Source organism: Nannobrachium achirus, assembly GCF_963921795.1.
Source record: "Nannobrachium achirus genome assembly, chromosome: 15".
In the NCBI taxonomy this organism is placed as follows: Eukaryota; Metazoa; Chordata; class Actinopteri; order Myctophiformes; family Myctophidae; genus Nannobrachium; species Nannobrachium achirus.
In genome coordinates, this window is record NC_137822.1 from 4,669,667 (window position 1) to 4,729,208 (window position 59,542).

At 44.2% G+C, this 59,542-nt stretch overlaps 3 protein-coding genes across 4 annotated transcripts; 2 read left to right on the forward strand and 1 right to left on the reverse strand.

Annotated features, from left to right (window-relative positions):
- Positions 1-6,532: 6,532 nt before the first annotated feature.
- On the forward strand, positions 6,533-14,595 carry isoc1 (isochorismatase domain containing 1). Of its 2 annotated transcripts, XR_013962750.1 has the most exons (6): positions 6,533-6,815; positions 9,992-10,111; positions 10,654-10,857; positions 11,515-11,631; positions 12,186-13,682; positions 14,185-14,595. XR_013962750.1 is itself a non-coding variant. In XM_080742685.1 (5 exons), the coding sequence occupies exons 1-5, from the start codon at positions 6,534-6,536 to the stop codon at positions 12,330-12,332; spliced, it is 870 nt and encodes a 289-aa protein (XP_080598811.1). In that variant the 5' UTR covers position 6,533; the 3' UTR covers positions 12,333-14,595. The 2 variants fall into 2 exon arrangements, 1 of the variants encoding a protein (XP_080598811.1); XM_080742685.1 differs by having other exon boundaries at positions 12,186-14,595.
- On the reverse strand, positions 8,844-9,458 carry LOC308299047 (coenzyme Q-binding protein COQ10 homolog B, mitochondrial-like; the record flags this gene model as incomplete). Its single annotated transcript, XM_080742773.1, has 1 exon — positions 8,844-9,458. One exon carries the CDS (start codon positions 9,456-9,458, stop codon positions 8,844-8,846), a length of 615 nt encoding a protein of 204 aa, XP_080598899.1.
- Positions 14,596-22,581: 7,986 nt separating the features above from the next.
- Positions 22,582-28,080, forward strand: minar2 (membrane integral NOTCH2 associated receptor 2; the record flags this gene model as incomplete). Its single annotated transcript, XM_080742774.1, has 3 exons — positions 22,582-22,728; positions 27,036-27,278; positions 27,883-28,080. The coding sequence occupies 3 exons, from the start codon at positions 22,582-22,584 to the stop codon at positions 28,078-28,080; spliced, it is 588 nt and encodes a 195-aa protein (XP_080598900.1).
- Between the last annotated feature and the right edge of the window lie 31,462 nt (positions 28,081-59,542).

A 59,542-nucleotide genomic window follows, 5' to 3' on the forward strand; every position in this document is an offset into this window, starting at 1 on the left:
GTTATGTCAGGTGTGTTCATATGGTAATGGTGATGCGATTTCAGATCAATTGCTCCAGGCACTGAGGAGAAACGCGGTTTCAGACAGACAGACACTCACTCAGACATCTCCAAAATTATAGTATAGATTGTTGTCAATAAAATCAATAGTGATTGACCAATTATTTGGGGGCCCACTTGTAATACCATCACGGCCTGCCAGTGGGCCCGGCCCCGGGACCACAGGTTGGGATCGGGAATCGCTGATGGAAATGGTGCATTCATACAGTATGTCCAATTTCTGCAAAGCATTCTTTACATTCTCACACTGACAGCCGAGGAAAACCATGCAAGAAGGGCGTCAAACCTGCATGCTCGCCGGGAACGATTAGGGGTTCGGTGTCTTGCTCAAGGACACTTCGACCGGGCGGGGACCTTCCGGTTCCACGACAGCCGCTCCACCTCCTGAGCCACCTGCCGGCCTTTGCATGGAAGTGGGGGGGAACGCCATGTACTCCACTCAGCAGCCATCCGGTCCGGGTTTTAGTCCAGATCTCATTAGTGTCTTCAGCAGTGGCTCTTTGTGACATTGAGGATTAGCGCTCAGCGGTGCATTACCTAGCCTAGCACTGGCTAGTACCCCATCCCCCACCACACACACACACGCACGCACACACACACACACACACACACACACACACACACACACACACACACACTCACGCTCACCACTACACTACACACACACACACACACACACACACACACACACACACACACACACACACACACTATCAATGTTCTTTTTTAAGTATAAAGTTGTCAAATATGTCAAGTAATTGTCTCCACCAGCCGAAGGCTGAGGGAGAGTATGTTTTCCCCTCCGTCCATCCGTCCGTGCGTGCGTCCGTGCGTGCGTCCGTGCGTGCGTCCGTGCGTGCGTCCGTCCGTGCGTCCTCGCAGTTTGTGAGCAGCTAATCTCCGGCGCCGTTGGCCCGGTCGCTGCCAAAATTAGCACACACACTCCCTGGATGCCAATTCAGAACCTCTGCCCCACATTTTTCAAATCAGCCTCATGGTGGCGCTATAACAGGCCGATTTGTGTGGCCTGGTTGTTACCAGCTAATCTCTGGCGCCGTTGGCCCGATCGCTGCCAAACTGAGCACACACACTCCCTGGATGCCAAATCAGAACCTCTGCCCCACATTTTTCAAATCAGCCTCATGGTGGCGCTATAACAGGCCGATTTGTGTGGCCTGGTGGAGACCTGTGCTCGGAAGAGCACTGCTTCTAGTTTCTTTGTGTATTTACCTTAAGTGTCATATCTACCATGTGCAACTTCAAAGCCTAAAAGCCAAACGGAAATGTAATTGTCAACGAGAAAAACACAATTAAATCGTTAATCGCAATTATTTGAGAGAAAATTAATCGTCATCTAAAATGTCATAATCATGACAGCCCTACCGGGCGGTCCCTCAGGTCCAGCGATGCCGGCCTCCTCGAGGTCCCCAAACCTGGGGCGTTACAGGGCCTTCTGTGTGGCCCCCTCCCTCCCTTCAAAATCACCCTGAAAACCCACCTGATCACGACTGCCTTTCCCCACTTGACTTGGTTTCAACTCTTGTTTTTAGTGTTTTATTGCTGCCTAATATCATCTCTTATCGTATACTTCCCTTTCTTTGCTTTCTTTTTTTCTCCCCTAATAAAGTTGTAGTTAGTGTGGTTGCTGTCCATTTTCATTTCACCTGGAGTAACCCTTTTTTCTGTAAACCCAAATGACCATTGAGTTCAATGGACTTTTTCTGTCCCTTTTTCGGATTGGACGATATCATATCACTTGACATTGCAATAGTTGTTACTTAGCCGCTCGCCCCCTCCCGGGGTCCACCCTATGTTCCCCAGGTTCTATGTTCCCCAGGTTCTATGTTCCCCACTTACCCCCCAAAAAGGTTCTACCGTATGTTCCCCAGGTTCTATGTTCCCCACCCACCCTCCCCACAAAAAGGTTCTATATTCCCCTCTCAACCAAAAACAGGATCTACTGTATGTTCCCCACAAAAAAATGTATGTTCCCCACTCAAATGCAGGAAATGGTGGGACATCTTGCCCAGGTGCCCAGATTTCTCCACCCCTAAGTGCCCACTCGTCTATGTGCCCACTCGTCCAAATGCCCACATGTCCCTATTGCCCAGATGTCCAGGTGCCCACTCGTGCAGATGCCCAGACATAACAAAAGTATGGTGTCCAGATCATAGGCGACTCTAGCCTCTTCCAGCAAGGGGTGCACGACCTCTATTACCTCATGCACGCGCGCACAGCGCGCGTGTACGACGCGCGCGCGCGAAAAAAATTGCGGATATTAGCGGTTTTGTAATGTTGTTTTAGCGGATTTCTGCAGTTAATTTTGTACCCAAATGTAAAAATAAGTTACTTGCGGTTATCGGCTTCAAGTTAAAATCGGTTCGGTTCTACACGGCGGCAGAACCATTTTGGGCTTAATATAATAGGGTTTATAAAAGCATGATCTGACTGTCTTAGTCTTACCTTGGGCTGGTCAGGAGGAAATGGTTCAGTCACGCACAGTGAGACAAGAGTCCTGGCTGATAGAGCCTGAGGTCTGTGTTTTGTAGAGGAAAGTCAGGTACAAAATGATCCTCTCCATGTGATGTTTCAGGGCAAGCAGCTATATTATAATATCTACCGGTAGTCACGTCCATAGTAGTGAAGAGCTCGAACTCCATGCTTTATCTTTAACAGATGTTGTTTTCAATTTCAATACTGGCGCGTGGATATGACATCACATCAGGAGGGGAGGGGGGGGCTGCCTGGAGCTGCCAGCCTCTATCACTACCACTAGGGGGTGTTGTTGTATTCGGTCTGAGTGGATGTAAAGTTACATTACAAAAAAAAAAAAAAATCAAAATGGCCGCCTGGCGGCCAGGGGTTGCACGTGCACCCTAGGACACCCCTTAAAATCGCCTATGGTCCAGATGTCCCTAGTGCCCCCTGTCCCACTAGTATTCGTAATCTCTCCCCATTATTGGGTGTTTTGAGTTGTTATTAATAATTATAAAGGAATGTTTTCTGCATTTTTGGATAAGTGGGGAACATAGAACCTATTGTAAGTTGAACGGGGAACATAGAACCTTTTTTATGGGGGTAAGTGGGGAACATAGAACCTGGGGAACATAGGACCTTTTTTGGATAAGCGGGGAACATAGAACCTTTGGGTACTCCAGGTATTATTATTATTATTATTATTATTATTATTACCATTATATTATATCATAATATTATCTAGCCTAGCACCAACTAGTACCCCATCCCCCACCACACATACACCACTAGACCCATGCAGCCAACATCTCTACTGTACGCTGTACAGTCCGGGAGTGTTTATTTAACTCTGTCAACTCTGTCAAGTTGTATTGTGCACCGCTGAACTTTGTTTTCATAGCCAAGGAGTTCCCAGACCATGGCAGAGAATATGGCCACTGCAAAGGCGGCTGCAAAGCGGCTCCATCAGAACCAGCTTGAAAATGTTTGAAGATGTTATATTTTTACAATAATATAATCCATAAATAGCAGGGCTTGAAGTGGTGTTAATGATCTTATGAAGTGAATTTGAACTGAGATTCCACACATATATTCATCTACTTTCCAGTTGCCCCACCGGTACCCTTTGACACTTGGGAGACCTGTGTCATAGCATATGGATGCAGACAGGACAGGGTGTGACAGGTGGCATTAATAAGGATCAGCCTCAGACTCCATCTTAAGGAGCACATTAGTCATGTTGTGACTTATGGTGTAACTGACATCACTGAGAACTCGTTGTGAGCATGTAGATCGGCTATTTTCACAGTTTCTACCTCTAATATTTGACAATTTGGCCAATGTTTAATTTGTCATTTTAAATGACAAATTAATTAAAAGGTCCTTAAATTGTCACTTTAGAAATGTGTAGATACCCTCTATACACTTAAACTTTATGTTGGTTTGTTTACTGTTGAGTGAGAAAACAATGTTGCACATTAAGCTAATCATCTGGGGTCCCCCCCAAAAAAAGAATAATTTGGGGACCCCCTGGGGGTCCCGACCCACAAGTTGAGAACCACTGGACTAGAGTACCGGTACACTCTAAAAACTGCTGGGTCAAAAACAACTCAACTTGGGTCATTTTTGATCCAACTCACGGGTCAAATAGGGACCAATGCCAGGTTTGGTTATTTTAACTCAAGAAATTTGGTTATGAATATTGACCCATAAATTGGGTCAAATAAATAACCAAATTATTTGTTTAAAATGACCCAAGATTGTAGTCAATATGACCCAAGTTTTGGGGTCTTTAGAATGACAATGTCAATATTATCTGTCATTAACATAACATCAGAAATGTTTCAGGTTTTCTTCTCAGATGATTTGTTCGAAGATTGGTAATATCAACATAAAAGTGCATACAATATATTATGCAACAATGTTGATAATACTATAGTCAGAATAGTTTAGAGAAGATACACAAAAATAATCTCAGAATTACTATGAGTTCTTCTCTTTCAGACAAGCTGTTGGGGAGGGAGCTCAACCCTAAGCTAGCAGCCAAGCACTTACGGTTAGGGTTTAGGCTCAAATATTGACAAATCAAATTCAGACATATGACAGACAGCTTGCCGAGACAGACACATGGATATGACATATTTAGCATTTTTAGCTCCCAACAGCTTAGAAAATGTCTCTGGAAACCTAGAAAAATGCTTTTCCCAGCATGCTTTGCAAACAGGTTTATGGTGCCTGTCCCCTGATTGGCCCAAAGCTAGACAACTGACCCAAGTATAGGGGTTACCACTAACCCCAAAAACGGGTCACCCCCAGATAAATATTACCTAACTCGAACAACCCTGGAATTGGGTCAAAATAATATCCCAATAACTCAAGGAAGGGTTGTGGCTCTGAGAAATGACCCAGAAATGTGACCTAACACAAATGACCCATGATTTGGGTCAAGAAATGACCCATGAGTTTTTAGTGTGTATGTTAATATAATATACAACTTAATTGGGGAGGTTGTATTTGGTGACCCTAGCCTAGTTCCAGACCCTGAATCGCTAACCACACCCCTTTACATTTTTGAATAATGGAGTGAAACAAAATGTCAATTCAGGCTGAGTGTCAGGCTATGGTCACCCTGCTGTTTACATTTAACTTTAACAGCACTTATTTGTGCAAATTGTGCTGGTCTCCCTTTTACAGTATATGGCCAGGCCTACTATACAATAAATATCCTTCTACAAATTCACACAATGAGTGTGAGTGTGAGTGTGAGTGTGAGTGTGAGTGTGTGTGTGTGTGTGTGTGTGTGTGTGTGTGTGTGTGTGTGTGTGTGTGTGTGTGTGTGTGTGTGAATGTGTGAGTGAGTGTGCGTATCTCACATATCCTTCGTGAACCTTGAGAGCCAGGCCAGGCCATGTGTATCACAGAGGACCTGAAGAAGTGTGGTGCCCATCAAGACATTTGGATACTGACAGACATATTGACACACACACATGCATTGTGAGCTTGTAGATCAGCTATTTTCAGTGGGGTCTTGGTGTAGCCTAAAGGGGGAAAAGAGACAAGTACAGAGCCACGAAGGGTAACCGTTTAAGTTAACTCAAGTTGTTAAATGTATGAAAATAATCCAAACAAAATAATAGAAAAACAAGTTTACATTAATTTTCACAAGACTGATAGCGCTGTCAAGTCTATAAAGCTATCTAGGACATCTATGAAAATCTGCAATACAGTTTCAGTAGTAGTATTAGGGGACCCTCCCTGCTTCATTTCTCTCATAGTCCTTGGCCTGAAAACGTTGAAGGTTCCTGGGTTTGCACAGCAACGCTGTTACAGTCCAGCAGATGGCGGCATTGCAAAGTTTAAGGAACATGTTATGGATCTGACGCCTGTATCTATTCTGCATCTAGCATGAGGCAAGACCCAAATCTTTGCTTCTGAGATGGGGGTCCGCAGCCAAATGCTTGTCATTTTGGGGGTCGTTGACATGACAAAGTTTGAGAACCACTGCACCGATTCTACAAATGTCTTAGCTCTTAGAACTAAATACAAATTTCTGAAAAACTGTTGCTATATCAGTGGTTCTCAAACTTTGTCCTGTCAAGGACCCCCAAAATGATGGCCGCGGACCCCCATCTCAAAAATAATTTGTTCCAGGGAGTGCAGGGACCCGTAGAATCAAAGATTTGAGTTAAAAATGTTCACTCTATCACTCTATTCTATTCGTCTGTCATTCAATGTTATATGAGATACTTAAATGGTTTCCTGTGGAAATAAGCTTAGTCTTTTCATGGATCAACTTTTAGTAGACCTTGTACCAGTTAACTGTATGAAACTGTACCTTTTCCTATTCAAACTTCTAATAAAGTCTTCAATCAATCAATCAATCAAACTCTAAATGTGGGTCTGGCCTCATGCTAGATGCAGAATAGATACACGCATGAGCTGATGAAGAGATTCCGGGTTCCCCGTCCTCCTCAGCGTGTGCGTGTGACAACAACAAACATGGCGGACAGTTCCACGGCCGGTGCAGAAGTTCCAGTGTTGCTGTCCTTCTCCGCGTTCTCCCGTCCCTGTTCCCTGCCCAAGGGCAGTGGTCGCGACGTCATCTTGCAGAGGTTCGCGTCCGCGTACGGTCGTGACGTGGACGTGACGTCACGTGCGAAGCAGCACGTCATCCAGGTGTTTTCGGAGGAGTGGGGGCAGTACGTGGACGTGGGGGAGGACTTCACCGTGCCGCACACACCATGCAAGCTGAGACTGGTGCCCTGCTGCAAGCTGGAACAAGTAGGCTACTCACGTCACGTGTCTTTACTTAAAGATGGGGTGCCATAGTTTTGTACTTTTTCTGTTTTGTATGTGTCTGTGAAGGTAACATTACTCTAATAGACCCCCAGGTGTGGTTATAATGTGCACATATGAATTCCTTGTGTATTTTTGGTTACTTCCTGAAAGCTAAAAAAGCCTCTGAGTCAAAAGGCCCAGTTGAAATACACAGATGTAATGATGACATCATAATATCATCCCCTCCCCTTTTACCATTCAACTGCAGCTGTGGTGGGTGTGTCTAACTTCAGCTGGTTCACCACCCACCTAGCCTCGGAAACCCAGACTTCTTTTGGCGATGGGAAGAAAAAGAAGCCTGGGCGATTGCGTTATGATCACTGTTGTAGGAAGTGTAGAATTTCCCTAACCAATCAGGTGCAGAGAACGTCACACCGAATGTGTTGACGTCATGACGCAGCAGCGTTCTCTGCGCTGAGCAGAGGAGCAGAGGGGGGAGGGGGAGGAGAACACATGCTATTGGCCAGAGACTTGCGGTGAGATTCGCCGCGCCCGCCCAGCTGCCTACACAAACAGGTCCGTGTTAGGTTGGAGTGCCACCCACCCACCCTGGCCACAATAGGCGATGTAAATGGCATGAACCTGCACAGACACCGGAAGTGCTGCGGTTAACGGAAGTTACGTCATGCGTTGCAGTCTTCCGGTGAAATTCTCCCGGCGGAAGTAGCACCGTTTCATGCCGTTTCAGCCTATGGTCGTAACCAGGCTTTTCTCTTCGCAGATGAGTAAGCCTGGCTACGCAAGGTTACCACCCACCTGACAACCAGGCTAACTTAATGAACAGGTGGGTGTGGCTACATACAAACACTTTCTGTAGATTATTTTGAAAAACATCGTCCTCCAAGTATACACATAATACCTGATGATTATGTTGTATATGGTGTTAAAAAATCACGGCACCACATCTTTAAGTAAAAGTATCAATACACTACTGCAATGTATAAATACTCTGTAAGCCATTTGTGGAGTTCTGCTATGCAATGGAAGAATCCACCCTCATAGGTAGAATAAAAGTGCGGTGTGTGTGACCGTGCCCTTACTAGACAAGTAAAAATCAAACCTCCGTTCGAAGTGAAGCGGTGAACTTTTATTCTATGTGTTCTAGAGCTATGAAGCGGTATGTGTTCTAGAGCTTCAGAATTCAGAATTCTGAATGAATGAATGATTTTATCTGGAGGGCCGAATTGTCATGTGAAGCTTGACCAAGTATGGTCTCATCTCTCATTGGACATTTTTAATCATCCAATCATCAAACACTACACACATATTCTGGACGTACGGGACAGATAAAACCTGGGCTGAAATGATATGGACGTGGGGGACACACATGGGACACACATTTACGGACAGATAAAACCTGTTCATTCTGGACTGAAATGACCATATATGGACGTGGGGGACACACATGGGACACACAAAGCCACTCCTTGGAAGCCGCTTTCACCGCTTCAAAAAAGTATGGAATTGAAAATGTACCTGTGTAAAAGACAAAGTGCAAAAGTATTGGTATCAGCAGCTTGCAGGTGTTATATATTGATGATGACCATGATAACAATTACTGACATATCTGATCTGCATAATCTGCATAATCACAATCAGAGTGACGTTGCATTGCATCCAGAACGACAAGCACACAGGGACGGTCCTGAAAGTGAGTGACAGATGCGTAACTGGTTATTTTTTAGAATAAAATAAAAGAGTAAAATAAAAAACAGTCGGCAGCACATAAAAATAATTTATCAGCCAGCAGCCGTGTGATCGTGCCCTAAGGCCTGATTTTGGCTGGGGACCCCCTGGAACTCCCTGAAAGTCCTCAGGGGGTCCACCTGGACCAGAAGGATGTGCAGACTGCACCGTCTGGTTAGGGCTGACACCATTATGACATTTTACTTGACAATTAATTGTTGCTTGATTGTCTCGTTTAACAATTCAACTGTTTCGACATGTTCAATTTTATAACGATCTCAATGATTATGCATGGATGCGGGTCGGCGGGCCGTGGAGCTCGCCGGCGCGCCGCTCGAAGGCCGCCACGTTCCGCCGCACCGCCTCGTCGAAGAAGCGCTCATACAGCCTGGGGATCCACGCGCGGAACTCGAAGGAGGTCCGAAAGTCCACGGTGCAGGTGAGCGGACAGCCGGGAAGGCCCGGGCTGAAGCGCCACTCGGTCTCCATGTGCTTGAAGAACTTGCCGTCGTTGCTCGTCGCTGTGACCAGGCCGTTGTGGCCGCTGTGACCAGGTCCAGGCCGGACGCTAACGACCCGAGAGGTGTATCTTTCCACCAGTGGCGGGAAACCCACTTCGAGAAGCGCTGTTTTGGAGAGGCCTTCTCTAAGACTTTTCGTGATGGTTATGGACTCCGTGCACCATGGCACAAAGTGCTTATAGTCGTCGACGTTGTTCACTATCTCGTACATCTGTTCCATGGAGTATCCGAGTATCCTGCGCTCCGAGTACTCTCTCCTTTTGTCGAGGAGGTTCGCGACTGTTCTTCTGCTTTGAGTTGCCGTCGTGGTGTGCCGGCCCTTAAGGCAGAGTGCTCTCACAGCCGTCAGTAACCGCCCGATACCGACTAAGACAGCCATTTTTATATGTCGGTCACGGTTCAGAAGACTGAAATTGAGGTTTCAGATTTAAAACTGCCAGGGGTATCTCTGCCTGAGAGAGTGCCCTATGTCAAGGGCTTCCCGTTCCTTTTAAACCGTTTTTCTTTTCTGTGACGTTTTAGTGATGTTTTACATGTCCATATTTGGGCGCTGTAGTAGTATTCTGAAACATCAATCAATATAATTTTAAATAATTTGTCACTCACACGAAAGGCCTGTTATTTGCTATCATCACTGTCTGCTGTCGGGCAGAAACCTCTTAACCCCATAGTCTAACCAACTCCATAGTCGTAAGTTCGTTAATGAACAGATTGAACACCCTACTTGATCATACTACAGCGTCACTCAAAAGTAACTGATCCGCAAGCTTGAAAAGAGGCACGTTTTAAGCTTGGTTCCAAACCATTGTTTGAGAAATATCGGTTTATGGTCATATATGGTTATATGGTATATAAACTGCTTAGTAAATAGCTTATGCATTTTGATGTGCTTCATGTCTCTTCTACCACCAGATGGTGCCATTGGGTAACTTGTGTCAGAAGACCACTGCCTTCTTCTGCTGTGACTTGCAGGAGAGATTCCGACCTGCCATTAGTTATTTTGAGGACATTGTCACCGTGGGACAGAGACTGGTATGCTTCATTCACCCATCATTTTGGGGGTCCTTGACTTGACAAAGTTTTGAGCACCTGATATAAAAACATCTGTGTTTTCTGAAAACTGATCCGTAGACAGAAACGCCTTCTGATTTAGAAGACATTTGTAGAATCTGCCTCAGGTCTTAGTGGTTTACATAATTATTAGTACGTTAATAATGAACCATAATGCGGAATGTCCCATTTCACACGTTTCCAAAATGAATACAAATCTTACGAAAATAGCGGATCTACAAGCTCACAGTGCATCGCGATGTGGCGCATTATGAGCTTGTAGATCGGCTATTGTCAAATGGACGAAATGTATATAGGGTTGAAAAACTAAAAAGTAACTAGTAACTACATTTTTCACAGAATTGTAGTAGAGTAAAAGTACGATATTTGCCTGAGATGCTGTGGAGTAGAAGTAAAAGTATACCTCAACATTGTACTTAAGTACAGTACTTAAGTAAATGTTCTGAGTTACTTTACACCACGGTAACAAACCCGGTCATCTTAGTTTTTCTTGTTTTGTCCAGCTGCAGGGGGCTGGCATCCTGGACGTCCCAGTCATCGTGTCGGAGCAGTACCCTAAAGGTCTGGGCAGCACCGTGGCGGAGCTGGACGTGAGCAGAGCCAAGCTGGTCTTCCCAAAGACCAGGTTCTCCATGGTGCTCCCGGAGACAGAGGCCGTCCTGGCAGCTCTGCCCGCCGTGCGCTCTGTTGTGCTGTTTGGGATCGAGGTAAGGACCGCGACACAACGCCTCCGGTGGTGTAAAGTAACTGAGTAGTAGGGCATTCATGAATAGTGATTTTTAGTATTCGAATTATTCTACCTCAAAGTATTGGAATAGTCGAATATTCGACAGGACTGGCCAAACTGTCAAATATTAAGTAAGCAAGAGGCAAACATTGTGAAAATAGCCGATCTACGAGCATGTAGATCGGCTATTTTCACAATATTTATCTGCGGAACCGAGTCACATTTAATGTAATACCTACAATTCCAAGTGCTTGTCAGGGTGGGGGACCCCAGTTCAAATATGTTTATTTTTTTTTAGAACCCCTGGTATAGAGCATTAACAAATTCATCCACCAGGGTCATTCTTATGCCTTCCTATCTAGCCACGCTTTATAAACCATGAAGAAATATATTTAAAAAAATTAAAGAGAAAACAATAAAAAAAATTAAATAAGCGAATATTTGACATTGGTGAACAATGTCGATTAGTGACTTTGATATTCGAATATTCGAATATTTGGTGAATGCCCTACTAAGTAGTACATTTTCAAATGAGACGGAACGGATTCCTGGTTCCTCACTGTTGGATCCGGTTCCTCCTGTTCCGCGTCCCGACCCTGCTCATGTGTGTTATTTGATTTCTCTGTCCCTCATCCAGGCTCATGTGTGCATCCAGCAGACAGCTCTGGATCTGATTGGCCGCGGCTACGAGGTCCACGTCGTGGCGGACGCCACGTCTTCACGCAGCATGGTGGACCGGATGTTTGCCTTTCAGGTGCACAGTGAAGCCTGAAATTATGACGATAGTCGACTAACTCTTTTCCACGGACGAAAACGAAATAAAAACTAAGCCATGATGACTAAAACTAAGACTGGATATGTTGACAATTTCATCAACAAATAAAAACTACTAGACTAAAAAATAGCAGATCTACAATCTCATTGTGAGCTTGTAGATCGGCAATTTTTTGTCAAAGACATTTGATAGAGATTGAAAAAAAGACTATCAAGTACGTATGTTATACGTATACTATTTAGTGTATTACAGTACATGTACAGTATGTAGCAACATATTTGTTTTTGTAGGCACATTTTTGAATGATATTGTTTTTCAGAAAACTTAGGTCAGGCCTAAATGGGTTAAGTGGTGCTGGATATGCAGCTCTGCAAATAAAATGTGAATTGATCCCAGTGCATGACGGAGGACGATTTTACAATAAATTTAAATGATTATCGTGAGTGTTTTTTATCACGATAGGCGATTATATTATGGCTTATCCTCCCATCCCTAGTCACCACCGGTATAATATTCTATCTATTATTTTTCAGAGGCTGTCCCGGGCGGGTGCCATCGTCACCACCAGCGAGGCGGTGCTCCTGCAGCTGCTCGGGGACAAGGAGCATCCCAGCTTCAAGGAGGTCCAGAGCCTCATCAGAACCAGCGCTCCCGAGTCTGGCCTCCTCACCAAGCTGTAGAAATGTATATATTACACCGTTTCTCCAGGTCGCCTCCGGGGACCACCTGGGGCCCCAAATGGACCCTTTACGGGTCCGTAACTCTGAGAGTGTACATTGCAAATGGAACCGAATGGACTTGTAAGGGCCCATATGGTTCCATTTGATTGATTCATAGACGGATAGATACGATAGATACCGTAGACAGACACACACATACATACATACATACATACATACATACATACATACAGTACCTACTGTACATACATAGATACCTAGATGGATACCTTTGTTTTCCCACAGGGAAATTCAGTCTTCCAGAGCACAGCAATACAAGGCAAAAAGAAAAACAAGAAGTATCAACAATACAAAGCAACGGTATTCGTGAATAAAAATGTCACACCATATCTTGTCATAAAACAAATAATAATAATAATTAGTGCAATGCCAATCAAAAAGTGTCCATTTGGTCGGTGCAAAAGTGTGAGAAGTGTCTCAGGCTCAGGTCACCCCTGTAAATAACGTTTTCATTTCCCCATAAGATACAGTACAGCCACATTTCCATTATAGGACGGATTGAAAATGACTTTTGAGCTTGGCGTTTAGCCCCTTCATCCCTATTCAAGGGGCACATTCACCAAAAAATAGCAGGTCTGCAAGCGTCACAGCGCGTCACGACGTGTTGTGAGATTGTGGATCTGCTATTTTTGGTGCAGACACTTGGTGTAGTACATGTACCGGTATATAGGCTGAAAAAGAACGCACCAAGTACAGTGCAACTCACTGTTAGTGCCTATTGAGATTGGCAGATTTCACCAAGGTTTTTTCATCTCACTCAAGTCACTTTGTCTGCTGACCTCACTCAGCAACCAAATAAAAAGAAAATAAACAAAGGTAAAAATAAAACAATTCACAGGAGGCAAGCAGTGATCACCCCATGATGTGCACTGCAATGTAGTTTCGAATGCACTACATTACAGGTGCTTTTTTGAGAGTAAAACACGACACGTGTGTCATGTGTGATCTTGCCAGAAAATTTGCCAATCTCAACTAGCACCAACGGTCAGGTCTGTTTTACTAAGTAAGTGGTTAAACTGAATGATATTGATGAATTCCAAATATTATCAAAGTATCCTGAGGCACCCTGTGGGAAACCTTGGTGTAGAAGGTTCCACGTGCGTTTTGCGCTCCCTCTGTCTGGTTGAAGATGGCAGTGGAGACGAGATCCGGGTGTGTGCTGTATGTGAGATGTTACCATTGACTCTTATGCCTCGTTCATACTTCACCGTACGACGGTGTACCGTGTAAGAAATGGCCGATCTAGATCGTCTAATTTTGGTTAAGTGATATTATCTTGTTGAATTAAAGGTGTATTCAGTGATAATGAAAGTGGCCGGGGATCATTTTGTCACAACGTGGAAATGTTTAATTTTTTATAGATTTTCTACACCATTACAATGTTCTCGTTTTGATCATTAGACCCAATCACTGAATATCGGTAGGCCTACGTCTCCAGCTTCAGGATATGTATGATACTGATTTACTACGAGACTGTGGCATTTTATGAGTTCAGTAGTATACAATCTAGGCATTTAGCAGACGTTCTTAATTCAGAGCGACTGTGGTTCTCAAAACTTTTATTTTGACCATCATAACTAAACATCATAACATAACTACGGCCATACTCTACCCTGATTGGTCGAGGATTGGCTGGCCACCTCTGAAAACGGAATCTAGCTATGCTCGCAACACAGGCCATGGTGGAAGTCCTTATATGGTCAGCACACATTCTAGTGAGGAGAATGAATGGAAAATGTACCAATTATATTTTTATTTGAATGAAATACAATCACTGAATATACCTTTAAAGTCCCTTTGTCACTCTAGCTTTTTAGTAGACAGAAAATTCATTTTCAAAACCCCACAGAGAGCATTATTTGTCTTCAGCTTTAATTTTATATCGTTTTTCAGTTCCAATTTTGTCTGCTAGTGTTTTTGTTGTTGTTTTTGTCATTTCCAATTCCACTTGTTTATCCTGTATACTGGAGTTCTCTCTCCTGATTGGATGAGATTGGTATCCCGACCTGAACATGTATTGTCTGTTTAGTGAAGAGCTGGAGAAACGGGGGAGACCCCTGTTACTGAACAATAAATGTAGACAATTATTTGGACAAAGAATGTCACTTTCAGCACCATTGTGAAGTTGTGGAGTTATCTGTTTAATATCTGTTCGTGCAAGCAAGCTTGTCAAACCGAAATGATTGTAAATAAACATAGCAAATTATCACAGGTTATTATTATTTGTTTATTTAAAGGGGTACTGTCACCTAAAGGGGTACTGTCACCTTAATTTAAGAAGTCATCTTAACATATAAATTAATATTTTTATGATGTCATTGTGGGAATGCGCAATTATAAGCCAATCAAATTAATTGACTGTACTTATAGACTACTTACTGTACTGGTCAGCTGTTGTTGGGGGGCGAGGGGCAGATTACACTGTGACATGAGTTTCAGACTATTTCAGACCATTTTCAGATAGACCACGTGACCTACTGTATGTATTGTATGTACTGTATTATATGTATTATAATTTTGGGGCGTCATCGGGCCTTTAAGTGTTTATTTGTTCGAACGTCAGGTCGTGTAGCTACGTAGTCCTCATGAGAGGAGTCCAAATCCTGTCCATCTTCTGGTGTACAGGGCTTCCACGGCCATGAAACGTGTCGCTTTGTGCCGCGTTTAGAAAGATCACACTTAATTTGTTTGTTTGTTTAAAAAATAATAATATAAATTTGTTTACAAAAGATATGTGAAGGAGAAAGCCTAAAAACCCTCCAGGGGTTTGAGAATTCTCAGTGAATATTCATTTTGTACATGTACATTCAAAAGATAAAATGACATCAGAGTATCCTTTACAAATAAAGATGCCTACCTAGTGTGAAGTGAGTGGTGCTATTTATGAGTTAATTTCATTAGCGTCCAACAAAGCTTGGTCAATGTGACCCTGGGCGTACAACAAACTTTGCTGGAGAAATGTCCAGGAGCACCGATCAAAAACAAGTTCAAATATGGAGATAATGTTTCTGCCCGACAGCAATGATATCGGGCAGTTGTTTTTGTCCAACATTAGGTGAAATTTGTAATGTGCTGATGTGAATTCTGTTTCAGATCAAACAAACAGGTGTGAGCTTGTAGATCTTCTGTTCTCTCTAGTTTGGGTCCCGGGCAAAGGTCGAATGTCTATTTTGCGTCACAGGCTAAAAAGTTTGGGAACCACTGCTCTCTCTCTCTCTCTCTCTCTCTCTCTCTCTCTCTCTCTCTCTCTCTCTCTCTCTCTCTCTCTCTCTCAAAGTACAACCTCCACAGAGAGGGTCTGCACATAGTGTCTTTAAAAAGAAAAGAAAAAAGGCTTTCTATAAGGAAGTTAGGGGCATTTGGGTGGAAGTGGAACCCAGTCCATTTTACATAACAAAGAAAGAAAATAAAAGGGAAATACATTTTGAGTTTTTGACCTTCTAATTTGTCTAACAAAATGGCTACCGGAATTTCCAATAAAAATAAAAATATACATACATTTTAAATAAATAAATAAAATGTGAATGCTGCATAAACTGCCTTACAGGCAACACACTAAAAAAAAATCTAAACATATGTGAGCGGTTGTTATGGTAGTGGCAGTTTGAGGAGTTCTGGCGTTGGATCCTTGTTGCTTTCTTTTTGTCCTCTTTGCTTCATAATGTTAAACCAGGGTTCTTTCAACAGACACATTAGAAGTTCTTACCCAGTACACAGGATTGTGGTAACTATAGTATGTTTGTAATATTCCTGACTGGATACAATGCTGTGGTCGAGAGATGAAAATGTGGTCCAACAGTGTGTTCTTTTCAGTGGTTGCACCTGTGATTACCTGTACATATACTGTACTCTGGATTCAAAAACATCAAATATTGGATGTGGTGTGCTGGACAACAGATTTTTGGGTGATGATCCATGATCTCTAAAAACTCTAAGAGGTTTTTCATATTTGAGATGAATAAATCAACATTATAGATCTTTATCTATCCCTTAGCCAATGAGGTTCAGCCAAAGGGTAGATCTTTGTGCACATACTTATTGTTACATGCAAGCCCACACTGTTTTGTTGGAACAGTATTTCTAGTTAAAAAGGAAACATTTTGGCCTTCTAATTTGCATAACAAAATGGCTGATGGAAGTGCCCATTTTGAACTATTTCTTCAATAGCTCTGTAACAAGGCAAGCAAAAATATATATGACAGAGTGTCAGACAATGTGATTACTTACTTCGTTCCTGGTGTAACATAAGGCTGTGACGATCTGCTTCCGTCTGGTCCTGTCCTGTGCAACATGTTGTGCCTCGCCCCATGTAAGGTTTGCCATCTTCAGTTCTGAGGTCACAGTTCTTCACCAGGTTGTTTTTGGCCTCCCTTGTTTCCCCTTTCCAGGTGGGGTCCATCTCTGGGCTGCTGACTAGACAATGTGATTAAGGCATTTTAAATAAGTGGTAAGCCTACTTACTCCTAAATATGCAAATGATTGGCTGCCATTACAGAAAACTATTTGGTACTCAAAGGGGTCCACACACACACAGATATAAAAAGCTAGATGCCTCATCCTCCGCTGCAGTTCATTTGCGCAACTGGTAAAACAGGACTGTGCGTAACTGTGGAAGGCACTCTGCCCCCTGCAGTGGGAAAGATCGCATCTGATTGGTCTACCGAGCATCCCATTCTGTGACGCTCAAGGAAGCGTCCATCAGAATTCCGGAAGCTTGCCAGTCCTCTTTTACCAACGCCCCAGAGCCGGAGGAGGCGTACCTCTATGTCTATGCACATTGCACACACACCCCTTATTTCCTGAGCGGTGAAAACCGCTCCTACATCTGGCTTTGTCTGTTTGTACGTATGTATGTTAGGACCCCTAATGAAATTAACTCATAAAAAGCACTGCTCACTTCACACTGGCTGCACAAAACAGGCAGCTGTCCACAACCTGCATTTCTCAGCCTACAGACATATTTTGGTGTGACCTAATTGGGTTTTTTATTCTCACTCTTTACAGTGAAAAGGTTTTTCTCCTGTGGATACGCTGGTGGCTCTTCAGTTCATCTAACCGACTAAAGGTCTTGTCACACTGTTTACAGGTGAAAGGTTTTTCTCCAGTGTGGATACGCTGGTGAGTCTTCAGGTGACCTAACTGACTGAAATCCTTATCACACACTTTACAGTGAAAAGGTTTTTCTCCAGTGTGGGAACGCAGGTGAATCTTCAGGTCACCTAACTGACTAAAAGTCTTTTCACACTGTTTACAATAGAAAGGTTTTTCTCCAGTGTGGATACGCTGATGGTGACTTTTGAGGGCACCTGACTGACTAAAACTCTTCTCACACTCTTTACAGTGAAAAGGTTTTTCTCCAGTGTGGATAAGCTGGTGACTCTTGAGGCCACCTACCCGACTGAAACTCTTGTCACACTCTTTACAGTGAAAAGGTTTTTCTCCAGTGTGGGTACGCAGGTGATTCTTCAGGTGACCTATGTGACTAAAACTCTTGTCACACTCTTTACAGCGAAATGGTTTTTCTCCTGTGTGGACACGCTGGTGACTCTTGAGGCCACTTAACAGATTGAAACTCTTGCCACACTCTTTACAGTGAAAAGGTGTTTCTCCAGTGTGGGTATGCTGGTGACTCTTCAGGTGACCTAACTGACTAAAACTCTTGTCACACTCTTTACAGTGAAATGTTTTTTCTCCAGTGTGGGTACGCAGGTGTGTCTTCAGGCAGCTTAACTGACTGAAACTCTTTTCACACTGTTTACAGTGAAACGGTTTTTCTCCTGTGTGGACACGCTGGTGGATCTTAAGTTCATCTAACCGACTAAAAGCCTTTTCACACTGTTTACAACAGAAGGGTTTTTCTCCAGTGTGGATTGCCAGGTGTCTCTTCAGTAACCATAACTCACTGAAACTCTTGTCACACTCTGTACATTGAAAAGGTTTTTCCCCAGTGTGGACACGCTGGTGAATCTTCAGGTTACTTAACTGACTGAAACTCTTGTCACACGTTGTACAGTGAAAAGGTTTTTCTCCACTGTGGACACGCTGGTGAATCTTCAGGTAGCTTAACTGACTGAAACTCTTGTCACACTGTTTACAGTAAAAAGGTTTTTCTCCTGTGTGGACACGCTGGTGGATCTTAAGTTCATCTAACCGACTAAAAGCCTTTTCACACTGTTTACAATAGAAAGGTTTTTCTCCAGTGTGGATTGCCAGGTGTCTCTTCAGCAAACATAAATGACTGAAACTTTTGTCACACTCTTTACAGTGGAAAGGTTTTTCTCCAGTGTGGGTACGCTGGTGATTCTTCAGGTGACCTAACTGACTGAAACTCTTGTCACACTCTATACAGTGAAATGGTCTTTCTCCAGTGTGGATACGCTGGTGTGTCTTCAGGCTGCTTAACTGACTGAAGCTCTTGTCACACTGTTTACAGATGTGAGTTTTCTTCCCTGTATAAGTCAGCTGATGTGTCTTCACTTCTCCTGGTTGAGTTAAAGTCTTTGTAAACTTTTGATGACTGTAAGATTTTGGTTCGTCTGTGTCTCCTTGTTCCTGGCTGGTTACAATTCCGGTGATTTGCTGGAAGGATTCTGATGGGATCTGTCCATTTATGGGCATTTGGCAATAGAGGTCATCATGGCTGGAGTGGCGGTTCATCGTCAAATCTGCATCTATACATGGACTGTTATAGGGACAGAGTTTAGGTTCTGTTGCATGGACAATTTATTTATCCTCTTTCGGATCCTCTATGTACTATCTCCAACGACACTAAGTAAGAACTCTTAATTCGCTGTTCTCTGTGGATTGAAGTGGAATTCAAAAATATTTTCAAATCTTATATGCTGTGCAGATCTCTGGTCTGACCTCACTCACAACACAATGACAACACAGATGTGCAGACTGCCGGCCCTCCATATTTGGGCAAGAGTGACGTCATCAATATGACATAACCACCATGATAATTTTTTTGCTATGTGTGTATGAACACGGAACTCCATGTACAGTACGGAGATAACTAACGTCACGGACAGAACGGCCCATACAAGGATACCTATAGGACACACTTGCCCAACCAAAAGTAACCCCAAAAGTTTGCCAGACTACTCCTACAGTTTTGGCAGTACAGACTCGAGTCATATGTTAAATCAGTCGCGGCTTCATCGCAAATCGTGTACTTGCATTTTGCGGGTACGTTGTTGAGATGATTTATTAGTGAATCATTATTCCCCCTTGACTTGAATGGGCAAAAACGGCAACCAGACTTGCACATTTTCCAGAATTACATCTTTGTTGTTTTAATATTCAAAAGAGGTACACCTTAGTTGATTCCAGTCCTACTGTACCTCTCAGAGAGAAGTTTTTCTGTTCATCTAGGGGAATTCTCCCCGCCTGCGGCCACCCTCTAATGTGAGGTTCCATCGTGGCACCTATGCTATGATTCCTTTAGGATTTACATTTTTTTTTGCCGAACATAACATAGCTTTTCACTGTTATGAGGATGATGTGGAAATCTATTTACCACTCAAAGTTAACTCAAATGATCCATTTCAGCCATTTCTTGATCACCTACTCAATTATTAGTGAAGAAAATTGCAGTTCGTGTTTGTTCATGAAAAGTGTTTGGACCCCTTTGAGTATTAAGCTGTTTTCTGTAATGGTGGCCTCCAATTTGCATGTTTAGGAGTAAGCTTACCACTATAGCTGGGGACTACCTGGAACACCTTAACTCTGAGAGTGTACAGGGTTAAGTACAGTAGTTAATCAGACTAATGCAATTGTTATGTAAAAACCCTATTCACATTTTTGTGTGGTGATTTGTTGATAAAACAAGACGAACCTCGGTTCGAAGTGAAGCGGTGGACAGATAGAACCCTTATTCTGAATGTATTTGGAGAGCCGGTATGACAGTTGGTATAATAGGTTTAAAAAATATATAGATACATTAAAATAAGAACTTGTAATTAAACTAGACCAGGTCAACCTGGTTGTGCCAGACCCCCTGTCTGTCATCATCATTTATGACATCATGCCTTTTGTAGGCATGTCATCATCATGTCATCATCATATATACCCTTTATATAGAAAACCCGGACAGACAGACCGACATTTGCTTATGTAGGCCTACCCATTTCATGGGTCTGGCAATAAATACATAAATAAATATAAAGTGTTTAAATAAAAAGATGTTGAATTAAAAATGAAAGGAAAAGGTGTTTAAATTAAAGGATATTGTCTGGAGAGCCGGTTGGTATAATGGGTTTAAAAAAAATACAGTAAAATTGAAAATAAATAAAATTAATATTAATTAAAGTATTTAAAAAAAAATGAGTGTTTAAATGAAAGGATATTTAAATAAAATATCATAATTGTGTCACAACAGTGGTATTGATGTACTACAAGCTATGGTTTGCATCCAGTTGCTGTACTTAATTCAACTGATTTGATTCTTTTCGCAGAAGGTAATTAACGCGAGGCCTGTCTCTCTTCTGTTAAACACTTCATCTTTCCCTGATGAATTCTCAACCCCAGATAGGATGTAACCTTCCTCCAACCACAGGGACATATTTGCTGTTTTTTGGCCCGTTGACGTGGCTGTAGCTGGCTGTAGCTTTGTGGCTTACTACATTTTTTCAATGTAGTAAGCCACTTCTGCTAGGTTTTCAATGTATTTACTCTTGTCTGCTCCTTTTTACCATTCTGTTAGCATCTGTATATTTTTATTATGCCTTTACTTTTGCGGCTATGTACAAGACAGATAAACCCTGGAGGCCAAATTATCATGTGAAGCTTGACCAATCCTCAAGGTATCCATTCATCTGACCGGGAGGAACACCACACACATATTCTAGATGTACAGGACATATAAATCATCATTTTTTATTAAATATTTTAATTAATATTAATTTTATTTATTTTCAATTTCTTATTTTAATGTATTTTTTTTAAACCCATTATACCAACCGGTATAAGGAAAGACCTGTTCATTCTGACCTGGAGTGACCATATATGGACATAAAGTAACATACATTGTGTTTTTGAAGTCATTCTAGACTGAGGTCATATGGTATTTAAATATATATATTCTAGATGTACAGGACATATAAAGCCTATTCATTCTGAACTGAAATGACCATTGGACATGAGACACACATTTTGCTTTTTGAAAAAGCCTATTCATTCTGGACTGATATTTTACACGTACAGGACAGGAAAAACCTGTTCATTCTGGCCTATAGTGACCATATATGGACATAAGGTAACGGACATTGTGTTTTTGAAAAACCCTGTTCATTCTGGACTGAGATCACCATATGGTAATTAAACGGACATTCTGTTTTTGAAAAAGCCTGTTCATTCTGGACTGAAATGACCATATATGGGCGTGATACACACAAAGCCATTCATTGGAACACGTACGGGACAGGAAAAACCTGTTCATTCTGGCCTGGAGTGACCATATATGGACATAAGGTAACGGACATTCTGTTTTTGAAAAACCCTGTTAATTCTGGACTGAGATCACCATATATGGTAATTAAACGGACATTCTGTTTTTGAAAAAGCCTGTTCATTCTGGACTGAAATGACCATATATGGGCGTGATACACACAAAGCCATTCATTGGAAGCGGTTTTCACCGCTTCAAAAAATACTCGCTTCTCGATTATTCGGTTATAAGTTGGTTATTGTTTCTAAATATTGGTTTCGATACACTTTCAGTCAGTTGCCCCAGGCCTAAGTTGAGATCTCTCTTCTCATTGGTCACTACAGCTGCTACTACTAGCTTTCCAACCAGAAGGCATGGGGTTGGGTTTCACAGCACTGTTAAATGACACCTGGTGAAGGTCTGGCATGTCGTGAATAATTCCAGAGCTTAGTACAGACAGAGAGAGAGAGGTTGTAGTGACTGAGGTAACCGCATGAGCAGAGCCACATGCACACAGCCATTCTGGACCCGGTTGGAGTGAGGCAACATTCTGGACACCACTGGTTGGAGTGAGGCGGCATTCCGGACAGTTGGAGTGAGGCAGCATTCCGGACGGTTGGAGTGAGGCGGCCTTCTGGACACCATTGGTTGGAGTGTAGCGGCATTCTGGACACTATTGGAGTGAGGTGACATTACCACTGGAGTGAGGTGACATTACCACTGGAGTGAGGCAGCGTTCTGGACACCATGCTGCACAAGAGGATGGACGTCTCCGCTCTGCCCAACAACAACCACCCACAGAAGTTCCTCCAGCTGGACGTGGGGATGCTGCCCCACACGCACGGCATGTTCCAGGTGCGAGCGGCCATGTCCAGCCACAGGCACTGGCACAACAGGATCTACGAGCAGGTAACTGTGCTACTTACTGTATAGTATGGGAGACTTGCATGTGTGCTGCCCCTGCAGCCTGGAATAACTGGACAGATCTGAAGCTTAAGTAAGCAACTGACCTGTCGTTTATGTTTGTCTGATTTGGTGGTAGACTGCTGGCACCTGCTTCCATAGTATATTTTTTATGTTGTTTGCTTTATTAGGTTCTGTTATATTTTGTCTTATGACTTTTGTTGCTCTTAAATAATTTTCATGTTTCATGTTTTATTTTAGATTTTTTTTTTTTTAAATAAAGAAATCGTCAAAATATGGATACTGGATCACAGATTAAAAAGAGTTGAAAATACAATGTCGTTTAGCATATCAGCCAACTCGTGGACAGAAGCTGTCAATTTTGCAAGTAAAATTAACGTCACATGACAAATAGCAAAAATAGCACAAGTTCACACTGTGTGCTATTGCTCAGGCGGCCGTAGCTGAATGGGTCAGATAAGAATCATAAGATGAGGTCACCGGTTCACCTTCCGGTCAACCCACTCAAGTCCTTGTGTCCCTGAGCAAGACACGTAAGGACAATGCATACTACAAGTTTAATGGCAAAATAAAATCGGTTTGGGAGGAGTCCCTTACCCGATCTTCCCCCAGTCAGTCACTGTGATAATATCACCCACTGCTCCTAATTTTAGGATGGGTTCATGTATTAATAAGACCCGCTGCTGCTAATAGTTAGGGAGCGTTAATGCAGTGGTTTTCAACCCTTTTCATATCAATATCCATTATTTATTCAGCAATTGAGCCACGGACCACTACTTGATGAGACTTAGACCCTCAGACCCAAAACTACTTTGTTATCATCGGATAAGATTTTGTCCACAGTTCCATGCTGTATTGATCTGGTGCCATAGGAGAGATGACAGGCAAACATTGACCAAAATAACACATTTTCTACATCCTCTAATTGTGTAGACGTCTTTTAGTAATTCAGATGTTTAACACTAATTTAGCTTTTGGGAGCGTAAATTTACTATGCATTTTACGCTCTCAAGAGTTAAAGATCTATAAGGGTTCATGTGGTTACCAACTCTCCATCATTTAGCTGGGGACCACCTGGAACCCCCTCAAGGACCACTGGTGGTCCCTGGTTAAGAACCACTGGGTTAATGTATTAATAATACTCACTGCTCCTAGTAATTTTTAACAGTGGTTCTCAACCTGTGGGTCGGGACCCCGAGGGGGGTCCCCAAATTATTTTGAGGGGTCCCCAGATGATTAACTTAATGTGAAACAAACCAGCATAAAGTTTAAGTGTATAGAGGGTATCTGCACATTTCTAAAGTGACAACTTATAGACTTTTTAATACATGTATGACAAATTAAACATTGGCCAACTTGTCAAATATTAGAGGCTGAAATTGTGAAAATAGCAGATCTACATGCTCACAACGCCTCTTAACGCGAGGCGTTGTGAGCATGTAGAGCTGCTATTTTCACAATAAAACCGTGTTGTGCCTCAACTCTTCGTGCTCGTTGGGGTGGGGGGGTGGGGGGTCCCCAGTTAAAGTAGGCCTATGATTATTTTGGGGGTCCCTCCCGGGATGAAAAGGTTGAGAACCACTGGTTTATAACGCCCTCTTTAGATCCCTCATGGGTCCCTCCTGATGTCATCAGCATGATGTCATGAGATCCACAGTCAGGGAAGCCGGGGTGTTACCAGAGCCGTGGTGTATATGTTTTAATCATGTTGAACAGCAGGATGATGAGGATCATACAGTATCCGCTTTCAGCAGCGCTCTCTCATGTGAACGTGCCACCAGCAGCTGGTGCCTGTTTAGGCACTGCAAGTTTTAATTTCAACAATGCAATTCAGTGTCCTTTACATACACCATACATGGGCAACTGGCGGCCCAGGGGCCACATGCGGACCCCGCCTTCACTTATTGCGGCCTGCAGGTTAATATCAGAACACTAGATTTCAGGTGTTACAATTCTAAACATGCAAACATGATCCGCTTTAATTACTTCAGTCTATATTAGCAGCTCAATCAATGACTATAGTTGGCCTACTAGTCTGTTTTATGCCCAAAGTATTTGTATTTAAGTTCATAATGTTAACATAATATAACTTTTGAAAATAAATATTTTCAGGATTCCAATGGGGCTGTTAAGTCTGACATCATTTTGTAGGCAGAGGAGAACTTTTGCCCCCCAAAAAAAGCGAATCTTTTTACTATTTTTACTATTTACTAATTTTTCTTCTCTTTGTTGTTGAAAGGAAAGTGGTAGAATTATACTTTAGTCGTTATTTTTGTCTCGGATCTGTTGAAATAGCGAGGGACAGATATTGACAATAAATCTGCTTGGAGGTCTGACTACAAAATGATGTCACGGCTTAAAAGCCCCATTCAAAAATAGCTAAAAATTAGTCAGGATTCCAATTAAAAAATAGCTAAAAATTATCCAGGATTCCAATTCAAAAATAGCCGATCTACAAGCTCAAAACACGTTGCAGTAGTATATGCATTGTGGCCCTCCGGAGTGAGTGTAAAAATATAGTGGCCCTCTCCATCATCAAAGTTGCCCACCCCCCATTAAAGGTAGGGTAAGTGATGTTTTTGGGTTAAAACAAAAAGTTGGTTGTTAAAAGGTTAAAGAAGCACTATATTCTGATAGTAACCATTGCCATAGAGTGTTCATTTCTATAGTGTTCCAGTTCCAATTTGGTCTGTTTATTTGTGTCATCACCAATTTACCTATTTTTGGAATGTTATTATAGGCGAACATTTTCAAACATTCTCTCTTTTTGCCCCCAAACAAATAGTGAAAATAGTTGATCTATATTCTACAAGCTATTTTAGAAATGGGGCTATAGCAACTTCTTTTTTTTGCCATACCCCATGTCTTTCTGAAATTAGGCCATGATGATAATGTGAATTAACATTTTTACCAGGCTAAGTGGATCTCACCAATCACCATGGACCCATTTCTTTGGTCCAGGATGTAATGAATCCAGGCGTGGATAAGTAGCCAGGTCAAAGGATGCTTGCCATCCATCCAATAGTATTGGATATGTGGTGTCACATTCTGAACCTCCGTCTCCCTCCTCCTACACGGATATTCCAAGCAGTGTGAATTTCTTCGACTAAAGCTATGATGAAAAATGTTTGTCGACTTAATTTTTTCACTGACAAAAACTAAATAAAAATTAAGCTGTGGTGACTAAAACTACGACTAAATATATTGACAATTTCGTCAACAAATAAAAACTACACTAAAATGTCAGAGAGGGACTATAGTGGAGAAGAGATCCAGTAGAACTAAAAGACAAGTTATTTTATGTTTGGTTGCACACTTAAAATAGCAGATCTACAAGCTTAAATAGCAGATCTACTTCGGCTATTTTCAGCATGCAACCAAGTGTAAAATGTGGCATTACGACCCCATCAAGGCCCGCCAAAATACATTTTTGTCGACAAAATCAGCTGTCAAATCAATCAAATCAAATCTACAGTTGTGCATAAGGGCATTCAAAAAACAAAAACATAAAAAGGTTGAAATGTGGAGATACAAGGTTTCTGCCTGCCGATATCTGGTTACTGGTTAAAATGCCCCATTGTTTTTTACAAAAGGTACATAAACATGACCATATCTGCTGTATCCGTCAAAATGACAAAACACATTGTCTCATCTAATTGTTATATCGTCTCTGTCCGGTGGAAACCTCATATGTCAGAAAACAGCAAAAGTAGCAGATCTACAAGCAGATCTCAAGCTCTTGTTTCGAGCCTGTGAACCTGCTACTTTTGATGCTTTTGTGTGAAGCGGTAGTATGATCAAGTAGTGGTTTTCAGCCATGACACTGAAAAATAATGACTGGCAAGTACTTGGAATTGTAGGAGTTGAGGCGTTACATTTAGTTTGACTCGGTTCCCCAGATATACAGTATATATATTTTTTAGGTATTGGGTATTAAAAGTCCTTAAATTCACTTTCTGTCATCTGGGGAACCCCAAAAATCGAATGGGGGAATCCCTTGGGGTTCTGACTCACTGAAGTAGGGAATTGACTAATTGCGCCAGCAGAGCGCGAAAGTTCGTATGTAGGGAGGTGTGTGTAAGCCCGTAGTCAATCAGGGACCAGCATTTCTGGTAACATCATTAACAGCCAATGAGGGACCAGCATTCCTGGTGATGCCACTGAAGGAACACCTCATGGCATGCTCTGCTGGTGCACAAGGTGCAAGTTGGCACCTCGACAGAGAGCAGTTCTAGTTTACCCTAAAAACAACAACACCAAAAGTATTTTTTAATTTTTTTTATTCTCCACAGCGGGACCCCAGTGCGTTGCAGGAGGTCAGGCCCTCTCCTCCGCCAGAGGTGGCTCCTGTGGAGTTTGTGGAGCGCTATCTGGAGCACATCACACCGGTCACCTTCAAGCCCAACATCAAGAGGAACCCTCTGTACACCGACACCAAGATCCCCGAGCCACAACCGGAGAAATGCAAGCCCTCTTGGACCATCCAGGAGTACGACCGACACACCATGCATGGTAACCTGGCGGACTATATGAAGGTCAGTGGTGGGGAAAAAGTACTCATATGTTTTACTTAGGTAAAAGTATCAATAATGCAATATAGAAATATTCTTGTTTACCTAACCCTAAGTCTGGAATAAAACATTTTCTTGTGTAAAAGTATGACAGTGTTGGCATCAAAATGTACTTACCAAAAGTAAAAGTACAAAATGTTTTAATAGCAGATCTGCAAGCTCGTAGAACGTCTATTTTTCAAATAGCCAAGATATAAAATGGGGCTGAAGTTGTTTATGCATATTTTATAATATTATAATTTATATCTGCAAAGTAACGAGTATCTAGAGTAATTGTCAAATATTACGCAAGAAAGTGCGAAAATAGCCGATCTACAAGCTTGTTTGAGCACGTAGTTCACAATGTTTATCTGTGGAACCGAGTCAAATTAAATGCATAATGCCTACAATTCCACATGCTTGTCTGGGTGGGGGGTCCACTAGTGCCCTAGTGGATGCAGCGGTTCCGCTACGCCTGCTGTTTTCAACACACTGGCGGACAGATGACATATACTGCATCTTCTTTTTCTTAACTTTTAAACTTTTTTTCATTCTAAACACCATTTTCTTTTGTTTGTGCTTTTTGCAGGAGGAAGAGAACTCACCAAAGGAACTGGACTTTTGGCTTGAGGAATTATACACGCCTGGGTTCGACTCTCTACTGAGGAAAAAGGAAGCCGAATTCATGAAGGAAAAACTTTGTAAAATCCTGGCCATAGTGTTTCTGGTGGTTTGTGTCATCGTTGTCATAACCGTGTCAGTGGTGATGACAAAGAAAGCTGGATAGTAACTACTCTCCCGTTTTCCACCTGAAGAACTTTGGTTCCAGAACTGGTTCTGTTCTAGATTATTTTAACCAAAGGTGCTTTCATGGAACTGGCTGCGTTTTAAGCAGAACCATTGTCATTGGGGGCAACCTATCAGAATGGTTAGAGAGCCATGCCTAATTGCCTATAGGGAGCTGGAGAACCCGGTTGCCCCAGGTCCAGTGGCATCAGTTCAGCAAAAGCTAGGGTATGGCAAAGAAGGGAGTCCTCATGGATAAGAGGCATTACATGTTGTGTAACACGGTTATATCGTGAAAATAGCAGATCTACATGCTCACAACGCCTCGCAGCACGAGGCGTTGTGAGCATGTAGATCTGCTATTTTCACAATATCTGAAAAAAAAACAAATTTTTGCCATTTTTTGCACAGGTTTCTACGGTTTCTTGGTCTGGATATGGCAGCCTGGAACGGTTGTTCAAGTGCAGCTAAACTTGGCTAGTTAGTAAACGAGCCACAATTAACAATAATGCATTGCACCTGTGCAGCTGAACTGCGGAACCTGGGAATATACCATTTTGTCAAGAAGTGGGAGAAGTGTGGAGAATAGTTAAAGTGACCATTTTTTGTTACATTTTGCATTTGTAGTTATTTTACTGTAATTTAACAACATAATAACTAGAACAACAAAGAGACATTCATGGATTTATATTTAAAAGTAACTTTTATTTTTCCCCCTGGCCCCAGGGTATGGCAGCTGCATACCCCTGCCATACCCAATTGACGCCCCTGCCCAGGTCAGATTACAGGCCTGGCAGCAATGTGTGGAATATGACCGGTCCAAGTGTCCATTTCACAGGGGGGAATTCAACCATCAATGGCAGTTTCCCTTTTCTTTTTTAATAATTGTTTTTTTATTTGCTTACCACTGTTTATATCGCATCTGGATCTTCCAACCTATCGCATAGTCAGGGGTTGACACCAAGGTCTCGGAGGCACTTGCCCGTCGGGCAAGTACAGGTCATGTTCTACTAGCCTCGAACAGTAAATCATCCATTATAAAATTATAGGTAAAATTTGAATTACCGTCCTATTTAACACTTATTTCGTTTTCTGGGGCTGTGCAATAAAAAATGTCATACCTAAATTTGTATCCAAATACCAATCTATGATTGAATATGACTATGGGTCCACACCTATTTTATATTTGTAACTGTAGCAACAGTGAAAACAGCACATTACAGGTAAACAGTGATCTTATTTTACATTCCACAGACCAGAAGACAGAGCTCTCTCGCCACGTTCAGGTGTTTAGACAGATATCTCGTGTTGTGTTTATAAATGGTTACGTCCCCACTGAAACTAGCACTTGCCCGGTTAGGCAACCTGAAAGCAAACTCCACCTGCCTGAAGGTTTTATTTACCTGCCGGCGGCAGGTGGGCAAGCCTTAGTGTCAATGCCTGCATAGTGACATGCCCACTTTTGTTCCCAGATCAGGGCAAGAAAAACTTTTAGGGTTCTGAACCAATTCATTTTCGGTGGAGACACTTTGAACAGTTTCTCAAGATTTTCACAGGGTTCCCATGGTCATGAAATTCCTGGAAATATTTTGAAATTAGAAAAATATTTTTCCAGTACTGGAAAAGTGTTGGAATTTATCAAGGGTCCTGGAAGGTCCTGTTAAAAATATCTATGCAATGTCTTTGGTTATTGATTTTGTTAATACCTCTGACAAATTGGGCCAAATTGTCAAATATATAGAGACAGAAATTGTGAAAATAGCCGATCTACATGCTCACAACGCCTCGCAACCCCAGTTAAAACATGTTTATTTCGGGGGTCACAGCCTGAAAAGGTTGAGAACCACTGGCATACACTACCTGTCTTTGGGCATTGCGCATAGGAGTAAGCGACCTGTTATTGAGCTGAATTATTGTTATATAGTCCTGGAAATTGGTAGCCTGACACTCAGCCTGAATTGACATTTTGTTTCACTCAGCCTGAATTGACATTTCGTTTCACTCCATTATTGGGTGAATCACGAAACAAAAATTTAAAGGGGTGTAGTGATTCAGGGTCTGGAACTAGGCTAGGAAATTCACCCTTTGTCAAGTCCCGCCCGTTGTCCTGCCCCTCTTCACACACATTGGTTGCTGCTGTGTCTTGGTGGTACAAAAGTGCTTTCTCTCCATCCACTACCATTGAAATTCAGTTGCTTCTTATTGTTATTCTGTGAATTCAATTCTCATTTTAAACTTGGTTTCAGTAAAAAGGAGCCTCTCAGGTAGAGTGACTCAGCATGTTTTTAAATGTTTTTATTTTTCCAAAAATGTTGTTTCAGCAACTTCAACATAAAAAAGGCGTAACCAGGGCGGGACAAGGCAGATAGAGCCTGCTGGTTGGTCAGTCAGGGACCAATTCACTCTTTGTCAGCCTTCTACAAAGGGTGAATTGGGTTAAATATTCTGGAAAGGTTTTGGAAATTAACTGGTAAAAATGTGTGGGAACCCTGTTTTCAAGTCGGCCCTGATCCTGAAGGTTGGGAGTCTTTCTATGCAGGAAGACATCTCTCTCACACGAACGCGCGCACACGCACACACACTAGTCAGACCATTTCAGGCAAAAATCGTGCACTTTATGAAAGAAGCATGAGATTTGGCACACAGTTAGAACATGCCATATGGAACATTTATGGCTATAGGGGCATCGCAGATTTGTCTTGGGAAACTTGTAGGAGCCAATCAAAGTTGCTCTCATAGACTTTACTATAGATGCCTTAATGGTCCACGTCACATTGATATAAACCAGTATGCGCACGCCGGTCGGCACCAAATGAACCCCACCGTTCATAGGATGCAATGGATGGCACTCGTGTTTAAAAATGCATTCCATCTTTCAGATGCCGTTTTTCTCCCAGTGTGGAGGAAGAATGCTTAGGATTTTTACTGTAAATTCTCACTCTTGAAATATATAATCCTTAGTTTCTGTTGATTGTGAACAATAATAGCGATTCAAAACAGTTGTCCTTCAAACCCCACCTCTATTCACCGTCATCAGAACAGAGGGAGCGCTCCTCATGATCACCCACCCGATCCACTGGATCAGAGCGAATGTAATCAGAGAGTGGTGTCACCGAGGGGTCCGAAAATGAACTTGTTACGTCACCCATGTTTCAGCCTAAAGTGACAAGCGGGCGATTTAATAACATTGGTTTCAATGCAGCGTCGCGAATATCCGCATTTTTAGGTAAATATACAACATTAGAACGGTTTTAAAGTATTTTACAGTGACAACTAAAGTCTCTGTAATATTTACTTTGTACTATTGCCAAAAAACGATGTAAAATAACATGGTTAATAAAGATTATTAAAGTCGGACTGTTGCCTTGTCACTGGCTAATCAGTGCGTCGTCATAATGTTGTTAACATGCACAATAGCACCTCCAAGTGGCAGGTTACAGTAATGCAATGAAAGGCATGTACTTTGTTATCGTGATACGTCAATATAATTATATCGTTTGCAAATCAGAAAATAAGATATCAGGAAATAACCTGTGATATTTTTTCTTTCATTTGTCTGAATCGATTATTTTTATAAAGGTCTAAGTCGTTAGAAAATAATGTTTGAGCTGCTGCTCTCATTCATTTAGCAGACTTCCGGTTAGATATTTGTCACTATAGAAGCTCCTCCCGAGCCGCCATTGGACTCGCCCCATGAAGTGAACGTAGTTGGCCTAACTCTCCATTCTACGGCTCTGCACTGGATCACCAGAGCGTCTACTGCTCGCCCAGCTGCAGTCCATGAAGCCTAATTATGCTCCGTCCTGCGACGGTGTCGTGCGCAGAGCCGCAGACCTCCAAGCTCAGAAGGGTTGCATTGGTCATAGATATATATAAAGGCTAGATAGCTCACGCCCGCTGTTGGCCAATGGGGACTGACGACGCTACAGGTCGGCCATCTTGGGACAGGACCGATCGCCCAGTTTAACATTCATTTCTATAGTGCATGAACTATTTAAATGACCAGAGCTTGCTCAATTTTCAACCTATTTTGAAACGGATTGGTTTGTTATAAACCTAAGAAACGTAGCTACGTTACTGTATACTTAGAATAATTATAACCATGGATTTCCATATGAAATAACATTAAGTATATAGGTAAAGTAAAGCAATTAGCTATACACACACTGTATTTATATTGTAAATATAACATGTAATAGTTCCATTATTAGTAATATTTATATTATTTAATACATTATGTATTAAATGTATCAATGTATTTATTTAATATAAAAAACTGTCTCATTTGGCTTATATTTATTTCATATAAAATAGTCTCATGTTGCCATTCTGTAAAATATGAGATTAGAGATGGGGCTTCAAGGTTATTTTATTAAGGACATAACAAAACCAAATAAACCTCTTTTTTAACTAAAATAATACATTTTATTTCAGCACTGCAACTGCAAGTCATTTCCCAATCAGTAACATGACCAATCCTCCCCTCCCTCTGAAATCAGACCACTAACAGCTAGACGAGTACATACATAATATATACCAACTATAGTCATAACAGCAATAATCATGATATATAATAATCTTTTTTTTTTTGTGTTAAACCCCATGCTGCACAGGTAGCTTTTGGTGGCCCTTGATATTGAAGTAGGCTACATGCAGTACACCTGTTTGAAGGTTCAATGGACCAATATTGTATTGAACAGCTCAACAATGATCAATGAGATTGGGGGTTAGACTGGAACTGTTGGGGGCTGTTGAGAGGGCGGTGGTGTGGCAGTGTAGAGAGACAGACAGGATTTACCATCATCAAGTATACCTGTAGCATTAACTGAATAGCAAAATCACAGTGGGTTCCTTTTCTCAGATGGCATTCAGTGCACTACTCATGGGCTCATACGTTCTTGCTTGGAGTCAACTTTAAATGTAAAGCCTAAAAAGGAGGTAAACCAGACTCAAATACATTCATTGGGGGAAAAATGACCCATTATTTAACATCTGCATTACTTACAAGAAGACTACACAATTATAGAATGTAGAAGAATGTTTTATTTGATCATTGTTTGCCTGTTATCTCTCCTATGGTACCAGATCAATACAGCATGGAATTGTGGATGAAATGTTTCCATACATATATATATATATATATATATATATATATATACACACACACATATATATATATATATATATATATATATATATATATATATACACAGTATAAACCACTGAGGAACATTGGCTCGAAGCCAAAATTAGGCTTCCGTATGTGCACACAGAGTTTGAGCGAATGGCCTTTAAAAAGGACTGTTTTGGGTAGTCATTTTAGCAATATGGTGCAGCCTCAGCTTAAAAAACAGGGACATAACTAACTTCATCAGTGTATGGTGGTGACTGTCAATGCCTGAGCAAAAACACATCCTCTGAACCTATCCTCCTATCCTATGGGCTGTTTTCATCTGGATTCTGCAGATGCCTGGCGAACGACCCACTCTGCTGCCTTCACCATGCCTTCAGAACAGATGGTATCACCAGACCTCCATTGCTTTTCAGGGTCAGCAGGTGGTAGCTCTTGTCCTTACAGGCAGATTCAGCATCGGTCACAAGGCTGGCCCGGCAGACATCACAGGACAGCTTCTTCAAAGAGCGTCGCACAACAAATCCTGAAATTAGCAGTAGACAGATTATTATAATATTATTAATATTATTATTACCCCAATAAATTTACCCCCATTGATTCCGGAAGGGGACCCAAATGCATTCGTCCCCATCCGGAATCAATGGAGGTAAATTTACTATAATCATTTTTTTGTGAAGAATGTGACAAACACAAAAAGAAATTATTGAACTCAAGTCTCCATGGTGTGAATAATCTATATAAAAAAAGTCGTTTTGGGGGTGAACTACTCCTTTAAGGATTTATGTAGGATGTATGTAGGCCTATGTACACTATGTATGTATGCATGTATGCATTAGCCTATGCAAACTTTGAGAATAAGACAACCACAATAAAAGAGTTAAAAAGTGTGTAAACAGGTGGTAGAAATATTTCTAAAAGCCAGGGTCAACAACACTCTTGCAATGTTATTATCTCACAGCCCTGTTGTTCCTGTGAAGCAGAACTTGTATTGTACATAATGATTATCCTAATTATAATATAATATTGTCATATTTGTGGCAGGTGATCCCACAGGTTCCATTTGGATAGGCCTACTCCTTTCATTGGAGCAGCCATAGGCATTAGGCAGCAAAACAATCAGGCATCTTCACAACAGACTTAAGTTCACATACAGTAGCCTAGGCCTATTTCTGTAAACAAAAAGCCAGCAATTCCCTGTATCAATTATGTATCTAAATGTAAGATATTTTTAACAAACCAAACCGCTTGGAAATCATGTAATTCTGCCTCTCCCACCATTGTAACTTTGCTGTCAACTTTGTAATAAGATATAGGTCTAGCTCACACTCACAGCCTCTTTCTTGTCTCTTAGCCTGCAGCTAAAAAATACAACAATATCCACACAAAGAAATGTAATTTAGACAAAAGATTAGTTGTCATGAAATCGTTATTGGTCTCAGGAAAACCTGATAATATTTGAAAATCTCGATTGTTGTTGTCTTGACGAACTTGTGCAAGCAGCCATGTCACTTAACTATGCTGCATGCTCTCTTTTCGAAATGAAAAGCTTCAATTTCAACATGTCAACCAGCCTGAGCTCATAGCCACGCTAATAATGTTTGTAATAATCCAAACCGTTAGTAAATCGGTCAAGATTTCAGAGAGTAAAGAGTATTTAAGTGTGCAGATCACTCACCTTACAGGCACAATACAACGGCAGGACGCGGGGGATGGTCCTGTCCTAAGATGGCCGCCAGTGAACGACGCCGCCGACTCCGCCTTGCGCCATCTAGCCTTCTTATATATATCTATGGCATTGGTGACGCGATGTGAGTTTGTATATCAGCTACTCTTGACGAGGAACACCGTTGCGCAATGAAGTATATATGTCTCGATAAGGGCGCACCCATGGGAGCACCTCACTAGCACACAAGAGGAGGTTGAATAACCAGTGCTCCCCAAAACAACAGGTTTGGGGATCTGTTGGGAATTGATTACATGATACAGTCAGCTGTGCATTCAGTCTCAATGTTTGTAAACAAATAATTGGCCTATAGAGTAAAATAATACAAAAACTAAATATGCTTTAAGTAGCATGTGAGGGGTCAAACTAGGTGTTTTTCGGGATTCTGAAACCAATGCAAGCATTTGTTCTGCACGAAAAACATTCCTTTCCGAGAAACGGCCACCACAAAACTTTGAAAAGTGATGACTCATCACTAAACCATAGTTTTATGGGGTCCGTTTTTAGCCCAAGGAATGTTTTTCCTGCAAAACAAATGTTTGCATTGAATTCAGAATCCCCCAAAACACCTAGTTTGACCCCTTACATGCTACTTGAAGCATATGTTTTTTTTTGTATTATTTCACTCTATTGTAAAGTCTATGAGAGCCCAACTTTAATTGGCTCCCACAAGTTTCCCAAGACAAATATGCGATGCCCCTATAGCCAAAAATGTTCCATATGGCATGTTCTAACTGTGTGCCAAATTTCATGCTTCTTTCATAAAGTGCACGATTACATCAAAATACTGCCCGAAAGTTAAACGCCTGGACCACACACACACACACACACACACACACACACACACACACACACACACACACACACACACACACACACACACACACACACACACACACACACACACACAGACAGATAGATCAGTGTCATGTTGGTTTCTGCCAGGGTAATAATTACCCCAATGCACACATTTCTCTGTGTGCATAGGGGTGTTGGAAGGTGAGCCCAGGGCCGATTCTAGGGTAGAGCGAACGGTGCGGTCGCTCAGGGCCCCGCACCTGCAAGGGCCCCGCGCTAGGCTTGGTTAATTGATTTAGTTTTGATTTCATATTAAATCTTCACACAAACACCACAATCTGCAGGACGGAGACAGAGCCTGTCAACCGATTGGCTGTGATATCTCCCTGACAACCACCAACAACCAGTGAAACGGCTGACTGTCCCTTCGGGCTATGGGATTTAATACTGTATCTAGTCTTGAGACGCAGACGGGATCCTACAACTTGATTCAGCGTTCCCTTCCCTTCCGTTACAATGAGAGAGTTGAGAGAGAGAGAGCACCAGTAAGACTCCCTAATCAGGAGATAAGCGACCGTTGGTCGCTTATCTCCACAAATATCACAACCTCCACCTCTCACGTCATACGGGTAGCCATAGTTACACCTGGAATGTTGAATCTCCATATATGGAGATAACCTACGCATCACACAAAGTCTGACCTCACCAGCCCATACTTGGGCATGGACGACTTATATCTCCATATACGGAGATGGCCATATATGGAGATACGATGACATCACAGAGTCCACAGCAGATGATGTGGCGTGATGTCATACAATACACAAACAAGCCCTATATAAAGGGGCAATTCTCACCAGGGAAGAGAGCATTGCCTGGAATGTTGAATCTCCATATATGGAGATAACCTACGCATCACACAAAGTCTGACCTCACCAGCCCATACTTGGGCATGGACGACTTATATCTCCATATACGGAGATGGCCATATATGGAGATACGATAAACAAACAAGCCCTATATACTGATGCGATACGATGACATCACAGAGTCCACAGCTGATGATGTGGCGTGATGTCATACAATAAACAAACAAGCCCTATATACTGATGCGGAGATATGAGCAGGGCAAAGGTGTGACGTGTGACGTGTGACCGACCGACCGACCGACCGACGGACGGACGGACGGCCGGTGGAGGTTTTCATAGTAAACTGCTCCCTGACGGTCGCAACCATGGAACTGGACCTGAGGGCTAGGGATAGGGCTAGGGTTAGGGTTAATAACTACTAATACCATGGAACTGGACCTGAGGGCTAGGGATAGGGCTAGGGTTAGGGTTAATAACTACTAATACCATGGAACTGGACCTGAGGGCTAGGGCTAGGGCTAGGGTTAGGGTTAATAACTACTAATACCATGGAACTGGACCTGAGGGCTAGGGCTAGGGCTAGGGTTAGGGTTAATAACTACTAATACCATGGAACTGGACCTGAGGGCTAGGGCTAGGGCTAGGGTTAGGGTTAAAATAACTACTAATACCATGGAACTGGACCTGAGGGCTAGGGCTAGGGCTAGGGTTAGGGTTAATAACTACTAATACCATGGAACTGGACCTGAGGGCTAGGGCTAGGGCTAGGGCTAGGGTTAGGGTTAATAACTACTAATACCATGGAACTGGACCTGAGGGATAGGGCTAGGGCTAGGGTTAGGGTTAATTGATTGATTGATTGAAGGCTTTATTAGAAGTTTGCATAGGAAAATGTACAGATTCATGACGGTACAGTTCACTGGTACAAGGTCTACTAAAAGGAGATCCATGAAAAGACTAAGCTTATTTCAACAGGAAACCATTAAAGTATCTCATATAACATTGAATGACAGACAAATAGAACACAGTACTATGCAGTAGATATGTAAAGAAAAAAGAAAACAGTAGGTCTATACAATCAGTAAGTACAGTATATACAATATATACAAGGAAGGGGCAGGTAACAGTAAGTCTAAACAATCAGTATGTACAGTATATACAAGGAAGGGGCAGGGAGGGTAGGGTTGGGCTAGGTTTTTTACCAGTTGCGAACGGCTGCTGCCTGTAAGTGGTTTTTCAGGGCATTTTTAAAGGATGCTAGTGATCCACACTCCTTTATGGCCTTCGGTAAGGCATTCCACATTTTTGTGGTGTAGCAGAAGAACGAGTTCGACCCTTTCTTTGAGTTGACTCTGGGTTGAACGTGATCTGTGGCACTGCCTCTGGTGTTGTAATTATGGACATCCTTAATAACTACTAATACCATGGAACTGGACCTGAGGGCTAGGGTTAGGGTTAGGGTTAATAACTACTAATACCATGGAACTGGACCTGAGGGCTAGGGCTAGGGCTAGGGTTAGGGTTAATAACTACTAATACCATGGAACTGGACCTGAGGGCTAGGGATAGGGCTAGGGTTAGGGTTAATAACTACTAATACCATGGAACTGGACCTGAGGGCTAGGGCTAGGGCTAGGGTTAGGGTTAATAACTACTAATACCATGGAACTGGACCTGAGGGCTAGGGCTAGGGTTAGGGTTAATAACTACTAATACCATGGAACTGGACCTGAGGGCTAGGGTTAGGGTTAGGGTTAGGGTTAATAACTACTAATACCATGGAACTGGACCTGAGGGCTAGGGCTAGGGCTAGGGTTAGGGTTAATAACTACTAATACCATGGAACTGGACCTGAGGGCTAGGGATAGGGCTAGGGTTAGGGTTAATAACTACTAATACCATGGAACTGGACCTGAGGGCTAGGGATAGGGCTAGGGTTAGGGTTAATAACTACTAATACCATGGAACTGGACCTGAGGGCTAGGGCTAGGGTTAGGGTTAATAACTACTAATACCATGGAACTGGACCTGAGGGCTAGGGTTAGGGTTAGGGTTAGGGTTAGGGTTAATAACTACTAATACCATGGAACTGGACCTGAGGGCTAGGGCTAGGGCTAGGGTTAGGGTTAATAACTACTAATACCATGGAACTGGACCTGAGGGCTAGGGATAGGGCTAGGGTTAGGGTTAATAACTACTAATACCATGGAACTGGACCTGAGGGCTAGGGATAGGGCTAGGGTTAGGGTTAATAACTACTAATACCATGGAACTGGACCTGAGGGCTAGGGATAGGGCTAGGGTTAGGGTTAATAACTACTAATACCATGGAACTGGACCTGAGGGCTAGGGCTAGGGCTAGGGTTAGGGTTAATAACTACTAATACCATGGAACTGGACCTGAGGGCTAGGGCTAGGGCTAGGGTTAGGGTTAATAACTACTAATACCATGGAACTGGACCTGAGGGCTAGGGATAGGGCTAGGGTTAGGGTTAATAACTACTAATACCATGGAACTGGACCTGAGGGATAGGGCTAGGGCTAGGGTTAGGGTTAATAACTACTAATACCATGGAACTGGACCTGAGGGCTAGGGATAGGGCTAGGGTTAGGGTTAATAACTACTAATACCATGGAACTGGACCTGAGGGATAGGGCTAGGGCTAGGGTTAGGGTTAATAACTACTAATACCATGGAACTGGACCTGAGGGCTAGGGATAGGGCTAGGGTTAGGGTTAATAACTACTAATACCATGGAACTGGACCTGAGGGCTAGGGATAGGGCTAGGGTTAGGGTTAATAACTATTAATACCATGGAACTGGACCTGAGGGCTAGGGCTAGGGATAGGGTTAATAACTACTAATACCATGGAACTGGACCTGAGGGCTAGGGCTAGGGCTAGGGCTAGGGTTAGGGTTAATAACTACTAATACCATGGAACTGGACCTGAGGGCTAGGGATAGGGCTAGGGTTAGGGTTAATAACTACTAATACCATGGAACTGGACCTGAGGGCTAGGGCTAGGGCTAGGGTTAGGGTTAATAACTACTAATACCATGGAACTGGACCTGAGGGCTAGGGATAGGGCTAGGGTTAGGGTTAATAACTACTAATACCATGGAACTGGACCTGAGGGCTAGGGCTAGGGCTAGGGTTAGGGTTAATAACTACTAATACCATGGAACTGGACCTGAGGGATAGGGCTAGGGTTAGGGTTAATAACTACTAATACCATGGAACTGGACCTGAGGGCTAGGGATAGGGTTAGGGTTAATAACTACTAATACCATGGAACTGGACCTGAGGGCTAGGGCTAGGGCTAGGGTTAGGGTTAATAACTACTAATACCATGGAACTGGACCTGAGGGCTTGGGCTAGGGCTAGGGTTAGGGTTAATAACTACTAATACCATGGAACTGGACCTGAGGGCTAGGGCTAGGGCTAGGGTTAGGGTTAATAACTACTAATACCATGGAACTGGACCTGAGGGCTAGGGCTAGGGCTAGGGTTAGGGTTAATAACTACTAATACCATGGAACTGGACCTGAGGGCTAGGGCTAGGGCTAGGGTTAGGGTTAATAACTACTAATACCATGGAACTGGACCTGAGGGCTAGGGCTAGGGCTAGGGTTAGGGTTAATAACTACTAATACCATGGAACTGGACCTGAGGGCTAGGGATAGGGCTAGGGTTAGGGTTAATAACTACTAATACCATGGAACTGGACCTGAGGGCTAGGGCTAGGGTTAGGGTTAATAACTACTAATACCATGGAACTGGACCTGAGGGCTAGGGCTAGGGTTAGGGTTAATAACTACTAATACCATGGAACTGGACCTGAGGGCTAGGGCTAGGGCTAGGGTTAGGGTTAATAACTACTAATACCATGGAACTGGACCTGAGGGCTAGGGCTAGGGCTAGGGTTAATAACTACTAATACCATGGAACTGGACCTGAGGGCTAGGGTTAGGGTTAGGGTTAGGGTTAATAACTACTAATACCATGGAACTGGACCTGAGGGCTAGGGCTAGGGCTAGGGTTAGGGTTAGGGTTAATAACTACTAATACCATGGAACTGGACCTGAGGGCTAGGGATAGGGCTAGGGTTAGGGTTAATAACTACTAATACCATGGAACTGGACCTGAGGGCTAGGGCTAGGGCTAGGGTTAGGGTTAATAACTACTAATACCATGGAACTGGACCTGAGGGCTAGGGCTAGGGTTAGGGTTAATAACTACTAATACCATGGAACTGGACCTGAGGGCTAGGGTTAGGGTTAGGGTTAGGGTTAATAACTACTAATACCATGGAACTGGACCTGAGGGCTAGGGCTAGGGCTAGGGTTAGGGTTAATAACTACTAATACCATGGAACTGGACCTGAGGGCTAGGGATAGGGCTAGGGTTAGGGTTAATAACTACTAATACCATGGAACTGGACCTGAGGGCTAGGGATAGGGCTAGGGTTAGGGTTAATAACTACTAATACCATGGAACTGGACCTGAGGGCTAGGGCTAGGGTTAGGGTTAATAACTACTAATACCATGGAACTGGACCTGAGGGCTAGGGATAGGGCTAGGGTTAGGGTTAATAACTACTAATACCATGGAACTGGACCTGAGGGCTAGGGATAGGGCTAGGGTTAGGGTTAATAACTACTAATACCATGGAACTGGACCTGAGGGATAGGGATAGGGCTAGGGTTAGGGTTAATAACTACTAATACCATGGAACTGGACCTGAGGGCTAGGGCTAGGGCTAGGGTTAGGGTTAATAACTACTAATACCATGGAACTGGACCTGAGGGATAGGGCTAGGGTTAGGGTTAATAACTACTAATACCATGGAACTGGACCTGAGGGCTAGGGATAGGGTTAGGGTTAATAACTACTAATACCATGGAACTGGACCTGAGGGCTAGGGCTAGGGCTAGGGTTAGGGTTAATAACTACTAATACCATGGAACTGGACCTGAGGGCTTGGGCTAGGGCTAGGGTTAGGGTTAATAACTACTAATACCATGGAACTGGACCTGAGGGCTAGGGCTAGGGCTAGGGTTAGGGTTAATAACTACTAATACCATGGAACTGGACCTGAGGGCTAGGGATAGGGCTAGGGTTAGGGTTAATAACTACTAATACCATGGAACTGGACCTGAGGGATAGGGCTAGGGCTAGGGTTAGGGTTAATAACTACTAATACCATGGAACTGGACCTGAGGGCTAGGGATAGGGCTAGGGTTAGGGTTAATAACTACTAATACCATGGAACTGGACCTGAGGGATAGGGCTAGGGCTAGGGTTAGGGTTAATAACTACTAATACCATGGAACTGGACCTGAGGGCTAGGGATAGGGCTAGGGTTAGGGTTAATAACTACTAATACCATGGAACTGGACCTGAGGGCTAGGGCTAGGGCTAGGGTTAGGGTTAATAACTACTAATACCATGGAACTGGACCTGAGGGATAGGGCTAGGGTTAGGGTTAATAACTACTAATACCATGGAACTGGACCTGAGGGCTAGGGATAGGGTTAGGGTTAATAACTACTAATACCATGGAACTGGACCTGAGGGCTAGGGCTAGGGCTAGGGTTAGGGTTAATAACTACTAATACCATGGAACTGGACCTGAGGGCTTGGGCTAGGGCTAGGGTTAGGGTTAATAACTACTAATACCATGGAACTGGACCTGAGGGCTAGGGCTAGGGCTAGGGTTAGGGTTAATAACTACTAATACCATGGAACTGGACCTGAGGGCTAGGGCTAGGGCTAGGGTTAGGGTTAATAACTACTAATACCATGGAACTGGACCTGAGGGCTAGGGCTAGGGCTAGGGTTAGGGTTAATAACTACTAATACCATGGAACTGGACCTGAGGGCTAGGGATAGGGCTAGGGTTAGGGTTAATAACTACTAATACCATGGAACTGGACCTGAGGGCTAGGGCTAGGGCTAGGGTTAGGGTTAATAACTACTAATACCATGGAACTGGACCTGAGGGATAGGGCTAGGGTTAGGGTTAATAACTACTAATACCATGGAACTGGACCTGAGGGCTAGGGATAGGGTTAGGGTTAATAACTACTAATACCATGGAACTGGACCTGAGTGCTAGGGCTAGGGCTAGGGTTAGGGTTAATAACTACTAATACCATGGAACTGGACCTGAGGGCTTGGGCTAGGGCTAGGGTTAGGGTTAATAACTACTAATACCATGGAACTGGACCTGAGGGCTAGGGCTAGGGCTAGGGTTAGGGTTAATAACTACTAATACCATGGAACTGGACCTGAGGGCTAGGGCTAGGGCTAGGGTTAGGGTTAATAACTACTAATACCATGGAACTGGACCTGAGGGCTAGGGATAGGGCTAGGGTTAGGGTTAATAACTACTAATACCATGGAACTGGACCTGAGGGCTAGGGCTAGGGCTAGGGTTAGGGTTAATAACTACTAATACCATGGAACTGGACCTGAGGGCTAGGGATAGGGCTAGGGTTAGGGTTAATAACTACTAATACCATGGAACTGGACCTGAGGGCTAGGGCTAGGGCTAGGGTTAGGGTTAATAACTACTAATACCATGGAACTGGACCTGAGGGATAGGGCTAGGGTTAGGGTTAATAACTACTAATACCATGGAACTGGACCTGAGGGCTAGGGATAGGGTTAGGGTTAATAACTACTAATACCATGGAACTGGACCTGAGGGCTAGGGCTAGGGCTAGGGTTAGGGTTAATAACTACTAATACCATGGAACTGGACCTGAGGGCTTGGGCTAGGGCTAGGGTTAGGGTTAATAACTACTAATACCATGGAACTGGACCTGAGGGCTAGGGCTAGGGCTAGGGTTAGGGTTAATAACTACTAATACCATGGAACTGGACCTGAGGGCTAGGGCTAGGGCTAGGGTTAGGGTTAATAACTACTAATACCATGGAACTGGACCTGAGGGCTAGGGCTAGGGCTAGGGTTAGGGTTAATAACTACTAATACCATGGAACTGGACCTGAGGGCTAGGGATAGGGCTAGGGTTAGGGTTAATAACTACTAATACCATGGAACTGGACCTGAGGGCTAGGGCTAGGGCTAGGGTTAGGGTTAATAACTACTAATACCATGGAACTGGACCTGAGGGATAGGGCTAGGGTTAGGGTTAATAACTACTAATACCATGGAACTGGACCTGAGGGCTAGGGATAGGGTTAGGGTTAATAACTACTAATACCATGGAACTGGACCTGAGGGCTAGGGCTAGGGCTAGGGTTAGGGTTAATAACTACTAATACCATGGAACTGGACCTGAGGGCTTGGGCTAGGGCTAGGGTTAGGGTTAATAACTACTAATACCATGGAACTGGACCTGAGGGCTAGGGCTAGGGCTAGGGTTAGGGTTAATAACTACTAATACCATGGAACTGGACCTGAGGGCTAGGGCTAGGGCTAGGGTTAGGGTTAATAACTACTAATACCATGGAACTGGACCTGAGGGCTAGGGATAGGGCTAGGGTTAGGGTTAATAACTACTAATACCATGGAACTGGACCTGAGGGATAGGGCTAGGGCTAGGGTTAGGGTTAATAACTACTAATACCATGGAACTGGACCTGAGGGCTAGGGATAGGGCTAGGGTTAGGGTTAATAACTACTAATACCATGGAACTGGACCTGAGGGATAGGGCTAGGGCTAGGGTTAGGGTTAATAACTACTAATACCATGGAACTGGACCTGAGGGCTAGGGATAGGGCTAGGGTTAGGGTTAATAACTATTAATACCATGGAACTGGACCTGAGGGCTAGGGCTAGGGATAGGGTTAATAACTACTAATACCATGGAACTGGACCTGAGGGCTAGGGCTAGGGCTAGGGCTAGGGTTAGGGTTAATAACTACTAATACCATGGAACTGGACCTGAGGGCTAGGGATAGGGCTAGGGTTAGGGTTAATAACTACTAATACCATGGAACTGGACCTGAGGGATAGGGCTAGGGCTAGAGTTAGGGTTAATAACTACTAATACCATGGAACTGGACCTGAGGGCTAGGGATAGGGCTAGGGTTAGGGTTAATAACTACTAATACCATGGAACTGGACCTGAGGGCTAGGGATAGGGCTAGGGTTAGGGTTAATAACTACTAATACCATGGAACTGGACCTGAGGGCTAGGGCTAGGGATGGGGTTAATAACTACTAATACCATGGAACTGGACCTGAGGGCTAGGGCTAGGGCTAGGGCTAGGGTTAGGGTTAATAACTACTAATACCATGGAACTGGACCTGAGGGCTAGGGATAGGGCTAGGGTTAGGGTTAATAACTACTAATACCATGGAACTGGACCTGAGGGCTAGGGCTAGGGCTAGGGTTAGGGTTAATAACTACTAATACCATGGAACTGGACCTGAGGGCTAGGGCTAGGGCTAGGGTTAGGGTTAATAACTACTAATACCATGGAACTGGACCTGAGGGATAGGGCTAGGGTTAGGGTTAATAACTACTAATACCATGGAACTGGACCTGAGGGCTAGGGATAGGGTTAGGGTTAATAACTACTAATACCATGGAACTGGACCTGAGGGCTAGGGCTAGGGCTAGGGTTAGGGTTAATAACTACTAATACCATGGAACTGGACCTGAGGGCTAGGGATAGGGTTAGGGTTAATAACTACTAATACCATGGAACTGGACCTGAGGGCTAGGGCTAGGGCTAGGGTTAGGGTTAATAACTACTAATACCATGGAACTGGACCTGAGGGCTAGGGATAGGGCTAGGGTTAGGGTTAATAACTACTAATACCATGGAACTGGACCTGAGGGCTAGGGCTAGGGCTAGGGTTAGGGTTAATAACTACTAATACCATGGAACTGGACCTGAGGGCTAGGGCTAGGGCTAGGGTTAGGGTTAATAACTACTAATACCATGGAACTGGACCTGAGGGCTAGGGCTAGGGCTAGGGTTAGGGTTAATAACTACTAATACCATGGAACTGGACCTGAGGGCTAGGGCTAGGGCTAGGGTTAGGGTTAATAACTACTAATACCATGGAACTGGACCTGAGGGCTAGGGCTAGGGCTAGGGTTAGGGTTAATAACTACTAATACCATGGAACTGGACCTGAGGGCTAGGGATAGGGCTAGGGTTAGGGTTAATAACTACTAATACCATGGAACTGGACCTGAGGGCTAGGGCTAGGGCTAGGGTTAGGGTTAATAACTACTAATACCATGGAACTGGACCTGAGGGATAGGGCTAGGGTTAGGGTTAATAACTACTAATACCATGGAACTGGACCTGAGGGCTAGGGATAGGGTTAGGGTTAATAACTACTAATACCATGGAACTGGACCTGAGGGCTAGGGCTAGGGCTAGGGTTAGGGTTAATAACTACTAATACCATGGAACTGGACCTGAGGGCTTGGGCTAGGGCTAGGGTTAGGGTTAATAACTACTAATACCATGGAACTGGACCTGAGGGCTAGGGCTAGGGCTAGGGTTAGGGTTAATAACTACTAATACCATGGAACTGGACCTGAGGGCTAGGGCTAGGGCTAGGGTTAGGGTTAATAACTACTAATACCATGGAACTGGACCTGAGGGCTAGGGATAGGGCTAGGGTTAGGGTTAATAACTACTAATACCATGGAACTGGACCTGAGGGATAGGGCTAGGGCTAGGGTTAGGGTTAATAACTACTAATACCATGGAACTGGACCTGAGGGCTAGGGATAGGGCTAGGGTTAGGGTTAATAACTACTAATACCATGGAACTGGACCTGAGGGATAGGGCTAGGGCTAGGGTTAGGGTTAATAACTACTAATACCATGGAACTGGACCTGAGGGCTAGGGATAGGGCTAGGGTTAGGGTTAATAACTATTAATACCATGGAACTGGACCTGAGGGCTAGGGCTAGGGATAGGGTTAATAACTACTAATACCATGGAACTGGACCTGAGGGCTAGGGCTAGGGCTAGGGCTAGGGTTAGGGTTAATAACTACTAATACCATGGAACTGGACCTGAGGGCTAGGGATAGGGCTAGGGTTAGGGTTAATAACTACTAATACCATGGAACTGGACCTGAGGGATAGGGCTAGGGCTAGAGTTAGGGTTAATAACTACTAATACCATGGAACTGGACCTGAGGGCTAGGGATAGGGCTAGGGTTAGGGTTAATAACTACTAATACCATGGAACTGGACCTGAGGGCTAGGGATAGGGCTAGGGTTAGGGTTAATAACTACTAATACCATGGAACTGGACCTGAGGGCTAGGGCTAGGGATGGGGTTAATAACTACTAATACCATGGAACTGGACCTGAGGGCTAGGGCTAGGGCTAGGGCTAGGGTTAGGGTTAATAACTACTAATACCATGGAACTGGACCTGAGGGCTAGGGATAGGGCTAGGGTTAGGGTTAATAACTACTAATACCATGGAACTGGACCTGAGGGCTAGGGCTAGGGCTAGGGTTAGGGTTAATAACTACTAATACCATGGAACTGGACCTGAGGGCTAGGGCTAGGGCTAGGGTTAGGGTTAATAACTACTAATACCATGGAACTGGACCTGAGGGATAGGGCTAGGGTTAGGGTTAATAACTACTAATACCATGGAACTGGACCTGAGGGCTAGGGATAGGGTTAGGGTTAATAACTACTAATACCATGGAACTGGACCTGAGGGCTAGGGCTAGGGCTAGGGTTAGGGTTAATAACTACTAATACCATGGAACTGGACCTGAGGGCTAGGGATAGGGTTAGGGTTAATAACTACTAATACCATGGAACTGGACCTGAGGGCTAGGGCTAGGGCTAGGGTTAGGGTTAATAACTACTAATACCATGGAACTGGACCTGAGGGCTAGGGATAGGGCTAGGGTTAGGGTTAATAACTACTAATACCATGGAACTGGACCTGAGGGCTAGGGCTAGGGCTAGGGTTAGGGTTAATAACTACTAATACCATGGAACTGGACCTGAGGGCTAGGGCTAGGGCTAGGGTTAGGGTTAATAACTACTAATACCATGGAACTGGACCTGAGGGCTAGGGCTAGGGCTAGGGTTAGGGTTAATAACTACTAATACCATGGAACTGGACCTGAGGGCTAGGGATAGGGCTAGGGTTAGGGTTAATAACTACTAATACCATGGAACTGGACCTGAGGGCTAGGGCTAGGGCTAGGGTTAGGGTTAATAACTACTAATACCATGGAACTGGACCTGAGGGATAGGGCTAGGGTTAGGGTTAATAACTACTAATACCATGGAACTGGACCTGAGGGCTAGGGATAGGGTTAGGGTTAATAACTACTAATACCATGGAACTGGACCTGAGGGCTAGGGCTAGGGCTAGGGTTAGGGTTAATAACTACTAATACCATGGAACTGGACCTGAGGGCTTGGGCTAGGGCTAGGGTTAGGGTTAATAACTACTAATACCATGGAACTGGACCTGAGGGCTAGGGCTAGGGCTAGGGTTAGGGTTAATAACTACTAATACCATGGAACTGGACCTGAGGGCTAGGGCTAGGGCTAGGGTTAGGGTTAATAACTACTAATACCATGGAACTGGACCTGAGGGCTAGGGATAGGGCTAGGGTTAGGGTTAATAACTACTAATACCATGGAACTGGACCTGAGGGATAGGGCTAGGGCTAGGGTTAGGGTTAATAACTACTAATACCATGGAACTGGACCTGAGGGCTAGGGATAGGGCTAGGGTTAGGGTTAATAACTACTAATACCATGGAACTGGACCTGAGGGATAGGGCTAGGGCTAGGGTTAGGGTTAATAACTACTAATACCATGGAACTGGACCTGAGGGCTAGGGATAGGGCTAGGGTTAGGGTTAATAACTATTAATACCATGGAACTGGACCTGAGGGCTAGGGCTAGGGATAGGGTTAATAACTACTAATACCATGGAACTGGACCTGAGGGCTAGGGCTAGGGCTAGGGCTAGGGTTAGGGTTAATAACTACTAATACCATGGAACTGGACCTGAGGGCTAGGGATAGGGCTAGGGTTAGGGTTAATAACTACTAATACCATGGAACTGGACCTGAGGGATAGGGCTAGGGCTAGAGTTAGGGTTAATAACTACTAATACCATGGAACTGGACCTGAGGGCTAGGGATAGGGCTAGGGTTAGGGTTAATAACTACTAATACCATGGAACTGGACCTGAGGGCTAGGGATAGGGCTAGGGTTAGGGTTAATAACTACTAATACCATGGAACTGGACCTGAGGGCTAGGGCTAGGGATAGGGTTAATAACTACTAATACCATGGAACTGGACCTGAGGGCTAGGGCTAGGGCTAGGGCTAGGGTTAGGGTTAATAACTACTAATACCATGGAACTGGACCTGAGGGCTAGGGATAGGGCTAGGGTTAGGGTTAATAACTACTAATACCATGGAACTGGACCTGAGGGCTAGGGCTAGGGCTAGGGTTAGGGTTAATAACTACTAATACCATGGAACTGGACCTGAGGGCTAGGGATAGGGCTAGGGTTAGGGTTAATAACTACTAATACCATGGAACTGGACCTGAGGGCTAGGGCTAGGGCTAGGGTTAGGGTTAATAACTACTAATACCATGGAACTGGACCTGAGGGATAGGGCTAGGGTTAGGGTTAATAACTACTAATACCATGGAACTGGACCTGAGGGCTAGGGATAGGGTTAGGGTTAATAACTACTAATACCATGGAACTGGACCTGAGGGCTAGGGCTAGGGCTAGGGTTAGGGTTAATAACTACTAATACCATGGAACTGGACCTGAGGGCTTGGGCTAGGGCTAGGGTTAGGGTTAATAACTACTAATACCATGGAACTGGACCTGAGGGCTAGGGCTAGGGCTAGGGTTAGGGTTAATAACTACTAATACCATGGAACTGGACCTGAGGGCTAGGGCTAGGGCTAGGGTTAGGGTTAATAACTACTAATACCATGGAACTGGACCTGAGGGCTAGGGCTAGGGCTAGGGTTAGGGTTAATAACTACTAATACCATGGAACTGGACCTGAGGGCTAGGGATAGGGCTAGGGTTAGGGTTAATAACTACTAATACCATGGAACTGGACCTGAGGGCTAGGGCTAGGGCTAGGGTTAGGGTTAATAACTACTAATACCATGGAACTGGACCTGAGGGATAGGGCTAGGGTTAGGGTTAATAACTACTAATACCATGGAACTGGACCTGAGGGCTAGGGATAGGGTTAGGGTTAATAACTACTAATACCATGGAACTGGACCTGAGGGCTAGGGCTAGGGCTAGGGTTAGGGTTAATAACTACTAATACCATGGAACTGGACCTGAGGGCTTGGGCTAGGGCTAGGGTTAGGGTTAATAACTACTAATACCATGGAACTGGACCTGAGGGCTAGGGCTAGGGCTAGGGTTAGGGTTAATAACTACTAATACCATGGAACTGGACCTGAGGGCTAGGGCTAGGGCTAGGGTTAGGGTTAATAACTACTAATACCATGGAACTGGACCTGAGGGCTAGGGATAGGGCTAGGGTTAGGGTTAATAACTACTAATACCATGGAACTGGACCTGAGGGATAGGGCTAGGGCTAGGGTTAGGGTTAATAACTACTAATACCATGGAACTGGACCTGAGGGCTAGGGATAGGGCTAGGGTTAGGGTTAATAACTACTAATACCATGGAACTGGACCTGAGGGATAGGGCTAGGGCTAGGGTTAGGGTTAATAACTACTAATACCATGGAACTGGACCTGAGGGCTAGGGATAGGGCTAGGGTTAGGGTTAATAACTATTAATACCATGGAACTGGACCTGAGGGCTAGGGCTAGGGATAGGGTTAATAACTACTAATACCATGGAACTGGACCTGAGGGCTAGGGCTAGGGCTAGGGCTAGGGTTAGGGTTAATAACTACTAATACCATGGAACTGGACCTGAGGGCTAGGGATAGGGCTAGGGTTAGGGTTAATAACTACTAATACCATGGAACTGGACCTGAGGGATAGGGCTAGGGCTAGAGTTAGGGTTAATAACTACTAATACCATGGAACTGGACCTGAGGGCTAGGGATAGGGCTAGGGTTAGGGTTAATAACTACTAATACCATGGAACTGGACCTGAGGGCTAGGGCTAGGGCTAGGGTTAGGGTTAATAACTACTAATACCATGGAACTGGACCTGAGGGCTAGGGTTAGGGCTAGGGTTAGGGTTAATAACTACTAATACCATGGAACTGGACCTGAGGGCTAGGGATAGGGCTAGGGTAAGGGTTAATAACTACTAATACCATGGAACTGGACCTGAGGGCTAGGGCTAGGGCTAGGGTTAGGGTTAAAATAACTACTAATACCATGGAACTGGACCTGAGGGATAGGGCTAGGGCTAGGGTTAGGGTTAATAACTACTAATACCATGGAACTGGACCTGAGGGCTAGGGTTAGGGTTAGGGTTAGGGTTAATAACTACTAATACCATGGAACTGGACCTGAGGGCTAGGGCTAGGGCTAGGGTTAGGGTTAATAACTACTAATACCATGGAACTGGACCTGAGGGCTAGGGATAGGGCTAGGGTTAGGGTTAATAACTACTAATACCATGGAACTGGACCTGAGGGCTAGGGCTAGGGTTAGGGTTAATAACTACTAATACCATGGAACTGGACCTGAGGGCTAGGGCTAGGGTTAGGGTTAATAACTACTAATACCATGGAACTGGACCTGAGGGCTAGGGCTAGGGTTAGGGTTAATAACTACTAATACCATGGAACTGGTCCTGAGGGCTAGGGCTAGGGCTAGGGTTAGGGTTAATAACTACTAATACCATGGAACTGGACCTGAGGGCTAGGGCTAGGGCTAGGGTTAGGGTTAATAACTACTAATACCATGGAACTGGACCTGAGGGCTTGGGCTAGGGCTAGGGTTAGGGTTAATAACTACTAATACCATGGAACTGGACCTGAGGGCTTGGGCTAGGGCTAGGGTTAGGGTTAATAACTACTAATACCATGGAACTGGACCTGAGGGCTAGGGCTAGGGCTAGGGTTAGGGTTAATAACTACTAATACCATGGAACTGGACCTGAGGGATAGGGCTAGGGTTAGGGTTAATAACTACTAATACCATGGAACTGGACCTGAGGGCTAGGGATAGGGTTAGGGTTAATAACTACTAATACCATGGAACTGGACCTGAGGGCTAGGGCTAGGGCTAGGGTTAGGGTTAATAACTACTAATACCATGGAACTGGACCTGAGGGCTTGGGCTAGGGCTAGGGTTAGGGTTAATAACTACTAATACCATGGAACTGGACCTGAGGGCTAGGGCTAGGGCTAGGGTTAGGGTTAATAACTACTAATACCATGGAACTGGACCTGAGGGCTAGGGATAGGGCTAGGGTTAGGGTTAATAACTACTAATACCATGGAACTGGACCTGAGGGATAGGGCTAGGGCTAGGGTTAGGGTTAATAACTACTAATACCATGGAACTGGACCTGAGGGCTAGGGATAGGGCTAGGGTTAGGGTTAATAACTACTAATACCATGGAACTGGACCTGAGGGATAGGGCTAGGGCTAGGGTTAGGGTTAATAACTACTAATACCATGGAACTGGACCTGAGGGCTAGGGATAGGGCTAGGGTTAGGGTTAATAACTACTAATACCATGGAACTGGACCTGAGGGCTAGGGATAGGGCTAGGGTTAGGGTTAATAACTATTAATACCATGGAACTGGACCTGAGGGCTAGGGCTAGGGATAGGGTTAATAACTACTAATACCATGGAACTGGACCTGAGGGCTAGGGCTAGGGCTAGGGCTAGGGTTAGGGTTAATAACTACTAATACCATGGAACTGGACCTGAGGGCTAGGGATAGGGCTAGGGTTAGGGTTAATAACTACTAATACCATGGAACTGGACCTGAGGGCTAGGGCTAGGGCTAGGGTTAGGGTTAATAACTACTAATACCATGGAACTGGACCTGAGGGCTAGGGATAGGGCTAGGGTTAGGGTTAATAACTACTAATACCATGGAACTGGACCTGAGGGCTAGGGCTAGGGCTAGGGTTAGGGTTAATAACTACTAATACCATGGAACTGGACCTGAGGGATAGGGCTAGGGTTAGGGTTAATAACTACTAATACCATGGAACTGGACCTGAGGGCTAGGGATAGGGTTAGGGTTAATAACTACTAATACCATGGAACTGGACCTGAGGGCTAGGGCTAGGGCTAGGGTTAGGGTTAATAACTACTAATACCATGGAACTGGACCTGAGGGCTTGGGCTAGGGCTAGGGTTAGGGTTAATAACTACTAATACCATGGAACTGGACCTGAGGGCTAGGGCTAGGGCTAGGGTTAGGGTTAATAACTACTAATACCATGGAACTGGACCTGAGGGCTAGGGCTAGGGCTAGGGTTAGGGTTAATAACTACTAATACCATGGAACTGGACCTGAGGGCTAGGGCTAGGGCTAGGGTTAGGGTTAATAACTACTAATACCATGGAACTGGACCTGAGGGCTAGGGATAGGGCTAGGGTTAGGGTTAATAACTACTAATACCATGGAACTGGACCTGAGGGCTAGGGCTAGGGCTAGGGTTAGGGTTAATAACTACTAATACCATGGAACTGGACCTGAGGGATAGGGCTAGGGTTAGGGTTAATAACTACTAATACCATGGAACTGGACCTGAGGGCTAGGGATAGGGTTAGGGTTAATAACTACTAATACCATGGAACTGGACCTGAGTGCTAGGGCTAGGGCTAGGGTTAGGGTTAATAACTACTAATACCATGGAACTGGACCTGAGGGCTTGGGCTAGGGCTAGGGTTAGGGTTAATAACTACTAATACCATGGAACTGGACCTGAGGGCTAGGGCTAGGGCTAGGGTTAGGGTTAATAACTACTAATACCATGGAACTGGACCTGAGGGCTAGGGCTAGGGCTAGGGTTAGGGTTAATAACTACTAATACCATGGAACTGGACCTGAGGGCTAGGGATAGGGCTAGGGTTAGGGTTAATAACTACTAATACCATGGAACTGGACCTGAGGGCTAGGGCTAGGGCTAGGGTTAGGGTTAATAACTACTAATACCATGGAACTGGACCTGAGGGCTAGGGATAGGGCTAGGGTTAGGGTTAATAACTACTAATACCATGGAACTGGACCTGAGGGCTAGGGCTAGGGCTAGGGTTAGGGTTAATAACTACTAATACCATGGAACTGGACCTGAGGGATAGGGCTAGGGTTAGGGTTAATAACTACTAATACCATGGAACTGGACCTGAGGGCTAGGGATAGGGTTAGGGTTAATAACTACTAATACCATGGAACTGGACCTGAGGGCTAGGGCTAGGGCTAGGGTTAGGGTTAATAACTACTAATACCATGGAACTGGACCTGAGGGCTTGGGCTAGGGCTAGGGTTAGGGTTAATAACTACTAATACCATGGAACTGGACCTGAGGGCTAGGGCTAGGGCTAGGGTTAGGGTTAATAACTACTAATACCATGGAACTGGACCTGAGGGCTAGGGCTAGGGCTAGGGTTAGGGTTAATAACTACTAATACCATGGAACTGGACCTGAGGGCTAGGGCTAGGGCTAGGGTTAGGGTTAATAACTACTAATACCATGGAACTGGACCTGAGGGCTAGGGATAGGGCTAGGGTTAGGGTTAATAACTACTAATACCATGGAACTGGACCTGAGGGCTAGGGCTAGGGCTAGGGTTAGGGTTAATAACTACTAATACCATGGAACTGGACCTGAGGGATAGGGCTAGGGTTAGGGTTAATAACTACTAATACCATGGAACTGGACCTGAGGGCTAGGGATAGGGTTAGGGTTAATAACTACTAATACCATGGAACTGGACCTGAGGGCTAGGGCTAGGGCTAGGGTTAGGGTTAATAACTACTAATACCATGGAACTGGACCTGAGGGCTTGGGCTAGGGCTAGGGTTAGGGTTAATAACTACTAATACCATGGAACTGGACCTGAGGGCTAGGGCTAGGGCTAGGGTTAGGGTTAATAACTACTAATACCATGGAACTGGACCTGAGGGCTAGGGATAGGGCTAGGGTTAGGGTTAATAACTACTAATACCATGGAACTGGACCAGAGGGCTAGGGCTAGGGCTAGGGTTAGGGTTAATAACTACTAATACCATGGAACTGGACCTGAGGGATAGGGCTAGGGTTAGGGTTAATAACTACTAATACCATGGAACTGGACCTGAGGGCTAGGGATAGGGTTAGGGTTAATAACTACTAATACCATGGAACTGGACCTGAGGGCTAGGGCTAGGGCTAGGGTTAGGGTTAATAACTACTAATACCATGGAACTGGACCTGAGGGCTTGGGCTAGGGCTAGGGTTAGGGTTAATAACTACTAATACCATGGAACTGGACCTGAGGGCTAGGGCTAGGGCTAGGGTTAGGGTTAATAACTACTAATACCATGGAACTGGACCTGAGGGCTAGGGCTAGGGCTAGGGTTAGGGTTAATAACTACTAATACCATGGAACTGGACCTGAGGGCTAGGGATAGGGCTAGGGTTAGGGTTAATAACTACTAATACCATGGAACTGGACCTGAGGGATAGGGCTAGGGCTAGGGTTAGGGTTAATAACTACTAATACCATGGAACTGGACCTGAGGGCTAGGGATAGGGCTAGGGTTAGGGTTAATAACTACTAATACCATGGAACTGGACCTGAGGGATAGGGCTAGGGCTAGGGTTAGGGTTAATAACTACTAATACCATGGAACTGGACCTGAGGGCTAGGGATAGGGCTAGGGTTAGGGTTAATAACTATTAATACCATGGAACTGGACCTGAGGGCTAGGGCTAGGGATAGGGTTAATAACTACTAATACCATGGAACTGGACCTGAGGGCTAGGGCTAGGGCTAGGGCTAGGGTTAGGGTTAATAACTACTAATACCATGGAACTGGACCTGAGGGCTAGGGATAGGGCTAGGGTTAGGGTTAATAACTACTAATACCATGGAACTGGACCTGAGGGATAGGGCTAGGGCTAGAGTTAGGGTTAATAACTACTAATACCATGGAACTGGACCTGAGGGCTAGGGATAGGGCTAGGGTTAGGGTTAATAACTACTAATACCATGGAACTGGACCTGAGGGCTAGGGATAGGGCTAGGGTTAGGGTTAATAACTACTAATACCATGGAACTGGACCTGAGGGCTAGGGCTAGGGATGGGGTTAATAACTACTAATACCATGGAACTGGACCTGAGGGCTAGGGCTAGGGCTAGGGCTAGGGTTAGGGTTAATAACTACTAATACCATGGAACTGGACCTGAGGGCTAGGGATAGGGCTAGGGTTAGGGTTAATAACTACTAATACCATGGAACTGGACCTGAGGGCTAGGGCTAGGGCTAGGGTTAGGGTTAATAACTACTAATACCATGGAACTGGACCTGAGGGCTAGGGCTAGGGCTAGGGTTAGGGTTAATAACTACTAATACCATGGAACTGGACCTGAGGGATAGGGCTAGGGTTAGGGTTAATAACTACTAATACCATGGAACTGGACCTGAGGGCTAGGGATAGGGTTAGGGTTAATAACTACTAATACCATGGAACTGGACCTGAGGGCTAGGGCTAGGGCTAGGGTTAGGGTTAATAACTACTAATACCATGGAACTGGACCTGAGGGCTAGGGATAGGGTTAGGGTTAATAACTACTAATACCATGGAACTGGACCTGAGGGCTAGGGATAGGGCTAGGGTTAGGGTTAATAACTACTAATACCATGGAACTGGACCTGAGGGATAGGGATAGGGCTAGGGTTAGGGTTAATAACTACTAATACCATGGAACTGGACCTGAGGGCTAGGGATAGGGCTAGGGTTAGGGTTAATAACTACTAATACCATGGAACTGGACCTGAGGGATAGGGCTAGGGCTAGGGTTAGGGTTAATAACTACTAATACCATGGAACTGGACCTGAGGGCTAGGGATAGGGCTAGGGTTAGGGTTAATAACTACTAATACCATGGAACTGGACCTGAGGGCTAGGGATAGGGCTAGGGTTAGGGTTAATAACTATTAATACCATGGAACTGGACCTGAGGGCTAGGGCTAGGGATAGGGTTAATAACTACTAATACCATGGAACTGGACCTGAGGGCTAGGGCTAGGGCTAGGGCTAGGGTTAATAACTATTAATACCATGGAACTGGACCTGAGGGCTAGGGCTAGGGATAGGGTTAATAACTACTAATACCATGGAACTGGACCTGAGGGCTAGGGCTAGGGCTAGGGCTAGGGTTAGGGTTAATAACTACTAATACCATGGAACTGGACCTGAGGGCTAGGGATAGGGCTAGGGTTAGGGTTAATAACTACTAATACCATGGAACTGGACCTGAGGGCTAGGGCTAGGGCTAGGGTTAGGGTTAATAACTACTAATACCATGGAACTGGACCTGAGGGATAGGGCTAGGGTTAGGGTTAATAACTACTAATACCATGGAACTGGACCTGAGGGCTAGGGATAGGGTTAGGGTTAATAACTACTAATACCATGGAACTGGACCTGAGGGCTAGGGCTAGGGCTAGGGTTAGGGTTAATAACTACTAATACCATGGAACTGGACCTGAGGGCTTGGGCTAGGGCTAGGGTTAGGGTTAATAACTACTAATACCATGGAACTGGACCTGAGGGCTAGGGCTAGGGCTAGGGTTAGGGTTAATAACTACTAATACCATGGAACTGGACCTGAGGGCTAGGGCTAGGGCTAGGGTTAGGGTTAATAACTACTAATACCATGGAACTGGACCTGAGGGCTAGGGCTAGGGCTAGGGTTAGGGTTAATAACTACTAATACCATGGAACTGGACCTGAGGGCTAGGGATAGGGCTAGGGTTAGGGTTAATAACTACTAATACCATGGAACTGGACCTGAGGGCTAGGGCTAGGGTTAGGGTTAATAACTACTAATACCATGGAACTGGACCTGAGGGATAGGGCTAGGGTTAGGGTTAATAACTACTAATACCATGGAACTGGACCTGAGGGCTAGGGATAGGGTTAGGGTTAATAACTACTAATACCATGGAACTGGACCTGAGGGCTAGGGTTAGGGCTAGGGTTAGGGTTAATAACTACTAATACCATGGAACTGGACCTGAGGGCTTGGGCTAGGGCTAGGGTTAGGGTTAATAACTACTAATACCATGGAACTGGACCTGAGGGCTAGGGCTAGGGCTAGGGTTAGGGTTAATAACTACTAATACCATGGAACTGGACCTGAGGGCTAGGGCTAGGGCTAGGGTTAGGGTTAATAACTACTAATACCATGGAACTGGACCTGAGGGCTTGGGCTAGGGCTAGGGTTAGGGTTAATAACTACTAATACCATGGAACTGGACCTGAGGGCTAGGGCTAGGGCTAGGGTTAGGGTTAATAACTACTAATACCATGGAACTGGACCTGAGGGCTAGGGCTAGGGCTAGGGTTAGGGTTAATAACTACTAATACCATGGAACTGGACCTGAGGGCTAGGGATAGGGCTAGGGTTAGGGTTAATAACTACTAATACCATGGAACTGGACCTGAGGGCTAGGGCTAGGGTTAGGGTTAATAACTACTAATACCATGGAACTGGACCTGAGGGATAGGGCTAGGGTTAGGGTTAATAACTACTAATACCATGGAACTGGACCTGAGGGCTAGGGATAGGGTTAGGGTTAATAACTACTAATACCATGGAACTGGACCTGAGGGCTAGGGCTAGGGCTAGGGTTAGGGTTAATAACTACTAATACCATGGAACTGGACCTGAGGGCTTGGGCTAGGGCTAGGGTTAGGGTTAATAACTACTAATACCATGGAACTGGACCTGAGGGCTAGGGCTAGGGCTAGGGTTAGGGTTAATAACTACTAATACCATGGAACTGGACCTGAGGGCTAGGGCTAGGGCTAGGGTTAGGGTTAATAACTACTAATACCATGGAACTGGACCTGAGGGCTAGGGCTAGGGCTAGGGTTAGGGTTAATAACTACTAATACCATGGAACTGGACCTGAGGGCTAGGGATAGGGCTAGGGTTAGGGTTAATAACTACTAATACCATGGAACTGGACCTGAGGGCTAGGGCTAGGGTTAGGGTTAATAACTACTAATACCATGGAACTGGACCTGAGGGATAGGGCTAGGGTTAGGGTTAATAACTACTAATACCATGGAACTGGACCTGAGGGCTAGGGATAGGGTTAGGGTTAATAACTACTAATACCATGGAACTGGACCTGAGGGCTAGGGTTAGGGCTAGGGTTAGGGTTAATAACTACTAATACCATGGAACTGGACCTGAGGGCTTGGGCTAGGGCTAGGGTTAGGGTTAATAACTACTAATACCATGGAACTGGACCTGAGGGCTAGGGCTAGGGCTAGGGTTAGGGTTAATAACTACTAATACCATGGAACTGGACCTGAGGGCTAGGGCTAGGGCTAGGGTTAGGGTTAATAACTACTAATACCATGGAACTGGACCTGAGGGCTTGGGCTAGGGCTAGGGTTAGGGTTAATAACTACTAATACCATGGAACTGGACCTGAGGGCTAGGGATAGGGCTAGGGTTAGGGTTAATAACTACTAATACCATGGAACTGGACCTGAGGGCTTGGGCTAGGGCTAGGGTTAGGGTTAATAACTACTAATACCATGGAACTGGACCTGAGGGCTAGGGATAGGGCTAGGGTTAGGGTTAATAACTACTAATACCATGGAACTGGACCTGAGGGCTAGGGATAGGGCTAGGGTTAGGGTTAATAACTACTAATACCATGGAACTGGACCTGAGGGCTAGGGATAGGGCTAGGGTTAGGGTTAATAACTACTAATACCATGGAACTGGACCTGAGGGCTAGGGATAGGGCTAGGGTTAGGGTTAA

Excerpts from the sequence above, each read along its gene's own strand:
- isoc1 (XM_080742685.1), top strand. The coding sequence starts at position 6,534 with ATGGCGGACAGTTCCACGGCCGGTGCAGAAGTTCCAGTGTTGCTGTCC. Across the intron at positions 6,816-9,991 it reads CCTGCTGCAAGCTGGAACAA|ATGGTGCCATTGGGTAACTT; the intron begins GTAGGCTACTCA and ends TTCTACCACCAG. Across the intron at positions 10,858-11,514 it reads TTGTGCTGTTTGGGATCGAG|GCTCATGTGTGCATCCAGCA; the intron begins GTAAGGACCGCG and ends TCCCTCATCCAG.